Source organism: Triticum aestivum, chromosome 7B (genome assembly GCF_018294505.1).
Source record: "Triticum aestivum cultivar Chinese Spring chromosome 7B, IWGSC CS RefSeq v2.1, whole genome shotgun sequence".
Classification (NCBI taxonomy): Eukaryota; Viridiplantae; Streptophyta; class Magnoliopsida; order Poales; family Poaceae; genus Triticum; species Triticum aestivum.
In genome coordinates this window covers 684,178,710-684,248,890 of record NC_057813.1, presented here as the reverse complement: position 1 = coordinate 684,248,890, position 70,181 = coordinate 684,178,710, and the positions used below count along the sequence as shown (strand labels likewise).

The window sequence follows — 70,181 nt, the reverse complement described above, 5'->3', positions numbered from 1 at the left end:
GCTGCAGTCCAAGTACTCGCCTAAGATGAAAATCCTACCGAGTGGAGAGCGAACCTCCCACTTGGGGGCTTAGCTGCAGACCAGTGCTCGCCTAAGTTTCTGAAAATCCTACCGAGTGGAGAGCAAACCTCCAACTCGGGGGCTTAGCTGCAGTCCAAGTACTCGCCTAAGTTGAATAAAATCCTACCGAGTGGAGAGCGAACCTCCCACTTAGGGGCTTAGCTGCAGCCCAGTGCTCGCCTAAGTTTCTGAAAATCCTACCGAATGGAGAGCAAACCTCTCACTCGGAGGCTTAGCTGCAGCCCAGTGCTCGCCTAAGTTTATGGGAGAACTAGTCGACTGCAATAAGCGCCTCGCGTTAACCTGCAAAAGACACCCCAAACCAAACGCAAACATATTCAACGTCGAAACCCAAGTTCGGATAATACCTAACGGAACCGAAAGTGCTCAGGCGCTAAGCCTGTTAAGGTTTATCGGTTACAAAACCCACTCGGCATACCGAGGCAAATTTAAAGTATCAAGCTCAGAAGTCTTTTACCCCTCCTGTGGAGGGCTGGAAGGCGCAACAAACTCATCAAGGTCGATCCCATCTGCAATCCGAGTGGCTGCAGCGATGAAGGTCTCCATGAAAGATCGGAAATAATGCTTCTTGGTGTTAGCCACCCTGAGGGCCACCAGCTTGTCCTCTCGTGCATCCTTGCAGTGAACGCGGAACAGAGATAGAGCAACATCCGCGCCACACCTGGCAGAAGACTTCTTCCACTCCTGCACTCGACTTGGAACCTCGTTCAGTCAAGTCATCAGGGATTCGAGGTCGTTCTGGAGTGTCTCTCTTGGCCAGAGTGTCGTGTCGATGCGAGATGTTGCGACCTTCAGCCTTGCAAGATAGTCGACGACAGCTGCAACGCGAGATTCAAGGCAGAGCACATTCATGGCAACATCGTCATTCATGGGAGAGTTGATGGGATCCAAGTTTATCTCCAGTCGACCAGTCTCCTCTTCAAAGTTCTGACAAAATTCTGCAAGCACAACCACCGAGTCAAAACTACAGTCGGAGGTAGCGGTTAAAAATCGTCTGTTTGATACCAAAGATTCCCTTCAAGCATGAGGAATAGCTTCTTGGCGAGTCCGCCCAGATAAGCCTCCAGATCATTCTTCTTGCCCGCCAACTCACTGGCCTTGTCATTCAGAGCAATCTTGTCATTCTTCAGTCGAGTGACTTCTTGGTTGGCCACGTCAAGAGCAGCTTTCAGATTAGCGTTTTCTTCTTCAAGCTTGGCGACCGAAGCCAACTTCTCTTCAGCAAGCCTAGTCTTGTCCACGGCCATTTTTTGCGCCTCGGCAAGGTCAAGGTCCTTCTTCTTTAGAGCATTCTTCAGTTTTTCTGCGAGAATCACAATAAGGTCAGAATCGGAGGCAAATAAGAAGCAAGGACAGTCGTCAAGATTCTCATCGAACATACCTTTTGCTTCCTCCTTCACCTTCGTGAAGTTTTCTTGGACAAGCTTTTGGTCAAGTTCAAGCTGGATGAACTTGCTCTCCAATTCGGCGTAGCGAGAAACAAGGTCACAAGACTTCTGCGAAAGTTCAGTCGACAAAAACATCAACAGCAATTCACTCCCGAGTGACTAAGGAAAAATCATAGCGTTTCTAAGACTGCGGCCGAATACAAACATTCGACCGTAGTCTCGGGGACTACACCCAGTGGGTGCACTCAGCGTGCCCCCACTAGTTTCATCAAGAGTCGACCAGTCGACCAACAAAAGAAAGGGAAATGTTCTTCAGACTATAGTCGACTGCCAGCAGTCGACCACAGTCTCGGGGACTACACCCAGTGGGTGCACTCAGCGTGCCCCCACCGGTCTATGAATATATTCGACCTTGTCGAGTAAAGAAAAACTCAAGGCATAAAGACTATGGTCGACTGCCAGCAGTCCACCATAGCCTTGGGGACTACACCCAGTGGGTGCACTCAGCGTGCCCCCACTAACCCGGAATTTCAATCGACACACACCCAGTGGGTGTAGGACCACCGGTCTATGAATCTATTCGACCTTGTCGAGTAAAGAAAAACTCAAGGCATAAAGACTATGGTCGACTGCCAGCAGACCACCATAGCCTTGGGGACTACACCCAGTGGGTGCACTCAGCGTGCCCCCACTAACCTGGAATTTCAATCGACACACACCCAGTGGGTGTAGGACAGACTCTAGGAATTTCAGAAAGAAGAACAGGCAGTGACCGACTGACCTGAACATTACTCTGGAGAGCCGAACTGGCGTCATAGGCTGCCTGGCTGGCTTCTCGAATTGCCTTCACTTGCTCCATCATGACCCCCGCTTGGCGTATTGCTTCTTTGGTAGCACTGGCTTGGTCCACCGGGACGTGGTAGGTTTAGAAAAGCGAAGGTGGGGCAGCACTCGACGATGAAGGTCGAGCACTCGTCAACGGCACCGCGAAGGTTACGGTAGGTCGAGTGACATTACCTCCCTCCATGAGCAATGTCTCGGGTGTTGGCACGTCCTGAGTCGCCTCGCCAGCAGACGCATTCCTGTTCCTTCTCTGCCTCATTGGTTCCTCGTCGTCGTCGTCGGGAAGGTCGATAACGACGTTAGATGAAGCTGCAGAAAAAGAATTAAAACCAGGGACAAGAAACCAATCGACTGAAGACGAGACTGCAAGAGTCGTACCAGGCTTTGAAGTAACAGCATCCTCCATCTCCTGATCCTCAGCCCTGCCCGAGGTATCAGAAGTAGCAGCACTGCAGTTCCAGAAGATGGTTGGTCAGATCACGAGTCAACCAAGAATACATTCATAAGGAACAGACAAACTCAAACTTCGCCATTACCCTGAGATGGTGGGGATCACCATCTTCATCTTCGGCAAGACCTTTACCGGCTTCGGCGGCACCACTCGAGATTGCTTCGGAGCCTTCTTAGTCAGCGCCGGAGAAGTGGTTCGAGGGCGCTTGGACGACTGCACGACGACCGCAACCCCCTTACCGCGCTCAGCCGCGGGATCGTGGGCAAGCTTGGAGCGTCTTTCTGAGCGAGGAGGTGCAACTTCCTCCTCCTCCTCCTCTTCTTCCTCCTCACCGGAGTCATTACCCTCATCGTCATCATCAGCATCCGATTCCCACTCCTCCGGGCTTTCGCCCCCACTTCCTTCTTCCTCCTCAATCGGCGTCTGCGCTCCATTGGGCATCGATTACAACTCAGGGGTGGCCTGTCGGACAACCAAACAACAGAACAAAGGTCAATCGACCAATTCGCAGCAAAGCGGAATGGATAAAGCAAGATTGCAATTGGAGACGAGCGGTCATACCGTGTCTGGCGTATAAGTATGGTCGAGTGGTGGGATCCTCCTAGCTCCTTGAGGGTTGTCCTTATTCCCTGTGATTGCGGTCACCCACCGCCCCAGCGTGGCGTCGTCGACTACTTCTGGATGAACCGGAGTGGTGTCTTCGGTACCGCAGTATAGCCACATCGGGTGGCCTGGTACTAAAGCGGTTGGATGCGCCGTCTAAGGAAGACCTCTAGAAGGTCCATACCCGTCACTCCGTCCCGAACGAGTTGGACCACGCGCTCCATCAACATTTTCACCTGAGCTTTCTCTTCAGGAAGCACCTTCAGAGAGGAGGGTTTGTCCGCTCGGTCCATGGAGAACGGAGGGAGACCAGTCGACTGCCCCGGTGTCGACTGGTCTTGACAGTAGAACCAAGTCGACTGCCACCCTCTGACCGACTCAGGAAGGGTCATGGCCGGGAAAGTACTCTTATTCCTCATCTGAATCCCAAGGCCCCCACACATCTGAATAACCTTAGTCCTCTCATCACCTGGACTCGCCTTTTTCACCGTCTGTGAGCGACAGGTGAATATGTGCTTGAAGAGACCCCAGTGTGGTCGACAACCCAGGAAGTTCTCGCACATGGCCACGAAAGCAGCAAGATGGGCGATGGAATTGGGGGTGAAATGGTGGAGTTGCGCCCCAAAAAACTTCAGAAACCCTCGGAAGAAAACACTCGGCGGCAGAGAAAATCCATGATCTACATGAGTGGCTAGAAGAACGCACTCACCCTCTTGCGGCTGCGGTTGCCACTCGGTCCCCGGAAGCCTTGCCGACCCGTGGGGGATCAGACCCTCGTTGGCCAGGTCGTTGAGATCCTTCTCGGTGATAGTCGAGCGGATCCAATCCCCTTGGATCCAGCCCTTGGGCAGACGAGACCTTGACGAAGATCCGCCCCGACTGGGCGCTCACCCCTTCGCTTTCTCCGCCGCCATCGCCTTCTTCGCGTGCTCCAAGGCCGTCATCCTCTCCTTCACCATTGTCGCCGATGAAGCACGCGAGGAGGGGATAAGCGGAGGCGAGAATAGGAGCAGGCACAGCGGGCAGATGCAAAGAGGGCAGAGAAGGAAATGAGATGGCACTGTTCAAAAAACCCTCGCCCGGCGCTTTATATAAAGACACTTCCGAGTGGATGACAAGTGGGCCCGGGCGATCCTGTCACATCCCAAAACAGTCGCGCACGCTTGATACGTGGCGAAAAAGGCGGCGCAGAAATCGAGGCGCCCGCGCCTTATCCCATCCGAGTACCGCGGTCCACCCCGCTTCGCACGCTTCCCAAAATTCGGATCCCGCAAAATCCGCTAATGGCAGATCAATCTGTCAGGCTGAAGATTTCCTGCGATCCGTCGCTCGGAAGTTCACTAAGTTCGAAAGTTCACTCGACGGAAGAAAAGAATGGATCAAGGCGACTGAAAGAAAAGTTAATGCCGACGTCTAAAAAGAAAGATCGCTGATCCAAGATACATCATAGTCAGAGCGCGGGAACAGGTCGGAGAAAATTATCAACCCCTTCATCACTCGAACCTCGATCCATTCAGGGGCTAATGATGAAGTGATGTACCTAGGGTAGGGTCATGAACCCATCTAGGGTACCCTACCCAAGGACACCATCCTCAGAAGAAGCTACCTTCCAGTCGACCAAGAGAGACTTCACTCGACGAACTCAAGGGCACTCGACGATGAAGGTAGCCACTCGACCATGAAGCTAGTCACTCAACGAGAAGGAGACCTAAAGTCACTCAGTCCGCAACGGTCTGTCATTAGGTAGCTTTTAATAGTCTTCATGACACTTTATGAGGGTGTTACCAGTAACCCCCTGTCTTAACGTACTTTAAACCCCGCATAACTGAGGGCCGGAGGGGTCTGGCAAACTCTATATAAGCCACCCCCCTCCTCAGTGTAAAGGGTTCGCAGCCCTGTAACTCTTATACACAGAAACCAGTCGACCGCCTCCGGGCTCCGAGACGTAGGGCTATTACTTCCTCCGAGAAGGGCCTGAACTCGTTAAACACTCGTGTGTACAACTACTCCATAGCTAGGATCTTGCCTCTCCATACCTACCCCCCATTCTACTGTCAGGCTTAGAACCACGACACACTCGACTCCTGAACATAGCTTAGTTAAATTTCTCATAACAATATACTAAGAAAACCATACTCGGCCAGGGCTGGATAAAGAAGGCGGAGAGAATTAGGTGTTCGGCCCCTCTACCTGAAGACTCGGCTGATCCGGTGTTAACAAGGATGCTGGTTCCGGCACCATATCAAGTGCCGGCGAAGGAAGACAAGGAGGAGAGCAAGAAAGCACAGGGTGGCCCCCATTCTAAAGGTACGCCAAGCACCTCGTCCGGGGAGATTGGAACTGCCTCTTTCGAAGATTAAAGGGAAGGAGAAACTTACAACCCTTCTCCGCATGAGAAGAAGAGGACCGCCTCCGAAGACTTGAAGATAAAGGCTTCTAAGCGGGGGAAGATATCCCCGTCAGGGGGTTCTGGTTCGGGAGGCGACGTTGTCACACAGCTCCTCCGTAAGGACAAGCCCTTAGTTGAATCGTAAGTGAACAAGGTTGTCTTAAACATATCCCATTATTTCCTGGTTGCAAGGGTAATATTTAAAATATATGTTTGCAGTCCGCATGCAGCCTTCCTCAATAGTCCTCCTCCTCGGGGGATCTTCTTCCGGAGATGAAGGAGAGCGAGACACCTCCACAGATCTCCCCGCCCAATAGGGCAGACGACCCCGAGGTGTCGTCCCAGAGAATCTCTCCTGATCAACAAGTGGTGAGAGGGATAATGAAGACTAGTTCGGAAGGTGACACTTCGGCCGTCCAGGGTCCGGGCTGTGCGGCCCCTACGGGGACCAACAATAAAGGCCCCGGACTATCTGATTTACAGCTAGAGACGACTCTAAGGTCGAGTAAACATATTCCTTTGAAGGGAGTCCGTACCCCAACAACTGCGTGCAGGGATACGAAGGCGCCGGATACATTGATGGACATATTGCAACACGCGCCCGTCTCAGAGGAACATCGCACCTTGATGGGTACGGTGGTTGAGAGTGTTCTGTCGGCGGAAAGCGGATTGAATGAAGCCTTTACGGGCCTGCTAAGAGGCTTTGAGGTACGTAATGTAATATTTTCAATTGTGCTATAAACGCAAAATGCGCCTGTGTATAGATAGTAGCCCCTGAGACTCTTGTTGGTGTCCAAAGGGAGGAGATCAGAGGATCAAGAAAGATATGCCCAGGAAATAATCTGACTAATTGGAACACAAGCTGTTACATCCCTGGCGACTGCCCAAGCTACAGAGGTTGCAGATCTGAAGCAGAAACTTGATGTGGTAGATGATGACATCACACTTATTAACAGGCAGCTCGACGAGGCACAAGGTATGTCTTTGGGGCAGTCAGTATATGCAAGTACTATAATATGAGCATGACGCTGAGAATTGTATACTGAGATATGCATAACTGCAGATGATGCCGCCGGAGTTGAGACCCTTCGGGCTGAGCTTGCCCGGGCCAAGGAGCAAGCCAGGATGAGTAATGTGGCTGCCGAAAAGGCAGCTGCTAAATTAAAGGCCGAACAGGCTGCTCGGCGCCAGTGCGAGGAGAGAATATCTACTATGGCGCTTGAGCTAGAGGATGCCACTAGCCGATGCAAATTTCTCGAGAAAGATAATAAAACTAGAGCGGCTGATCTTGACAAGACCTTACAAGAGGAGAGGGAAGCACGGTCCGAGTCTAGAGCGGCTCGGGAGGAGATTCGATAAGCTGGGGAGATCGCGGCTGGTAAGACCTTCTTATTAAAAACTAAATTCGGCGATCCGAAGTATGCCCTTCTTAATCAAATGTGGAGTTCTCCAGATGCATTTTTGGACTTGCCGAAGAGTGTCTCTGATGGCGCGCAGTTTTTCCAAGCGCAAGAAGGACATGCAAGGGAAAAGATTTTCCGGTCGCAATTCAGCATGCCAAAGTGTCCGCTGTTGCTGAACGAAAAGGTGGCCCAGTGGGCCGAGTTCCACAAGATATCCGGATCTGCCATGAAGGACGTCGTGGTCCGGCTGCAGCCGACTAAGCCAATTTTGAATAGTTATTTTGGTTTGGTGCAGCGACTTGTTGATGCGGCACCGCGTATCGACGCCGTTAAGCGGTCAACGTGCATAGAAGGTGCACGGATGGCCTTTGCCCGCGTCAAGACGTACTGGGAATATGAAGGCCACCGATATTGTAGCGAAAAGTCCACCCAAGGGCAAGGACGATCATATGTCGGAGCATTATTTTGAGGATGTCCTAGAGGGTGCCCGCTTGATAGAGGGTCAGTGCTCGAAAGATATTATGTTCGAGTGAAATGTATCGAAATTGTAAAAACAATGATCAAGTGCTTTTCCGAACACCCCCGCGTTATATGCGAGGGGGCCGAAGCCGACGACTGGTAAACTTTTAGATTATACAAAAAACGGCTGCACAGGAGGCACCAAAAAATTTTTAGGCAAAAGTATAAAAAACATAGCCCTAATATCACGAAGATTCCGGTGAGTCATCGAGTGGTTGACCATCTCTCGCCACATCATGACAGTCAGGTTTTGGCTTTCTCTACTGAGGTGCTCATCCGGACAAACCAGGACACAATCGCAGTAGTTCTCCCTTTATTACCCTAGCCGATTGAGCGGACCATAAGGTAGTAAGCACAGGAGCTGGGCAACCCAACTATTAACCAAAGACATGATTCGGAGCTGATGCATATAAGGCCAAACTCATGACGCCCAAGTGTGCTATAAAGCTGTTCGGACTTGTCGGCAACTCATATGTTGCCATATCGAGCCCCTGGCAATATATGCCGAGGTGCGTGCATGAAATAACCACAAAAGCAAAATTTAGTTCTTTGAGAATAGCGAATACTGAATACAGGTTATATTGACTAGCATCTGAATGATACATCAAGCGTGATATTTATAGATTATAACGTTACTACCAAGGCTATTTGACATGCCGGGGGTCCAAAGCTGAGAAAAAGGGCACTTTACAGGTTTGACATAAAGAGCACGGTCTACAAAAAACATTTAGACCTCCTGTCGCACGTCTGCACTGCCTTGCCTTGGTTAAAGGACTTCTCAGCAAATATAGTCACCTATGGTAAAAGATAAAAATGGTTAGAAAAAGAAAAAGACTATGTGAGTGAGGATAGTGTTATAGGTTTGTCCACATTGTGCCTCCGCCGGTGACCAGGGTATTTTAAGTGTATTATTATGTGCGCGGGATAGACTTCGCAGCTATATGGGGCGGACAGCGGAGGCCGAACTGCAAATCCAGCTCTGAGATTTATTAGTCATGTTTAATGGAGACCGGCGGCTTGATGGCCGATGAAATGTCCAGCTTGATAAGGCCACTTTGTACTTTGGCCGCATTAGCGGTAGTATGCTCCTCTGTATGGAGGGAGCATTCCGTATTTCCGTTTATCATGATGGTGCCGTGTGTACCGGGCATCTTAAGTTGGAGATAGGTGTAATGTCAGACCGCATTAGAGCGAGCAAAGGCGGTATGCCCGAGTAGTGCATGGCAGCCACTACGGAGCGGGACAATATCGAAGGTCAAGCTTTTGCGTCGAAAATTGTTCGGTGAGCCGAAAATGACTTCCAATGTAATCGAGCCCGTGTAGTGAGCTTGTACGCCGGATATTGTTCCCTTGAAGGTAATTGTGATGGGCCTGATTCTTGAACGATCGATGACCATTTTGCGGACAGTGTCTTGGTAGAGTAGATTGAGCCTAGTGCCGCTGTCCATAAGGACTTTCGTGAGATGGAACCCATTGATAATTGGATCGGGGATGAGAGCTGCCAGACCTTCGTGAAGGATACTGGCTGTTTGGTCCTTGCGATCGAAAGTGATCGGGCGGGCCGCCCATTGGCTTAATTTTGGGGCGGCTGGCTCTGTGAGGCCGGCATCCCATAGCGCACGCTTGCAGTCCGCTGTAGGGATGTGCGTCACGCATACCATGTTCACTGTCTTTACTTTGAGGGGGGGGGGTTGCTTCTAACCCCGGTGTTCGGTTGGCGAGTCTCTTCGTCATCGTTGTCACTGGGCGGCCCCTTCACCTTGTGTTCGGCATTAAGCTTGCTGACTTGTTTAAAAACCCAACAACTCCTATTTGTATGACTTGTTGGTTTAATAGGGGTGCCATGAATTTGGCAGTGCTGATACAGTATCTTGTCTAAATTGGATGGTCCGTCTCTGTTTGCCTTGAATGCCTTTTTCCATTGAGCAGGTTTGGAACCACTGAATCTGGCATTGGCCGACGTGTCTTGCGTTCCTTCATTGTTATTGTGATGCTTGTGTTTATTGTGTCGTGGCTTGCCATTGCCATCTCGAACTTCAGAAGTACCCGGATCATCGGTGATGTTGCTTCTAAGAGCGAGCCAACTATCTTCTCCCGCGCAAAAACGGGTCATCATAGTGGTAAGGGCAGCCATGGATCTTGGTTTTTCTTGGCCGAGGTGGCGGGCGAGCCACTCATCTCGGACGCTATGTTTAAAGCCTGCGAGGGCTTCAGCATTCGGACAATCGACAATTTGGTTCTTTTTGATTAAGAACCTAGTCCAGAGCTTCCTGGCAGACTCCCCGGGCTGCTGGATGATGTGACTTAGGTCATCGGCGTCCGAAGGCCGAACATATGTACCTTGGAAGTTATCGCGGAAGGCGTCTTCCAAGTCTTCCCAGCTGCCGATGGAGTTCTCAGGGAGGTTGTTCAGCCAGTGTCGTGCTGGCTCCTTTAGTTTTAGTGGGAGGTATTTGATGGCGTGGAGGTCATCACCGCGGGCCATGTGGATATGGAGGAGGAAATCTTCAACCCGTACCGCAGGGTCTGTTGTTCTATCGTATGATTCGATATTCATGGGTTTAAACCCTTCCGGGAATTCGTGTTCCATTACTTCATCAGTGAAGCAAAGGGGGTGTGTGGCGCCTCTATGTCGGGCCACATCGCGTCGTAGTTCAGATGGAGTTCATCTGCGGTGCTCGGCCCGGGCATGGTTGTGTTTGTCACATACAGCTTGATGGTCGTCGTTGCGCGTCTGGCCACGTCCCTGTGATCTATAGATCGATCTGGTCTGACCTGCTCTATTGTCTAGGTCCTGCTGCACGTCATATGTATGACGCCGAGCTGTTATGTATCTGCCCTTACCGCGAGGTGGTACGGGCTGGTGTTCGTCTTGAGTTGCTGCTTTGTCCTGACCATGTGGTGGTCGGTCAGCCGCATTATGCGCTGGTAGGATAGGCTCCGGCGTCTCATCATCGAATTGGGGTAACAATTTGTGCTTCGGGTAACTTTTGGTTGGGCGCTCGACGCCGTATTCTTCGACTGCTAGGACATTAGTCCATCTATCGTTGAGCAGATCTTGATCAACTTTAAGCTGCTACTACTTCTTTTTCAGGCTCTTTACAGTGGCTATTAGCTGGTGCTTAGAGCGCTCTTGCTTGAGAGGTTCTTCAGGCACGATAAAATCCTCGTTGCTGAGGCTCACCTCGTCCTCGAAGAGCGGAAGGTAGTTACTGTCCTCCGAGTCTTTGTTCATGGCATGTTCATCAGGGCTAACTCGCCCATCCTCCCGTTCATCCTGTTCGGAAGTTGTCTCAACAGGGTCTTCGTTGTCTTCGGCATCGTCCGGCGTATTATTTTCTCCTATCCTGGTATTGCTGTTTTTTCCACGGCGTGGTTTAGAGCGGCGCCACTGACGTCGGTGCTTTGGTTGTATCTCAGGAGGCTTATCCTCGACTGGATCCTTTTCATTGTCGCCATTGTTCTCTTTGGGTGTATCCATCATGTATACATCATACGAGGAGGTGCTTGTCCAGCACCCTATAAGCGGTGGTTTTTGTGCCTACTCCTCTCCGGCATCGTCGTCCATACCGTCGATGTCCTCGGAGCCGCAATCGAGCATGTTGGTTAAGTCTTCGACAGTGGCTATGAAGTGGGTGGTGGGTGGGAAGCGGAATTCTCCGTGATCAGCTTCCAATCCAAACCGGATATAGTTCGGCTGAGAGTCCCCTGATAAGGAGAGGGCTTTTAATGAGTTTAGCACATCGCCTAAAGGTGAGTGCCGGGAGATGTCCGCGGAGCTGAATTCAACGATCGGTGCCTGATCAGGTTCGATGGGCGTGGATGCACACAGTTCAAAACCTATGGCCGGAGACGAATCCGAGGTTCCGATGACACAGGCCTCGCTCGAGGTTGGATTTGTGTGCGGCTCTAATGCTGCTGAGTCTGTGGCTTCCGCGGAGGGGTTGAGCTTCCCGTCCTCGAACGGCGCAGTCTGCTCCGGATCCAGGGCCAGAGCAGTTACAAGCGCTATCTCCTGGGCACGGTCCGATGACAGATTTAGGTCACGTTCATCATGGTGGCAGGGAGCGGCTGCCATGGGCTCGAATCCATCAAAGATCAAGTCTCTGCAGATATCGGCAATGTAATTCAAGCTTCCAAACTTGACCTGATGGCCAGGGGCGTAGCTGTCGATCTGCTCTAGATGGCCAAGTGAGTTGGCCCGCAGTGCGAAGCCGCCGAATACGAAGATATGTCTGGGGAGGAAAACCTCCCCCTAGACTGCATTGTTGTAGATGATTGACAGACCCATCAAACCTTTTGGTGATGACGCAGCAGAACTCTCAATGAAAGCACCAATGTCGGTGTCAAAACCGGCGTATCTCGGGTAGGGGGTCCCGAACTGTGCATCTAAGGTTGATGGTAACACGAGGAAGGGGACACGATGTTTACCCAGGTTTGGGCCTTCTATATGGAGGTAATACCCTACTTCCTGCTTGATTGATCTTGATGAATATGGGTATAACAAGAGATGATCTACCACAAGATCGTGATGGCTAAAACCCTAGAAGTCTAGCCTTTATGATTATGATTGCCTCTACGGACTAAGCCTTCCGGTTTATATAGACACCGGAGGGGACTAGGGTTGTACAAAGTCGGTTACAGAGAAAGGAATCTTCATTTCCGGGCGCCAAGCTTGCCTTCCATGCCAAGGAGAGTCCCATCCGGACATGAGAGAGAGTCTTCTGTCTTGTATCTTCACGGCACAACAGTCCGGCCCATACTACATAGTCCGGTCGTCCGAGGATGCCTTAATCCAGGACTCCCTCAACTTGGAAGCAACATTAGGCGAAGTGCAAGAATTGGAGACAGGTTAATATATATCCTTTCTCCATAATGGAGAGTTAGGGCCTATCTTGTTTTATGTTATTTTACCTAAGAGAAGGTAATAGGTTCTAGCTAATACTCATGATCTTGTGTGATCATGTGCTAAGAACAACTAAGTAGGATTGGTTAGATGACTATAATGATGATGTGGTATTGAGTAGAAGTTGGATGATCGATGATGATGAGTAGGACTTGTTATAATGATACCAATGATGAGTTATTTATTATCATGATCGATGATGCATGATGATAAGTTGTTATATGAGCATGATGAGTTTATATATATATATATATATATATATATATATATATATATATATATATATATCAGTAGGTGAAATGAACATGGAATAGATTCAAGTGGAGGCAGCATGTGGTGTACATCGAATGTACTACTAATCCAAACTAGATCAAGTTTGGATTAGTAGTACTCTCGACATGCACCACATGTTGCCTCCACTTGAATCTACTCCATGTTCATTTCACCCACTGTTATATATAATAACTATTCATGGTCATATAATCATACGATGAAAGTACTATATATAAATCCACAACGAAAATAAGCTGCAACTTAAATAATACAGGAAACGGTAGCATCAGCGCTTTTCTATAGAAACACTACTACTACTTACAACAATCAGCAGCACTTTTCCAGCATGAGCGCTACTGCGAACTAGCTATAGCAGTAGCACTGGCATTCCAGCGCTACTGCTAAGAGTTAGCTGTAGAGCCTTAGTACTAGCGTTGGCTCAACCGCTACTAGTAACTCTAAAACCAGCGCTGCAACTAGGGTTTTCCCAAGTACTGCGTGTTGGGCCTCCAAGCGCAGAGTTTTGTTGGACAGTAGCAATTTTCCCTCAAGTGGATGACCTAAGGTTTATCAATCTGTGGGAGGCGTAGGATGAAGATAGTCTCTCTCAAGCAACCAATACAAGAAATCTCTTGTGTCCCAACACACCCAATACAATGGGAAATTGTATAGGTGCACTAGTTCAGCAAAGAGATGGTGATAAAAGTGTAGTATGGATAGTAGATATGAGTTTTTGTAATGCGAACAATAAAAAACAGCATGGCAGTAAACAGTAAACGGAGCACAAACGGTAGTGCAATGATGGAAAATGAGGCCTAGGGTGCATACTTTCACTAGTGCAATCTCTCAACAATGCTAGCATAGTTGGATCATATGATTATCCCTCAAAGTGCAATAAAGAATCACTCCCGAGTTCCTATTAGCGAAGAACAAAAGATAGAAATTGTTCGTAGGATATGAAACCACCTCAAAGCTATTCTTTCCGATCAATCTACCCTAGAGTTCGTACTAAAATAACAACAAGCTATTCTTTCTGATCGATCTAATCATGAGTTCGTGCTAAAATAACACCATATGATGCATATCAACCAACTCTAATGTCACCTAGATACCCCAATGTCACCGCGAGTACCCATGAGTTAATTATTTGATATGTATCAAACAATTTCAGATTCGTAATACTCAATCCACACAAAGAACTACAAGGAGACCCCAAAGTTTCTATCGGAGAAAAGATAATAAAAATGTGCATCAACCCCTATGCATAGATTACCCCAAAGTCACCGCGGGAATCCACAAATTGAGTGCCATAACATATATCAAGTGAATCAAAATAATACCCCATTGTCACCACGGGTATTCATATGCAAGACATATATCATGTGTTCTCAGATCTGAACATTCAATCTGACAAGACAAGACTTCCAAGGGTAAAGACTCAATTCATCACAACAAGAGTAGAGAGGGGAGAAACATCATATGATCCATCTATTTTAACAAAGCCCATGATACATCAAGATTGTGACATCTCAAGATGACGCGAGAGAGAGATTAAACACATAGCTACTAGTACAAACCCTCAGCCCCTATGGTGGACTACTACCTCTTCATCATGGTGGCCGCTGGGGTGATGAAGATGGCCACCGGAGATGATTCCCCCCCCCCCCCGGAAGGGTGCCGGAATGGAGTCTAGATTGGTTTTCGGTGGCTACAGAGGCCTGCGACGGTGGAACTTCTGATCTAGGGTTATTTCTGATGGTTTCTCTATTTATAGGAATTTTTGGCGTCGGTCTCACGTCCAGATGGGCCTCGAGGTGAGCACGATACACCGGGCGCCCCTGGGGGCCCAGGTGCGCCCTAGTGGGTTGTGCCCTCCTCGTGGCTCTTCTGGCCCACCCATGAAGCTTCGGGGGTCTCTTTTGTTCCAAAAAAATCATCAAAAATTTCAGCTCATTTGGAGAACTTTCATTTCTGCACACAAAAAAACAACACCACGGTAGTTCTGCTGAAAACAGCGTCAGTCCGGGTTAGTTACATGCAAATCATACCGAAACCATATCAATTTTTGTAAACATGGCATGAATACTTCATAAAGTATAGATACCTTGGAGATGTATCATCTTCCCTCTAGGATTAGAGGTGCAGAGGATACATGCATGCCCTAATGACTGCATCCTCTACCGCGGTGAGTAAGAGGATTTGAATGCATGTCTGGTATGCGGTGCATCGCGCTATAATATCAGTCGCTATGACCCTGATGATGTCGAGGGCGAGTGCCCCAGGAAGAAGATTCCTGCCAAGGTGATGTGGTATGCTCCTATAATACACGATTGAAACGTTTGTTCCAAAACAAAGAGCATGTCAAGTTGATGCGATGGCACAGAGAAGACCATAAGAAATATGAGAAGTTGAGAGTACCCGCTGACGGGTCATAGTGGACAAAAATCGAGAGAAAGTATAGGGAGGACTTTGCAGTTTTGCGTCCTAGTTCACCTATGCAAAGAGATTGCCGTTCTGGGTCCTGTATTTCTACACAATATGTTCCCCTTTGAGAGGTTCATGGGAGTCTTAAATACATATGTTCATAACTGTGCTAGGACAGAAGGAAGCATCTCCAAGGTCCATGAAAATGAGGAGGTCATTGAGTTTTGTGTTGACTTTATTCTTGGCCATGAAAATAATATGTATGGATGGGCATTCTCTCACTGAAACACTCTACATAGTTCTACAAAATTCCGCCTTGGTGGCTCTATATATGGAGGAACACAAGAATATTCTAAGCTCCAAATACCCGAAGCAGTCTGAAGATTGGATTACACGTGAACAAACGAGGACTTTCGCCAGTTGGTTGTAGACACGCGCCATGCATGACGCCGCTATTGAAGATGACATGTACTAGATGTTCCAGTTACCATCTTCTAATATAATAACTTTCAAAGGGTACGAGATAAATGGGAATACATTTTACATGATCACCCAAGATAAAAAGAGCACCAACCAAAACAGTGGTGTTCGCTTTGATGCAGCAACCAGTAGGGGAAAGGACACATATTATGGTTACATAGAGGAGATATGAGAACTTGACTATGGAAGTGGTTTGAAGGTCCCTTTCTTTCGGTGCAAATGGGTCAATATGACAAGAGGCGGCATAAAAGAAGACTCATAGTACGGAATGACAACAATGGATCTCAACAATCTTGCGTACGCAGACGAACCATTCGTCCTAGCCAATGATGTGGTGCAGGTTTTCTATGTGAAGGACATGTCTACCAAGCCGAGAAAAAGAAAAGATAAGGAAGCGAATACATCATACGATGAGCCAAAGCGCTACATAGTTCTTTCAGGGAAAGAAATATCGTGGGAGTGGATGGCAAGACAGACATGTCAGAAGATTATGAAAAATTCATTAAATTACTCCCTTGACAGTGAATGTTGACCCGAGCATCCAGTTAAATGATGAAGATTGTCCATGGTTACGGTGCAAAGGGACACGGGCGAAGAAAAAGTTTCACACCCAAAGATTCCACTCTGGGATGTGACCGGCTTTACTGTCATAACTTTCTTCTCTAGTGAGTTTCTGGACTTATATATCTTGAAACTCCAACTTTCAACAAACCGTAGGGAATCTTTGTCATAGTTAGGGTGCTTATGTGTTTTGGCATTTGAAACGTGTACTTGTGTTCCATTCGAAGCCACGTCATCAATTTTCAACCCTTCCTGACTTCATTTGCTATTTTTCTTGCATTTACTGATTTTTTTTGAGCTAAATGACCATGGAATTGAAAAGCACTACAAATGAACTCTAAAAAGGTTGAAAGTTGGAATGGTATCATCATTTCACCCACATAGCATGTGGTAAAAAGTTGAGAGGGTTACGGCAAAAACTGACTGCACTTCTTGTACAAAATGGACAATCTCTTTCGAAGTATCAGGGTTTCAGACGAAAACTCATCTGTTAGAAAGGCATTTATTTTTTTCAATAACCTAAGTATTATAACAAAACACACTAGTATTAAACATAAGGAGAAAGAATGACTGAAAATCTATTTTTAATGTAAAGTTATTCACAAACTAGTGATTCACACAAATTTCAAATTTAAACTATTCAAATTTGAAAACTACTGGCACTAACAGAAAGTTTTTAATTTTTTGTACCTAAAAAAAATATTCACAAAGAAACTCTAAATACAGCAAAAAACAACATAGAAATAAATAAAAGAAAATAAATAAAGCAGAAAAGGAAAAAAAAGAAGAAAAACTAAATAAAAAAGCCCACTGTAGCGACCAGACCTCAGACAGTCTGATCTCTGTGCATCAGTGTCATCCCTGGATCAGTAATGCTGACACGCACAGTACTTGAAGGATTTATAACAGAGTAGCAATCACACACTTATTACATTGAATGTCTCCAAAGAGAGCTTATTACAATAGATATGGCTTAAGGCCATCTAATAACGATAACAGCGGAAGGCTTGGAAGATAAGCGAGTCCATCAACTCCAATGGCATCACTGAGTATAGGACCATGACCTAAAGGCACCTTACTCGTCGTCTGAAAAGTCTGCAACTTGAAACATTGCAGCCCGAAATGGGTCAGCACATGGAATATGCTAGCAATGTAACACATAGAGAGTAATGAAAGAGTAAGCTATACTACATGCATATTTGGCTGGTGGAAAACTCTATGGTTACAGTTTTGCGTAAAGCCAAGTTTTCCCTACTGCAAAGGAATAAATTTTATTTAACTATCATGGTGGTTGTTAAACATTGAGAATGGTTGACAGCATCCTCAATCCCAATTAAAGTAATCATCATTAAAAACCCAACAACATTAATTTAGAGTAACATGATGAGATTCACATGATATCCAAGTACTAGATACTCAAAATGTCCATAACCTAGGACACGGCTAATCATGATTAGTTTATACACTCTGCAGAGGTTTGCGCACTTTTCCCCACAAGACTCGATCGCCTCCGTTGGATTTCTCGCACTACATGGTGTTTGAGAAACGGATGACCGAGACATAGTCTTTCAGAAGCACTAGCACCTTACGATGGATAGACCGGTACACCTACTTTCCCCTACATCTGCTAGTCTACCCTGTAAGAGTTCGCATGACTTAATCAACTACGCGAGAGCCCATAATGGCTTGTGGCTGCACACGTAAGTTTCTAGTATGAATAATCTCATGATCCCTTTGAGCCTGGGTGGCGGTCCAAAAAGAAACAGGCAAGTCCTGGAAACCCAGGTGCCTCAATCCACCCAGATGTGTATTTAAGTTGTCACCTTAGATAAACCATTAAATTAACAAAACTCACATTTGTCATGGATATCACTCACCCAATCCACGTCTACTAGCATAGCATGGCATAATAAGTAAACGTAGAAGTAACTCCCAAGGTTTGATAATAAAATAGGTAATAGGTACTACCTCAACTACTTCCCATCCCACAGTTTAATTAGATCCTAATCATGCAATGTTTGAGGATTGATCTAATGCAATAAAACTGGGCAGTAAAGAGGTATGATCAAAGTGTTACTTGCCTTGCTGATGATCCACGAAACCTAGAGATTCGAAGTAACAGGCGGCGCACACCAGGTATTCTATCGCAGCCAAACAAACAAGCATACAATAAGTACAAATCTAATTCATAGGTAAAACTCAAATAAGAGATCTAACCAGAAAGTCCAACTTAAGAACTCCGGTTTGCAAAAAGAATCAAATTGAACGAAGATACGAAAGTCAAACGGCGAAGAAAAACAACTTCGTTCTACTAATCTGGATCTAAGTCAATTTTTATAGTAGCAAAAACATGTTCAAGTTGATTAAACGGATAGAGAGTTTCAAGACGAAACTCCAGGCGCTTGAATCGCCTGATTCCGATAAAGGAGCGAGAAGTTATACTAAAACTAAAATCGGATCAGAAATCACGATCAAAAAATAACCGCGGAAAATCCGAGAAAAAGAAAAACGATGAACGGGGTAACGAACGAACGTTCGTTTTCCAGATCTAAAGGATGAACACGTTCCTTAAAACGAACGAACGAGCGAACGCTCGCTAATTAAACTAAACCGAATAAAACCGATCTAAATAACAAAACCGAAACTAAAAAAACGAAAAATAAACCGACGGAAAACCGATCGGTTTTCTAAAAAAAACTGCACGGAAAACGAGGCGGCGGCGAACCTCGGGCGGCGGGTCGCGGCGGCGGTGGCGGCGGCGGCGGCGGCGGCGGCGGCTGGCGGCGGCGGCGGGCTAGGGTTAGGGTTAGGCGCGGGTGGGCTGGCGGTGGGGCTGTTGAGCTGGGGCGGCTCGGGGCGTGGCTATTTAAAGGCTGCCCCCGGGGCGGTGTCCCGCTCGGGTACGGCCCGAAGTCGGTTTGTTTTTTTAAAAAAAATTACGCTCAGAAAAGAAATAAAAAGAAATACTAAAAAGACTCCAAAAATCCCGAAATAAATTTTCCCGGACTTCTAAAATCAAGCCCGACAGGGTGAACATTTATTTGGGGCCTAAATGCAATTTTGGAAAATGCATATTTTTCCTAAATTCAAATAAAATAGTGAAAAACTCCGAAATAAAATCTTATTTGATTTTATTATTAAATTCTCAATATTTCATTATTTTGACACTACTAGGGAAAAGGCTAGCAGCAGCGCGGGTTTTAGATGTATCAGTAGCACGGGTATAGGCGCTACTAATAAGGCGCTACAGCTATTGCTTAGCAGCAGCGCGTGCCAGCCCGCGCTACTGCTAGGACAAATAGCTGCAGCGTTTGTTTGCTACCACGCTGTTGCTAAGGTAACTACTTGCAGCGTGTTTTCTGTCCATCGCTACTAGTACTTTTTTTAGTGTATTTATGCGCCGTCATACAAATATTGGTACAATACTAGTTATGAGGTTTACATCATTATGTCCATAACAGTGTGTCAAATGAAGGTGGATTAGGTTCAAGTGGAGGCAATATGTGGTGCATGTCAAAAGTATACTACTAATCCAAACTTGATCTAGTTTGGACTAGTAGTACTTCCGATGTGCACCACATGTTGCCTCCACTTGAATCTAATCCGCCAGCACAAGCTATTTAATCATCCTCATAGCCATTACCACCAACAGTATTTATTTAATCACCACTAACACTAGCTAATAATAATCATCATAGTCATTGCCACCAACGGTAGCTATTTTATCATCATAGTAATATAGTGTAGCACATCATCATCCTCAAACTCATTTCTAGCTAGCTAATCACTCCTGCTGCTCTCTCTTAGGTAAAATAACATAAAACATGTATAGCTCTCCTCCTTGATCAAGCTGGAGCATGCAGATGAACCTGTCTCCTAATCGTGGGTAGCACATTTGTTTGCTGCCCCCTAGTACATCTCTGCGCTTCCCCATCACATATTTGGTCCAGTCTTGCACTATTAAGCATCCGTCGCTAATCTTGAATGCACTAAAGTAATCTATAGGATATCTTGGCCGTAAGCTGATAATACTCATGGTACCTTTAGTCTCGATCCCATAAGGCACAACATTCATCGGGAGTCCCTGTTGAAGAACATCGTATGTTAACATACTTAGCAATGAAGTTTAGTTTCAAAAATAATGTATGGAAAAGATGCACTGATGTCAAATAGTAAAAATCTTACAATCCTTCCTGAATAGATGTGACCGTAGTTCATTACGAACACTATTGGTCGCACATTTTTAGTACTAACATTTCTAAATGCAGGAAGAAAATTTGTCTTGACAGTATCAAGATCCTCAAGCCATAAAACATACTGACTGAGCTCCTCGCAGTTGAATTCAGCCCCAGGACGGTATACGGTCCTGTCTACCAAGCGCTGGACATGTTTGCTTGCACCGAAATAAGCTGACAATAAAAATTAGTTGTCAACTATTTTTGAATAAACAATATCAAAGACATAAATATGGTTGACAAACTTACATAATGGTATAACTGGAGGCGTCTGCACATCGACCCAGATGTCGGTATTACCTTCAATATCATCTTCCGGACGAATATCAAAGGTGATAACCATATCAGGCTCAAATGCATAAGTCTTGCATAGTGCTTGCCATGTTTTGCATCCATAATAGGTGTAGTCGTCTGAATTGTATAATTTTGCATGGAAAATATAACCATGCTCGGTCTTCAAGTAAACTTTCTTTACCTCCATAGTACGACTGCAACCTATCTTATCCAATACAAAAACTCTTGCATGGCAGGGGATACACTAGTAGAATAGTAAAAAAAAATAAGTTGAAGCAAATGAAGCAGATGTCATGCTTAATTACGAAAAAAGACTTGTCATTCTGACTTACTGTATCCACTTCGAAGTTCTCGTCCAGCTTGATGCTGAAGCGCCTATCATCATCTAGGAAGATTCCGTCGCACAGGCCGCGCTCGTCTTCACAGTCTTTGCAAAAACTGAAATCCTTTTCGTCGTCAGACATTTCCTATGTTCATAGTTGAAACATTAATTGAAAATCGATCGAAGACAACTACCACGATACTCAACACATAAATCCGGGGCACTCGATATTTCCTACATATTCTGGCACAAGTCATGCCAAAATTCACGGAAAAATCCGGCATGACCTTTGCTAAAATAGGACATATCGAGCGCCTAAAATTTGCCGGAACGGAAATTAATCAACACTCCGGCAAAACATAGGCCACTCGGAGGTGTAACCTGCAAACATGACGGGCCACTTGGATATTGAGCAATACAAGATATACATTTCAAAATATCTTATAGGACTCAAATTAGCATGCATTCAATAAGCAAAAGTAAATCATCTCATACGTCCGTACATCGTCGAATATTATCACTAATACATCACGAATAGTGTCATACATATAACGTCACTAATAGAACTAAAACCCTAGCACACGACGGGTATCGGCGCGGGCGGTGGACACCCACAGAGAAGGAACCATCACGGGATCATAGCTCCAGTGAGATCCCCGGAGAACCTGCCAGGTATTGGAGAACGGCCTGTGCTCCAACGCAAACAAGTAGCGACGGACGTGCGCGTCCTCCTCACTGACACGGTGACGCACCACCTCCGCGGAGTCCTCGAGCCTCTCGATCGTCACTGGCCCACGCGACAGCCACCAAAGAAGGTTCGGGTCAATGACAGGCTGGCTCCTCACCAACCTGCGACCCCCGGTAGGTAGCGCCTCCCAGTACCACCCCGGCGGAGCCCAGTCCCGGACATGGCCGATCTGGTCAAGCAGGTGTCGTCCTCCGCCGACTCAACGACGAGGATACGGGATAGGCATCGTCCACGCCGAGGCGGGAAAAATGCTTTAACTAAAAAATAGAAACAAGTTCTTACTAACTAGTTCTATTAATTCAACTAGTTCTTACTAAAAAAACTTACTATAAATAAAAATATTCTAGTACCTAATTAGTACCTAGTTCTTAATATGCAACTAAAATAAACTTACTATAAATAAAAATAAACTTAATATGCAACTAAAATATAAAGAAACCCTAGGCAGAGGTAGGGGAGAGGGAGGAGCGGGCGTGCTTACCTCGGGTGCCTGCGACGAGGGAGGGGCAGGGCGGCGTCGAGGTCGGGTTCGGGGCTCGGGCGCGTGGTGGATGGTGGCCGGCGTCGAGGTCGGGGTCGGGGCAGCGTTGAGGTCGGGGGCGGGGGCAGCGTTGAATCTGGGGTCGGGGCGGCGTCCGGGGCGGCGTTGAGGTCGGCGGCGGGGGCGGCGTTGAGGTCGGGGGTCGGGGCGGCATAGAGCGTGCGGAGAGCGCGCGGCGGCCGACGGGCGAAGGCGGCGGCGAGAGTGCAGAGTTGGATTTGGGGGAAAGTGGCGTGGGGAAGGACGAACCCGGCCCGTGGTTAAGTCAGAAGTAGCAGTAGCGCGTTCCGAGAAATCGCTGCTGCTACCTTAGCTACAGCGCGTTCTCTGATACACGCTACTGCTACTCCTTTCTCTTTTTTCCCTTTTTCATTTAGTTTTCTTCACATTTTATTTGCTTCCTTTCACCTTTTTCTATTTCCTTCATTTTCAATTACCTTTTCATTTTCTTTCCATTTAATTTTATAACCTTTAGCAGCAACGAGTTTATATTAAAACGCGCTGCTACAAACAGCGTAGCGGTAGCGCGGTTCGTCATAGATCGCTACTACTATGTGTAGCTTATCAGCTAAGCCGCAGGAATTTTAGTAGTAACGTGTGTAAAGCAAGATGCGCTACTGCTAGATCTTTATCTGCAGCGCGGTTACCTCAGGCGCGCTACTGCTACTTAGCACCAGCGTTCTTTTTTGACCCACGCTACTGCTAAAGTTCTGTGTATAGGGTTTTCCCTAGTAGTGTGGGAAAGTCATTTTATTCCCTCTCTCATATTTTTGTAATAGAAATAATTGATGATAAAATAAATAAAATCAAATGATCCTAGTCCCAAAATTTGAGTAACTCAAATATAAAAATAACGAAATCCCCAACTCTCTCCGTGGGTCCTTGAGTTGCGTAGAATTTCTAGGATCAAAACCAAAAACAAATAAAATATGATATGCATTGATGATCTAATGTATAACATTCCAAATTGAAAATTTGGGATGTTACACCCACCTACTGGGCCATAGCGGCCTGCATACAACCAGAAACCCAACCTGTAGTTGGGTCAGGATGGAGGCCTGCAAGGCCCAGTGGGCTCACAAGGCATCACACAGATTTAGGCCCAAGAAGCCTTCTTTGGAGAGGAGCTCGAAGGAGCAGCCGCGACTGGGTTTATAAACCAGTGCGACTGCCCTTCGACTAGCGAGGTGGGACTAAACTTCTACGCGCCCGACGCCGTGCCAAGACAGGCCTTTAGTCCCGGTTGGTGGCTCCAACCGCGACTAAAGGGGGGCCTTTAGTCCCGGTTGGAGCCACCAACCGGGACTAAAGGGGTGAGCTTCCCGCCGCTTAGCCTGGCCAAAACAGGCCTTTAGTCCCGGTTGGTGGCTCCAACCGGGACTAAAGGTCCCAACTATATAACAAAACACTTCAAAAATTTCATCTCCCTCTTCTTCATTCGTCCTTTGCTTCGATCGACATCGTCGCCGCTCCTGTCGCCGCCCCCGTCATGCACCCCCGTCGACGTCCCCGTCGCCATCCCCGTCGCCGCCCCGCTCTGTCACCGCGTCGCCGCCCCCGTCACGTCGTCCCCGCGTCGCCACCTCCCATCACTACTAGGGAAAATCCTAGTAGTAGCGCGGGTTTAAAGCCCACTAGTAGCGCGTGCTGCCGCGCTACTAATAAGGCGCTACAGCTATCACTTAGCAGTAGCGCGTGTGACACGCGCTACTGCTAAGACACATAGCGGCAGCGCTTCTTCTCCCCCGCGTTGTTAATCTATCTAGTTGCAGCGTGTTTACTATCCATCGCTACTAATATTCTTTTTATTTATTTTTTATGTTTTGTGTATTTATCCGCCATTATACAAATTTTGGTACAATACCAATTATGAGGTTTATATCATTATGTCCATAACAGTGTGTCAAATGAAGGTGGGTTAGGTTCAAGTGGAGGCAATATGTGGTGCATGTCAAAAGTATACTACTAATCCAAACTTGATCTAGTTTGGACTAGTAGTACTTTCGATGTGCACCACATGTTGCCTACACTTGAATCTTATCCGCCAGCACAAGCTATTTAATCATCATCATAGTCATTAGCACCAACACTATCTAATAATAATCATCATAGTCATTACCACCAACGCTAGCTATTTAATCATCATAGTCATAATGTAGCACATCATCATCTTCAAACTCATTTCTAGCTAGCTAATCACTCTTTCTGCTCTCTCTCTCTCTCTCTCTCAGGTAAAATAACATAAAACATGTGTAGCTCTTCTCCTTAATCAAGTTGGATCATGAAGATGAACATGTCTCCTAATCGTGGGCTGCGCTTCTGATTGCCGCCCCCTAGTACTTGTCTGCGCTCCTCCATCAAAGGTTTGGTCCGGTCTTTCACTATTAAGAATCCATCGCTAATCCTGAATGCACTAAATTGATTTGTAGGATATCTTGGCCGTAAGCTAACAATACTCATGTTACCTTTAGTCTCGATCCCATGAGGCACAACATTCATCGAGAGTCCCTGTTGAAGAACATTGTATGGTAACATACTTAGCAATGAAGTTTAGCTTAAAAAATAATGTATGGAAAAGATGCACTGAGGATAAATAGTAAAAATCTTACCATCTTTCCTAAATAGATGTGACCGTTGTTCATTACGAACACTATTGATCGCACATTTTCAGTACTAACATTTCTAAGTGCAGGAAGAAAATTTGTCTTGACAGTATCAAGATCCGCAAGCCATTAAACATAATGACTTAGCTCCTCGCAGTTTAGTTCAGCCCCGGGGCAATAGTAGGTCCTGTCTACCAAGCGCTGGACATGTTTGCTTGAACGGAAATAAGCTGACAATAGAAATTAGTTGTCAACTATTTTGAATAAACAATATCAAAGACATAAATATGGTTGAGAAACTCACATAATGGTATAACTGGACGCGTCTGCACATCGACCCTGATGTCGGTATTACCTTCAATATCATATTTCGGACGAATATCGAAGGTGATAACCATATCAGGCTCAAATGCATAAGTCTTGCATAGTGTTCGCCATGTTTTGCATCCAAAATAGGTGTAGTCATCTCTGTTGTAAAATTTTGCGTGAAAAATATAACCATGCTCGGTCTTCAAGTAAACTTTCTTTACGTCCGTAGTATGACTGAAACCTATCTTATCCAATACAAAAACTCTTGCATGGCAGGGAATACGCTAGTAGAATAGTAAAAAAATAAATTATAAGTTGAAGCAAATGAAGAAGATGTCATGCTTAATTACGAAAAAAGACTTGTCGTTGTGACTTACTATATCCACTTTGAAGTTCCCGTCCAGCTTGATGCTGAAGCGCCTATCATCATCTAGGAAGATTCCGTCACACAGGCCGCGCTCATCTTCGCAGTATTTGCAAATACCAAAATCCTTTTCATCGTCAAACATTTCCTATGTTCATAGTTGAAACATTAATTGAAAATCGATCGAAGACAACTACCAGGATACTCAACACACAAATCTGGGGCACTCGATATTTCCTACATATTCTGGCACAAGTCATGCCAAAATTCATGGAAAATCTGGCATGACCTTTGCTAAAATAGGACATATCGAGCGCCTAAAATTTGCCGGAACAGAAATGAATCAACACTCCGGCAAAACATAGGCCACTCGGAGGTGTAACCTACAAACATGACCGGCCACTTGGGCAAGCACATATCCTATTTGAGCAACACAAGATATACATTTCAAAATATCATATAGGACTCAAATTAGCATGCATTCAATAAGCAAAAGTAAATAATCTCATGCGTCTGTACATCATCAAATATTATCACTAATACATCCTGAATAGTATCATACATATAACATCACTAATACAACTAAAACCCTAGCACACGACGGGTATCGGCGCGGGCGGTGGACACCCACAGAGAAGGAACCATCACAGGATCATAGCTCCAGTGAGATCCCTGGAGAACCTGCCAGGTATTGGAGAATCTGTGCTCCAACGCAAACAAGTAGCGACGGATGTGCGCGTCCTCTGCATTGACACGATGACGCACCACCTCTGCGTGGTCCTCGAGCCTCTGGACTGTCACTGGCCCACGCGACCGCCACCAAAGAAGGTTCGGGTCAACGACAGGCTGGCTCCTCACCAACCTGCGCCCCTCGATAGGTAGCGCCTCCTAGTACCACCCCGGCGGAGCCCAGTCCCGGACATGGCCCATCTGGTGATGCAGGTGTCCTCCGCCGACTCGACGACGAGGATGCGGGATAGGTATCGTCCACGTCGATGCGGGAAAAAATGCTTTAACTAAAAAAATAACAATAATATCTTACTAACTAGTTCTATTAATTCAACTAGTTCTTACTAAAAATGAACTTACTATAAATAAAAATAAACTAGTACCTAATTAGTACCTAGTTCTTACTAACTAGTACCTAAATTAGTACCTAGGAACTATAAATAATTTTTTTACTCGTTTTATGATTCATCTTAGAAATTTGATTCGTTTCCACCCTTACATGAACCCTAACTAATTTGAGACGCATCCGCATCCGAGTCGTTTCCATCGTTACGTGAACCCTAACTAATTTGATGCAACTAAAATATGAAGAAACCCTAGACATAGGTAGGGGAGAGGCAGGAGCAGGCGTGCTCACCTCGGGTGCCTGCGACAAGGGAGGGGCAGGCAGCGTCGAGGTCGGGCTCGGGGCTCGGGCGCGCGGCGGAGGGTGGTGTCGAGGTCGGGGTTGGGGCTCGGGCGCGAGGCGGAGGACGGTGTCGAGGTCGGGGTCGGAGGCGGCGTCCGGGGCGGTGTTGAGGTCGGGGACGGGGGCGGCGTTGAATCCGGGGTCGGGGCGGCGTAGAGGGCGTGCGCAGAGCGCACGGCAGGCGACGGGCGGCGGCGGTGGCGAGAGCGGAGGAGTTGGATTTGGGGGAAGTGGTCGTGGGGAAGGACGAACCCCGTGGTTAAGTCAGAAGTAGCAGTAGCGAGTTCCAGAAAGCGCGCTACTGCTACGTTAGCTACAGCGCGTTCTGGGATACACGCTACTGCTACTCCTTTCTCTTTTTTTCCCTTTTTCATTTGTTTTTCTTCACATTTTATTTTTCTCCTTTCACCTTATTCTATTTCTTTCATTTTCAGTTACCTTTCTATTTGCTTTCCATTTAATTTTATATCCTTTAGCAGCAGCGAGTTTAGAAGAAAACGCGCTGCTACAAAGAAAGTAGCGGTAGCGCGGTTCGATATAGATCGCTACTACTATGTGTAGCCTATAGGCTAAGCTGTGGGAATTTTAGTAGTAATGTGTTTAGAATAAGGCGCGCTACTGCTAGGACTTTATCTGTAGCGCGGTTTGCGCAGGAGCGCTACTGCTACTTAGCATCAGCGTGCTTTTTTGACCCACGCTACTGCTAAAGTTCTGTTTATAAGGTTTTCCCTAGTAGTGCATCGGCGCCCCCGTCGCCTCGCCTCGGAGTCGTCGCCGCCCGCTGTGAGCTCTCCCCGCTCTCCCTCGCCCCCGGTCGCCATGGCCGCCCCTCCCCGAGCCCGGCCACACACACACACACACACACACACACACTATGCAGGATCGATGAACACACACACACACACACAGACACACACACACACACACATTTTCACTAGTATATATGTTTAGATATTAATTTACATGTTTTGGATTATTATTTTACTTTTAATTAATTTAGATTAGATGTCTAGCCATAGCTTTAATTAGTTTACATATTTTAGCTTTAAATATTTTAGATTATTATTTTAATTTCAATTAGTTTAGATTAGATGTCTAGCCATAGTGTTAATTAGTTTTTAGTTTTAGATGCTTAATTAGTGTTTATTTTTCAGTTTTTTAATTTTATATAATGTTATATATCATAGTATAGAAAAAAATTGCATATAAAAAAGTTGCATAGGAAAAAGTTGCTCAAAATTATATTTGTTAGACGAAGGACTAGGAAAAGTTGCATAGGAAAAGTTGCTCAAAATTCCCTAATAAAATGACATTGCATATATAGGAAGTTTATTTCATAAGAATTTGTTACCGACGTCAATGATGCCCGGCCCGCATCCTCGCCGTCGACCCGTTTGCGGCGACGTCCTGCTACAGAGGCGCCATGTCCGGGACTGGGCTCCGCCGGGCTGGCAATGGGAGGTGCTACCTTCAGGGGCACGCATCTGGTGAGGAACCAGGGTCCCGTCGTCGACCCGGAGTTTCTTTGGTGGCGGGCGCGTGGGCCACATTCGGTGCGGAGACTGGCGTCCCCCGAGGAGATGGTATGTCACCTTGTCAGGGAGGAGGACGAGCACGTCCGTCGCTACATGGTTGTGTTGGACGTCAGGTTCTCCAATACCTGGCAGGTTTTTCAGGGATCTCACTGGAGCTATGATCCTGTGGTGGTTCCTTCTCTTTGGATATCCACCGCGACTCAACTAGATTATTCGATAACACCTCTACGCTTGTCCGGCACTGCAAGGAATTCACATTTAAAGAATTTGCAGCACTGTGGCATGGTTCAACTTCACGATCAATCAAAGCAGGCTCGCAATTGGTGGGGACACAGCCATTTCCATTTTGAATGAGACGATCCTCGAAAGCCAAACCATCCCTTGAGACCGCCAGAGGTGCTCCACTCTGTAGAAGAGACTCGACGCCAGCATGCATGTGGTCATAGCAGGTAGCACTTGCGTCCCCCATTCTCACCAACTCCATGGCTTTAAAGTATAGTGTCGCCTGCCTGCATGTGGAAGACAAATTTTGTGACTTGTCTTTCTGGTACCGAACCAGGTGATCTGGGAATCCCTCGTGTCTCTTGTCCACTGTTTTACGATATGGTGCTTAGGGATCTTATCCAGATGTAGAATCCCCATGACCTACATGATCACGGACAAAATGTTACCGACGGATGTTTTTCCCCACCAATTCAATAATTTTGTACATCACAAACGTTGACCTAGCTCACCCTCAATGCATGGCTGCAAAGCATCCCTGTGTGTTCAAACTGACCACACTCACACGATAATATTGATTTGTCTTCGTTAATGGTCACCTCGTATTCTACCCTTCTCCACTTCTCCCTCTTCGCTGCATTATTGTGAGTTGTGATGTACTTCTTCATTCTCTCCACTTCAGTGACATTGTATGTTGTTCCTTCCAACAGCAAGCTGCCAAATTCCTCAAACATATTCCTGGTATATATTTTGCTGGCATGCCGCTCTATCGCAAGGTTAGTCCGCCGCACGGCGCCGCCCTGGCACGAAGGAAATTTTTTCATAAGGATCAGTCAGTTCACGAGTACAAATTATGAAAGCAACATCCAAAAAACATGTCATAAATGGCAGCTAGGTATTTACAATCATGGTCCTTTTTTCCTCGTAGGTCTCATCGCGTTCCCGGTCAAATTGTAGTCTCATATATTGGCGGACGAAAACATGCATTGGGCTTGCAGGGGGCATGTAAGATTTCAGCATGTGGTTTGCACTCTCACTTCGCTGGGAACTTGTCATCTTCGCACAGAACACACCCTTGAAATATGGTTTTGCCCATTTTCCCCTGGTCTCGTATATTTGGGTCATATAGGCATGCCCTCTCAAGTTGTATTTATCCAGGAGTGCCTCCCAAGCTGATTCAAATTCCTCCTCAGTTAACATATGGTTAACAACTTTGTGAAACTCAGCCTAGAAATCACTTTTTTTGTGTAAAGTGGCCCTAGGGTTTCCTTTGCTCTCTTAAGAACATGCCACTTGCACCAACAGTGCACAATGTCTAGATAGATTTTCTTGATTGCAACCTCCATGGCCCTACATTGGTCTGCAGATAGAAAACCCGATTATCATAAAGCAGCACAAGTGAAGACTTCCTTCTATTTTTTATCATTTTTTATTATAGTGATCTACAGGAAGGCAACAAAGTTAATAAACAATCCAGGATGCACAATCTTCCTTTTTGAAAAATTCTACCTCTAAGTATTGTTTTCGTAGGAGGCCCACCCATCATCCGAACGAATTCTGAGAACACCCATTCGAAGGTCTCTTCCTGCTCGTCACGCATCAGCACGCCTGTCAGGATGATACTCTGGTAGTGATTGTTAACTCCAACAAATAAACCAAACGGCATGTCGTACAAGTTTGTCTTGTATGTGGTGTCGAATGTGACCACATCGACAAAGAACCTGTACTGCATCCAACTGCTTCCATTAGCCCAAATTAGATTCTTCACCTTGCTATCTTTTTCGGCGAGCACTACAAACGAGAAACCAGGGTCGCTTGATCGGATGTCCGCAAGCACCTGCAGTGTCTTCCGCACATCGTCCTCAGCTTGTTCAAGACTAATCTTCCCACATATGTTCCTTAGTGGCCTTTTCGTGAACGGCACCTTTTCAACTGAACCAAAAAAAACTTCCAATTATGCTGTATACCTTGCTGAGGTTCATCTTGTTCTCCCTTAGCTGTCTTATCAAATCTTCGGTGTACACATCTATGTGTTTATGAGACGGCCAGTGCACTTTCTCACCCATAGTTAGCGACATGGAATGGTTGTGGCTCGTACGGTGTTCTGTGATGTACCAACTGTTGTCTGATGCACGTAGTAGCCTGATCAGAGCTGGGCACTCACACCTGCAAGACCTACTGTTTACGGCATCTGGTTTCCCCTGCAAAAAACACATCAAACCGATTTAGAAAATAGCCCTCCAATTTGAACTGCACAACCAATCAGTTTATATGTGCTTTCCAATTCATATGCAAGCAAACGGCCACTCACCAAGCAAACCGCATACTATCTCGTGCATGCCTTTTGTCCTCTCGGTGTTCAGCCTGCTTTTCCCATATCGTATCCCAAAGCCGATTTCCCATGAATATAAGTTGTAGAAATCATTCGCCTCTCCTAGCGAATCAAAACTAAGACCTAGCTCAGGTCGCACCACACTTTTGTCAGGCTGCTCGGCATATTTCCTCATCGAAAGCTCAAGAGTGCTCATCCTTGACGGACATGGCACACGGTCCAATGGCGCACTTCCAAGACGGAGCCTGTGAGATTTCAAATGCGCCCGGTTCGTTAGTTTACAGACCAAAAAAGGTACGTCCCAACCCACGCAAACAGGATCTGTTTCTCCTAACTTTTTCAGTGGCTAGGATTCTTGCAACAACTTCTTTTCCTAAGCGAACATGTTTTATCTATCAAATTGGAAAACATAAAATAAGCATCTCTCAGGAGCAACACGTAATGCACTGGGTAGCTGTTAGTTCAGAACAACCATATGCAAGCTGACACTCGTGCAACAATTCTTTTCTTTCAGATTTTTTCATTTTCTCTGTTAGACTTGTATATCAGATTATAATTTCCTAATATCAAAAAATCAAACAGGATCAAGCTAAAATATCAACCAGGTCTCTAACAGCTGATATTCTAACAGCGCAAATACCACAATGCACTGATTGAACTAGCTTGAGCCAAACCTTTTAGTCCAGCCTGGGGCTTCTGGATTAACCCTCCCAGTTGATTGAGCAGACCTCGTCGGAGATTCATCACGCCGACGCTGGGAACCTCCTTCAGCGTCATTAAGCACACCTGCGCACACCGTATCAGCCATTCTAGAATGGTCTTCTTCCCAACTTAACCCCGGATTTGCACCCCCCGCCCCCCTTCTCCCGAAGGTAGGCGGGTGGGACTGGACCCGGGTTTTCAAGACTGTCAGCAAACTCCTCCCGCACGGGAACCTGAGTACACAACGGCGAACGGCCGGTATAAAATTAGTTATGTACCAGCGAGAAGTTTCAACCAGATCTGCAAAAGACACGAACCTGTCGACCGCGTCCAGTAGGAACTCCATTGCCTCAGCGTCCATCCTTCGCTATGTCCATGCTCCCGCCGCCACATGTTACAGCGCGCCCCGGCGAACTCTATCCCCTTTTGGGTTTCGACAGCGGCGACAGGTCACTAGAAGGGACCAGGGTAAGGGAAGGGGATTTTTTTTCGGTCTCTTCCATCCTTTTGACGATACGTGTGCGCCCTGCCTGCCGAAAAGCGGCTCAGACAACGAACCTCGTCTTGGACCCCTTATCGGATCCAGGCCCAGCTAAGAAAAACTAACGTCCTCGTCCACGGCCTACTAAGGGACCATCGTTCCTGTTCCACGCCCCAGACCGTTCACCCGCGCGGGCTGTCCGCACGAGACGGGCCGGACCCACTCCCGGCCTACTGTTCCCTACCGCATTCGGTGGTTTTCCCCATTTATCCACGACCGCACAGGACACGCCAGCTGTAAACGTTCACATCCCAAGACAGGAACGGACGATCTAGATTATGGGAGCAGCTGAGCCCGAGCTCCAAATCAACGTGCTCTATTTTTGGTGACTTCTTATATTTTATTAGAGGTTGTTACATTGTACCATATGCGTATCGAAAAGTGCAACAGTGGGAAAAGCAAAAATAAACTAAGATATGCATTATTGGCTAGTCTTGTTTCAGATATATGGTCAGCGGCCAAAAGGTATTATGTGCGACTTCATTATTAGCATATAGTGGGAACCGTTAGGGATCAGACTATTGATCGTAGCTTCCTATCAGACCAGTAGCAACCCGTTGGATGTAAGTGTGTATAGTCGGTAGATGAGCAGGCCCCTGCGCACGCGCAGTTTCTAAAATTAAAACCTGCCCGAGCTGATTACGTCGGATTTGCTAATAATTACTTCCGTTATTTAGGAAATTAAATCAATGTTCTCCATATAATTTGCGGCCTTACAAAAAATTTTATTCAGTTTTGCTTCCGAAGGAACTGCTTCCATGTGGATTTCTTTTCCATCTTAGACGCAGTAATTTATGTTTCCATCAATTGGTGAACACAACAAGATTTGTGTCTAATTATATATTGTTTCGAAAGCATCACGATACTGCTTCCACGAAAAACAAAAAATATTCTTGCTTCCATTGTTGGAAGCATTTTTCTTTACTAATGGAAGCACCGTTTTTAGGAAACAATCCCTGATAATTGCTTGCAATAATCTCGTCTATTCTTACTATTAGCGCTGCGTGTAATTAGGGGGCATGCAGTTTGCTTCCATACGAGAAAAAATGTTTCCAACTGTGGTGAATCCAATCCAATTTTAATTAGCTTCCTACCTAGAATATTTTTTCCTTTGTCCAACGAGATTGCTTCCAAGATATGAATAAAAATTGTTTACAACGTAGAAAAGAAATGTATTTGCTTCCATCAACGGCGCTTCCAAAGAAAATAGTGTTTCCTTCCCAAGTTACAAATATTTCCTCAGATCCACAAAATTGCATCCGAAAAGAGAAAGAAAATATGACATCGTTGAATTTTTTTTGAACGAAAAAATACTTCCAACAAAAAGAGTATTTTCTTCTTGTGATGTCCAAATTTGTTTCTGTATACAAGAATGGTCACAGAGCTAGCTTTATCTCGGCACAATGTCACCATGGTCCACCTTGATGGAGATTGTACATGCGCAAGGGACACACCAGCCGGACCATGGAAGCAGCTAGATTTACGGGAGCAATTAACAAAAAACAATCAATTAAGAAGGAAACTAATCAGACAGTCATGATGATTCTAATCCTATGGCTTCATCCCCATTATAAATGGGGATGAAGGGAACCCATCTTGAACCCATCTTGAATACTAAACTCCCCATGTTAGCTATCAGCCGGAACAGTCCACCGAGTCCGCCCTCGGTGCCCCCATATGGAGAGACCTACTTCCACCGCCCCACAGGCCGTGCCTCCGATGGGCGTCTCATCATCGACTTCTACGGTGAGTATACGTACATGCATGCATGTGTGTTCGAACAGTTCGAATTTCGTGTGCTTGCTAAATTTGGTGCCTGATGTTGTGTCAGCGCAAGTGTTGGGTCTGCCGCTGCTGCCGCCAAGCATTCCCCAGGAGAAGACGGGGAAGTTCCGGACCGGTGCCAACTTTGCCGTGTTTGGCTCTATTGCGCTCAACCCCAAGTACTTCATGTCAAGGTATAACTTCAGTCTGCAGCGCGGGTGCCTCGACGAGCAGCTGGCTTCTTTCAAGAGAGTGCTCGCACGGATTGCTCCGGGAGATGGTACGTAACGCATGCAAAAACATACGTTACAGTCAGCTTATCATATTCTAATTAGGCCACATGTCTGCATGCAAATTGTGTTCTTGGTCAACTTATTCTTTTTATTTTTTGTCTGTGATCAGCTGCCACCAAGAGGCTCCTGAGCGAATCCCTGGTTGTCTTTGGCGAAATCGGCGGCAACGACTACAACTTCTGGTTCTTCGATCGTAAGCGCAGCCGGTACACAGCCCAGGAGTACATACCGGACGTGGTTGCCCGCATAGGCGCCGGCGTCCAAGAGGTGATCAAGCTCGGTGCCAAGACTGTCCTTGTCCCAGGGAACTTCCCCATTGGGTGCGTGCCGGTTTACCTCAGAGATTACAAGAGCAACACGTCCGGGGACTATGACCAGTTTGGCTGCCTCAAGTGGTTCAACACATTCTCCCAGAAGCACAACCAGCTACTGAAACAAGAGATCAGCATGCTCAAGTCGCAGAACCCCGGCGTGAAGATCATCTACGGAGACTACTATGGCGCCTTCATGGAGTTTGTCAAGAATCCTCTCAGGAATGGCATTGACAAGCCTCTGGTGGCATGTTGTGGTGGCAATGGCCCCTATGGCACAGGCCATGAGTGCAACCAGAAGGCGAAGGTTTGCCGCAACCCATCTAGGTTCACCAACTGGGACCAAATCCACATGACGGAGAAGGCATACAATGTCATCGCTAATGGGGTGCTCAACGGCCCGTACGCCGACACCCCGTTGCTCCACACTTGCTAGGAGAATCCAGTCCCTTCATTTTCAGATTTGAATAATTATTACGCGGCTAATGAATACTCCATTTGTATCAAAAATATAAGACTATTTTTGGTGACTTCTTATATTTTATTAGAGGTTGTTACTTTGTACCATATGCGTATCGAAAAGTGCAACAGTGGGAAAAATAAAAATAAACTAAGACATGCATTATTCGCTAGTCTTGTTTTAGATATAATATGGTCAGCTGCCAAAAGGTATTATTTGCGACTTCATTATTAGCATATAGTGGGAACCGCTAGGGATCAGACTATTGATCGTAGCTTCCTATCAGACCTTTAGCAAGCCGTTGGATGGAAGTGTGTATAGCCGCTAGATGAGCTGGCCCCTGCACACACTTAGTTTCTAAAATTAAAACCTGCCGGAGCTGATTACGTAGGATTTGCTAATAATTACTTCCATTCTTTAGGTAACTAAATCAATGTTCTCCATATATTTAGGCAACAAATTTCGGATGGTAAGGAGAGTAATAACTGTAGAAAATAGGCATTGTACGCGATATAATTTGCGGCCTTACAAAAAATGTTGTTTCCAGTTTTATTCAGTTTTGCTTCCGCAGGAACTGCTTCCATGTAAAAAAAAAATTCATCTCACACGCAGTAATTTATGTTTCCATCAATTGGTGAACAATCAATAAGTCACGCACTTGGTTCCAAATCGAAGCAGTTTTCCTCTCCTCCTGGCGGCTGGAACCCTAGCCGCCGCCAGCGGAGGCCGATCTTCCAACGCCGTTCTCCGGCGGCTCCCCTCCGCCGGCGACCTCGGTCGTCGGTGGTGAGCGGGGGTCGCCGGATCCACGCGTGTGGATCGCTTTTACTCTCTCATAGTTTAAGTTTTTAGGTTGTTCATCGTCTTTGCAATGGAAGCACCATTTTTAGGAAACAATCTCTGATAATTGCTTCCTATAATCTCTTCTATTCTTAGTATTAGTGCTGCGTGTAATTAGGGGGCACGCAGTTTGCTTCCATACGAAAAAAAATGTTTCCAACTGTGGTGAATCCAATCCAGTTTGAGTTTGCTTCCTACCTAGAATATTTCTTTCCCTTGTCCAACGAGATTGCCTCCAAGATATGAATAAAAATTGTTTACAACGTAGAAAAGAAATATATTTGCTTTCATCAACAATGCTTCCAAAGAAAATAGTATTTGCTTCCCACGTTACAAATATTTCCTCAGATCTACAATATTGCATCCGAAAAGAGAGAAAAATATGACATTGTTGATTTTTTTTTCTATGAATGAAACAATGGTTCCAATAAAAAAAGTGTTTGCTTCTTGTGATATCCGAATTTGCTTCTGTTTACAAGAATGGTCACGAGGCTAGCTTTGTCTCGGCACAGTGTCACCATGGTCCACCTTGATGGAGATTGTACATGCGCGAGGGACACACCAGCCGGACCATGGAAGCACACACCAGCACGACCCATGATTAAAATAGGGGCCGTCATCGGCATGGGAACGGCAACGGCTAGGGCCGATCCATACATATTCGGGGCCCCTGGTGAAAGACGACAAAATGAGGCCTTTCTGGACAAATAAAAATTCAAAATATATTGTATTTTGAAAGAAATTCAGTACATAGCATATGATGGTTTTTGAACTAAAAACACATGCCACAAATTATTTATTTGTAATGGTGCAGAGAACTACATCATAATAGTATGGAAAAAATATAGTTCTACAAAAGATCGCTCTTCTAAGTACCACAAAGAGACCATCATCTCGCTCTTCTATGTATGAAAACCTTGTCAATGTCTCTAACAAACTCGAGAATCTCCATAGCACGCAATGGTCACTAGTAGAAAAGGGGGCAATGGTCCAGGCCGGATCAGTCCATTAGTCCCGGTTCAATCCAGAACCGGGACCAATGGGGGCATTGGACCCGGCTCGTGAGCCCCGGGGGCCGGCCGGGCCACGTGGGCCATTGGTCCCGGTTCGTCTGTACCTTTTGGTCCCGGTTGGTGGGACGAACCGGGACCAATGTGCCTTGGTCCTGGCCCACCACCATTGGTCCCGGTTGATGGCCTGAACCGGGACCAATGGCTTCCCTTTAGTCCCGGTTCAAGCCACGAACCGGGACCAATTAATTGCCTATATATACCCCTCGCCCGCGAGCAGAGCACTCTCACTGCTCTGTTTTTCAGGGCCGGCGAGGAGAGAGCTTTGTGGTGCTCTAGCTCACCTCTTATGCACACGAGGTGTTCGATGGAATGCCCGACCACACTACTTAAGCTTTCTCCTCTCCAAGCTCGACCTTCAAGCTCCATTTTCCTCAATATTTGTCTAGGTTTAGCTGTCCGTCACGTCCCGTCCCCGTCTTCACCGCCGTCGATCGCCCGCGCCGATCTCGTCGCCGGCACCACCGTGGTGAGCCTCTTGTTCTTATCTTCTTTCTGAAAGGAAAAAAAATTCTTACTTGTATGTTTATATAGATACTTGTATGTTTATATAGATACTTGTATAATTTTCTTACGTTTATTATTGCATCTTATATAGTGCGATGGTTTTGGTATCCGCCCCCGTCGGCCCTCGTCCTGTCTATGATTCGGATGTGGTATATATTATCTTTTCATAACTATTGGTTCATCTATTGTTTATGACAATTATGCCGACCAACGTGACATAGATTTTATTTATCTAGGAGGTTGTTGAACCGGAAATTCCAACCGACCCTATTGTCGAGAGGTTAAATTTAGTTGAAGAAGAAAACAATTTCTTGAAGGAAAAAATTAGAAAAATTGAGGAGGAGAAGATGATATTGGAGTTGCATGTTGCGGATGTCATCGATGATCACAAGATCAAGATGGATGCAATGCGCTTGAAGATTAGAAAGATTAGAAAATATGCCATTCATACCGAGGCTTGGTATCATTATGCCGTTGGATCAGTTGTTACATTGGTTGCGATTATGATCGCATTTGTTTTTGCATTGAAATGTTTTACATAGTTTCAATGTATGGTTTAACTAATTTAGATGCTCTGCAGAGCTTTATGTTGTTAGATGAGAACTATGTATGTACTTTGGTTTTAATGTGATGATGAACTTCTATTAATTTGGTCACTTAATTATCTATTCATGATGTTCTGTAATGATTTTTGACACACTTAATTATATATAATGCACGCAGATGAACCGACAATGGATGTACGGTTCAAGACACACCTCCGAGTACATTAAGGGCATGCATGAATTTCTCGAAGTGGCTGAGGCAAACAAGCAGAATGGTTTTATGTGTTGTCCATGCCCTATATGTGGGAATACGAAGTCTTACTCTGACCGGAAAATCCTTCACACCCACCTGCTTTACAAGGGTTTCATACCACACTATAATGTTTGGACAAGGCACGGAGAAATAGGGGTTATGATGGAAGACGACGAAGAAGAAAAGTACGATGACAACTATGTGCCCCCTGAATACGGTGATGCTACTGAAGATCAAGAGGAACCAGACGATGTGCACGATGATGCTGCAACAGGAGAAGCTGCTGAAGATCAAGAGGAACCAGACGATGTGCCCGATGATGATGATCTCCGACGGGTCATTGTCAATGCAAGGACGCAATGCGAAAGTCAAAAGGAGAAGCTGAAGTTCGATCGCATGTTAGAGGACCACAAAAAAAGGTTGTACCCCAATTGCAAAGATGGCAACACAAAGCTCGGTACCGTACTGTAATTGCTGCAGTGGAAGGCAGAGAATGCTATGCCTGACAAAGGATTTGAGAAGCTACTGAAAATATTGAAGAAGAAGCTTCCAAAGGATAACGAATTGCCCGACAATACATACGCAACAAAGAAGGTCGTATGCCCTCTAGGATTAGAGGTGCAGAAGATACATGCATTCCCTAATGACTGCATCCTCTACTGCGGTGCGTACAAGGATCTGAACGCATGCCCGGTATGCGGTGCATTACGGTATAAGATCAGACGAGATGACCCTGGTGATGTTGATGGCGAGCCCCCCAGGAAGAGGGTTCCTGCGAAGGTGATGTGGTATGCTCCTATAATACCACGGTTGAAACGTCTGTTCAGAAACGGAGAGCATTCCAAGTTGATGCGATGGCACAGCGAGGACCGTAAGAAAGAAGGGAAGTTGAGAGCACCCGCTGACGGGTCACAGTGGAGAAAAATCGAGAGAAAGTACTGGGATGAGTTTGCAAGTGACCCAAGGATTGTATGGTTTGCTTTAAGTGCGGATGGCATTAATCCTTTCGGGGAGCGGAGTAGCAATCACAGCACCTGGCCCGTGACTCTATGTATGTATAACCTTCCTCCTTGGATGTGCATGAAGCGGAAGTTCATTATGATGCCAGTTCTCATCCAAGGCCCTAAGCAACCCGGCAACGACATTGATGTGCACCTAAGGCCATTAGTTGAAGAACTTTTACAGCTGTGGAATGGAAACGGTGTACGTACGTGGGATGAGCACAAACAGGAGGAATTTCACCTAAAGGCGTTGTTGTTCGTGACCATCAACTATTGGCCTGCTCTCAGTAACCTTTCAGGACAGACAAACAAGGGATACCACGCATGCACGCACTATTTACTTGACACCGATAGTATATACCTGGGAAGCTGCAGGAAGAATGTGTACCTGGGCCATCGTCGATTTCTTCCGACCAACCATCAATGTCGAAAGAAAGGCAAGCATTTCAAAGGCGAGGCAGATCACCGGAGGAAGTCCGCCATGCGTACCGGTGATCACATACTTGCTATGGTCAATGATTTACACGTAATCTTTGCAAAGGGTCCCGGCGGACTAGCTGTTCCGAGTGACGCTGGGGGACACACACCCATGTGGAAGAAGAAATCTATATTTTGGGACCTACCCTACTGGAAAGACCTAGAGATCCGCTCTTCGATCGACGTGATGCACGTGACGAGGAACCTTTGCGTGAACCTGCTAGGCTTCTTGGGCGTGTATGGGAAGACAAAAGATATAGCTGAGGCACGGGAGGACCTGCAACGTTCGCACGAAAAAGACGGCATGCCTCCAAAGCAGTATGAAGGTCCTGCCAGCTATGCTCTTACCAAAGAAGAGAAGGAAATCTTCTTTGAATGCCTGCTTAGTATGAAGGTCCCGACTGGCTTCTCGTAGAATATAAAAGGAATAATAAATATGTAAAAAGTTTCAGAACCTAAAGTCTCATGACTGCCACGTGATTATGACGCAACTGCTTCCGGTTGCATTGAGGGGGCTTCTACCCGGAAACGTCCGATTAGCCATTGTGAAGCTATGTGCATTCCTCAATGCAATCTCTAAGAAGGTGATCGATCCAGAAATCATATCAAGGCTAAGGAGTGATGTGGTGCAATGTCTTGTCAGTTTCGAGCTGGTGTTCCCACCATCCTTCTTCAATATCATGACGCACGTCCTAGTTCATCTAGTTGACGAGATTGTCACTCTGGGCCCCGTATTTCTACACAATATGTACCCCTTTGAGAGGTTCATGGGAGTCCTAAAGAAATATGTCCGTAACCGCTCTAGGCTAGAAGGAAGCATCTCCATGGGCCATCAAACAGAGGATGTCAACGGGTTTTGTGTTGACTTCATTCCTGGCCTTAAGAAGATATGTCTCCCTCAATCGCGGTATGAGGGGAGACTGACTGGAAAAGGCACGCTTGGAAGGGACTCAATAATATGCAGGGACGGATATTCTTGGTCTCAAGCACGCTACACAGTTCTACAGAACTCTATCTTGGTGACCCCGTATGTCGATGAACACAAGAACAGTCTGCGCTCCAAACACCCGGAGTAGTGCGACGACTGGATTACATGTGAACACATCAGGACTTTTAGCAGTTGGTTGGAAGCACGTCTCAGAGGTGACAACAATGTTTGTGATGAGCTGTACTTGTTGTCCAGGGGACCATCTTCGACTATTACGATTTGGAAAGGATACGAGATAAATGGGAATACATTTTACACGATTGACCAAGATCAAAAGAGCACCAACCAAAACAGCGGTGTCCGCTTTGATGCAACAACCGAGAGGGGAAAGGACACATATTATGGTTACATAGTGGACATATGGGAACTTGACTACGGACATGATTTTAAGGTCCCTTTGTTTAAGTGCAAATGGGTCAATCTGTTAGGAGGCGGGGTACAGGTAGACCCACAGTACGGAATGACAACAGTGGATCTGAAAAATCTTGGGTACACTGACGAACCATTCGTCCTAGCCAATGATGTGGCACAGGTTATCTATGTGAAGGACATGTCTACCAGACCGAGAAAAAGAAAAGATAAGGAAGCGAATACATCATACGATGAGCCAAAGTGCCACATAGTTCTTTCAGGAAAAAGGGACATCGTGGGAGTGGAGGGCAGGACAGACATATCTGAAGATTATGAAAAGTTTCATGAAATTCCTCCCTTCAAAGTCAAGGCTGACCCAGCATCCTGATAAGCGATGAAGATTATCCATGGTTACGGCGCAATAAGCAAATGACACAAGCGAAGAAAAAGTGAAGACTTTCTCCCACAACTATTATGATGATACCATGCCAACTTTGTAACACACGAGTATGATACTATTGTCCGTTTTGTACATGCACATGCTATGTGGGTGAATTTATGATACCATGCCAACTTTCAGCTTTTTCATAGTTTATTTGAAATGCTTTAATGTCTTCTGGTTCGGCCCTCATAATAATTAAAAATAGCAACAATATGTATTTTATTGTAAGTAGAAACAAAACAAAAATAAAGCAAGAAAGAAAACAAAAAAAGTGTTTTCAAATTTGAAAACTAATGGCACTAATAGAAAGTTTATAATTTTTCTAAAACTAAAAGCAAAAAGAATTAAAAAATACAGCAAAAAACAAAAGAAAATAGATAATGCAGAAAATAAACAAAAAACAATTAAAAATAGCAACAATAAGTATTTTGTTGTAAGTACAAACAAAATCAAATAAATAAAGTAAGAAAGAAAACAAAAAAACAAAAAAGTGTTTTCAAATTTGAAAACTAATGACACTAAAAGAAAGTTTATAATTTTTCCAAAACTAAAAGCAAAAAGAATTAAAAATACAGAAAAAAACAAAAGAAAATAAATAATGCAGAAAACAAAACAAAAAAACAATTAAAAATAGCAACAATAAGTATTTTGTTGTAAGTATAAACAAAATAAAATAAATAAAGTAAGAAAGAAAACAAAAAAACAAAAAAGTGTTTTCAAATTTGAAAACTAATGGCACTAACAGAAAGTTTATAATTTTTCCAAAACTAAAAGCAAAAAGAATTAAAAAATAAAGCAAAAAACAAAAGAAAATAAATAATGCAGAAAACAAAACAAAAATTTTGGAAAATAATTAAAAATAGCAACAATAAGTATTTTGTTGTAAGTAGAAACAAAATAAAATAAATAAAGTAAGAAAGAAAACAAAAAAAATTTGCCTCCTACTGGGCCCCCACGGCCTGAATACGACTAGAAACCCTACCATGGGCCAGGATTCAGGCCCGCAGTAGGCCCAGCAGGCCCATCAGGCAAAGCAGTAGCAAATAGGCCCGCAAGCCTACGGTGGAGAGGAGCTCGAGAGGGGTGCGGCAGTGGGGCTTATAAACCACTGCGTGCCCCTCTCAAGTAGCAAGGTGGGACTAAACTTTGGCCCCGACGCTGGCAGCACAGGGTCCTTTGGTACCGGTTCGTGGCACCAACCGGTACCAATGCCCACCCTTTTAGTCCCGGTTGGTACCACCAACCGGGACCAAAGGGAGCATTAGTCCCGGTTGGAGTCACGAACCGGGACCAATGCCCTTGCTATATATACAACACTTAGGAAAATTTGACGAACACATCGCCAGTTGCCAACGACGCCGCCAGGCTGCCCAGATCGACGCCGTCCGCTGCCCCAACGCCGCCCGCCGCCCAGACGCCGTCCGCACGCCGACGCCCTCGCCGCCGCCGCCGTCGCCCTCGCCGGCCGCCCCTGTTGTGAGCCGCCGCCGTCGAGGCTCTGTCTTCAGTGCTTTTTTTTCATACATACATGTGTATTTTTTTGTTCATTGCATTTTTTTCATATATATAATTAATGTATATATGTATGTGGTAGCTATATGATGAATGGATGTGGCTATATGTATGTATGAATATAATGTTCATAGCATTTTTTGTTTATATATGTTTTTTCATATATGTATTAATTTTTATTTAGGTTGTTATTAGATATCGATTTTAGGTTAGTGCATTTTAATTAGGTTGGTGTAGAGGAAAAAGTAAAATAAGGAAAAGGAAGAAAAGAGGAAGAAGGAAGAAGGAAGAAGAAGAAGAAAAAGAATGAGAGGAAAAAGGAAAATAAGAAGAGGAAGAAAAGAGAAGAAGAGGAGAGAAAAAGAAGAGGAGAAATAAATAAGAAGAAGAAAAAAGAAGAAAAAGAAGAGGAGAAGAAGAAAAAATAGAAAAAAAATTCTATTTTTTCTTCTTGTCCTCTATTCCTTTCTTCTTCTTCTTCCTTCTCTTCCTTCTTCCTCTTTTCTTCCTTTTCCTTAATTATTTTCCTTCTTCTTCTCCTCTTTTTATCTCTTCTTCGTTTTCTTATGTTTTATCGGGTCTGTCACCGTCAGGCTGCTCGCCTTCGCCCTCGCCGCCCCCTCGAGATAACTTCGACATGAGGGGTGGTCGATATATATACCCCCTCTCGACCGTGATAACCTATACAACGGCAGCACCCCCTCGGCCCTCTCGTTCGACCAAAACTCTCGAGGCCACCCAAATTTACCAAGTTAAAAGAGCGTTGTCGTCGAGGCCACCCCAAACCCTTGAAGCGTTGTATCGAGGCAATCCCAAGCCCTAGAGAAGCAGCGTAGAGGACACTAACATGATTCCTTATTGTGATTAGCTAGCTAGTTCTACGTTTGCCACTAATATATATCCATCTGTACCATGTTTGAATAATAATTGACATGTTGTAAATATTTGCAGAAACTATGGAGCACTACCGAGACGAAGCAACAGAAGCGATGTTGGGGGAGATGATCGCAGAAGGAACTGATGTTGTTGCGTCATTTTTCATCGACGTCGTTGGTGAGGAAGGTCTGGGTGAAGAAGAGGGCTATGTTCATGATGGCTCCGGCCCATTACTGCCGGTACAAGAAGAGGGCTATGTTCATGATGGCTCCGGTGATGACCTAATGGAGGTACAAGAAGGAGACCGTGCTAACTGCTCCGGTGACCAAACGGAGTCCCGCCAGGTATATATATATTAGTTAAGCCCGTGCTGACTAGTTAATTGATGAATTCATTGTTTTGGTATATGTACACATATTAATTACTCTCGTCTTTCTTCCTTTTAATTTCTAGCCCTCCGGATTGAGCACAACTTCGGTAAGGAGACGAGGCCCGAAGAAAAAGTTGAGCTCGGATGAAAGGTTTGAGATCATAGAAATCGCGCCCGATGGCGAACCAATTGAACCCATCCGGACAAAGAACACATTTTTTGCTCAGTGCGGTGTTCTTGTTAGGGACAAGATCCCGATCAGCATCCAGCAATGGTATAAGCCTAAGGACGACCCTGAGGTGTCTTATGTCAATGATATGCAGAAATAAGATCTTTGGACTCAGCTAAAGGCAAATTTCACCCTACCGCCAGAGGAGGATCCGGAGAAGCCAGTTAAAGAGAAATTAATCAAGTCTTGTGCTCTTAAGAAGATGGCAACCCTATTCAGGAGGCGGATGAAAGAGTTGAACCATTTTGTTGAAAAAAAAGACACCAGAATTCATCGGCAAATATGAGAAGATCAAAGATCACTGGCCCGCATTTGTGGCCCACAAGACATCGGAAAAGAGTAAGAAGATGTCAGCGACGAACAAGCAAAATGCTGCAAAGAAGAAGCTTCACCATCGCACGGGGTCAGGTGGCTACCTCAAAGCCCGACCTAAGTGGTCCAAGGCTGAGAATGATCTGCTTGAAAAAGAGATCGAACCAGAGACAATGAGATGGCCAGACCGTTGCCGGACTTGGTTCTTCGGGGCTGGAGGAACCTTGGACCCTGTATCAGGAATGTGCCGTTGGATGGACGAGCAACTGGAAATACCAGTCAAGAACCTTCGACACTATATCAATGCAGCGCAGAAAGGGATGTTCGTACTAGACAGGGAGAAGGACGAGCTCACAATGGCCCTCGGGAATCCTGAGCACCCTGGACGGACACGAGGCACGCCAGGCTCCATTCCGTGGAAGGTTGGTTTTTCGGACGCAGGGGGTTACAAAACCCACGAGAGGAGGAAGAAACTGGAGCAGGGCCAACTGCAAGTGCTGCACGAAAGGGTAATGGGGCTAGAGGAACGAGAAGCAGCAGATTGCAGCAAACGACCTGCCGAAGCTTCCCCCGAAGCTACCCTGCCATCTCAGCGGAGAAGCAACGTGGCTTCCACTGAGTTGCTTCAGCCGGAGCATGTCTTGACGGCTCCTGCCAGCTATCCCGTGGATGCTATCACGGAGTCTCAACATTGCCACATTATGACGCGATGGATGAATTTGAAGGTCAAGGCGGCTGTTGGCTCTGTTTATCCTACTGGATCCGGAGCAACTTATCACTGCCGGTCGATTCCAGAAGGATATGCTAAGGTGATGGTGGATGAAATAACGGAGGGATTTAAGGACCTCCTGCTTGACCACCCTACCGGTGAAGGGGAGACTAGGCTGGGTTCTGCTCTGAAGACTCCATGCCTATGGCGGAACGAGCTCATCAACCTTCCGAACTGGACACCTCCGCCTCCTCCTCCTCCTTCGGCGAGTCAGGGCACTCCGCCTCCTCCACCGCCTCCTCCTCCGGCGAGTGACGATCAGGGCACGCGTGGCGGCACTCCGCCTCCTTCTCCGGCGCGTGGCGGCACTCCGCCTCCTTCTCCGCCTGCACCGGCGCGCCCGAGCAGCCAGCAGCCTCCTCCTTCTCCACCTCGCCAGCAAGGGCGGAAGAGACCCGCCGCCGTCCCGGCTGCTCCGACGCGTCGTACTCCTTCTCCTCAGCCTCGTAAGCAAGCACGAAAGAAGACAGACGCCGCAGCCGCTCCGTCTGCTTCGGCGTCTAGCAGCACAACCAGAGGCGGGAGGCAATACAGATACGGTCCACCTCTCAAGCCTCTAGAGAAGTTACCGTACGAGAGGTCCGAGGAGGAAAACGATACGATTGTGCGGACCGACGTGAAGGAGTTCTTCGAAGGGGTGAAAGCAAAGAGACATCCACCTCCGGAGGAGAAGGTAGATCCGATGAAAGCAAAGTGCACTATCGATGCCCTGAGGAAACCACCAAAGTCTCCGCCAAGAACCAACTATCAGCGCATTACTGAACAGACATATCTCGAAGCCCAGCGGTCGGGAAGTACTGTCAGTGACAAAAGGTTAAAAGAACAAGCAGAGGGGAAAAAATTGCCCAGCTCGGCGAACAAGCACAACAATCGTGTCCCCCGCTCAATGTGTCTAATGCTCCGGGGACAGTGGCCGGTTATGGCAATCTTGGAGATTACCTGCCTGACGATCAACTTCCTGATTTCTTGGAGGTGGACGAACACAGATACGAGTACGGGAAGCCTCTCGTCAAAGATGAAAAATTTCTGACAACAATGATGCGAAGATTCCATAATTGGTACATGAAAACCTGCAGAGAGTCTGGGGGGACGAATGCTTTGTATCTGAATATTAAGGAGGAGCATGACCTCGTTGCAAGTGATCTGTTGACTGTTCCATTTGATGAGTTCTTCGTGTTCTTCAATCAAAAGGCCCTCGATAAACTAATGGTCTTTTGCTACTGTTTGTAAGTACTATTTCTGTCATTAAGTCTCTATATATAGCTCGGCTTTTTCATTGCATGTATTTATAATTAATTATCCTCAATATATTATGCAGATTGAAGATCGTCGAGTGCAAAAAACAAGAAATTTGTGATATTGGGTTCATTAACACAAATATCATAGATGAATTTCTGGTTAAAAAAGACGTCAAAGAGGTCGAGGACAACTTGCTACGATCATTGCTCAAAAATCAAAACAAAGATACAATACTCTTTCCTTACAACGGCAAGTGAGTGTTACTGTCGTGTGCAAATTTGGTTTCCCTTATTACTCGAGCGAGGTACCACTATATTGATGAGTTATGCATACGTGCGCAGGTACCACTATATTCTTCTGGAGATTAAGCTTGAGCGGGGACTAGTAACCGTCTTAGACTCGAGACGAAAAGATCCCCAAACCTATGTGGACATGACTAAAATGCTCAACAAGTAAGTTCAATCGATCATTACCGCACCATATAGGCAACTTTTTGTTCATTTCCTGATATCTCAAGTAATAATAATTATTTTCTTTCTCTTGTAGGGTTTGGAAACAGTTCACCGCAGAAGCTCCGGGACTGCCGAAGGAGCTGCGATATATATACCCGAAAGTAAGTACTAATGGCTAGCTAGTTGCGCGCATCTCCTGTTGATTCTATAGCTATACTTTCATCAATGCCATTTATAATGCTTCATTATCAGTTTGATTGACCTCTATTTCTCGTAAAGTGCTTGTGGCAGGAACAAGGGAATGATTTCTGTGGATACTACGTGTGCGAGTTCATCCACAACGCGGCTTTGAAAAACAAGCGGGGCTACTCTAAAAGACAATATGAAGTGCGTAAGCAATAATATTCACAATTTCATTTTATTACACCATCATTTCTGTTGAGTTTCATTCATATATATATATATGTATTAATTACCCCCTTCTTCAAATTAGAAGTGGCAGATGCGGAATGAACTCCTAGAACCAGATCGCATGAAAGCAATTCAAGAGGAATTGGCGGGATTCTTTCTTGACCACGTCATCAATAAAGCCAGAGAATACCATGTGGAAGTTGATTTAAATTGCTAGGGGATTGTAATTAAGAGATCTGATACATATTGTACATGTATGTAGCCAGTAGCGTCGGATACATGATACGAGAACTTGTTGTTGACCAATCTCTTGGAGAAGGAGAGGTCGATCGATCACTTCTCTCGGTATGCATGACGAACTTCTGTACTCAATGGTTCTCTCGATCACTTATGTATATAGTACGTAGCGTCGACCAAGCACGGACATAAGAAAGGACACTTCTCTCTATTAATTAGCTAGCTAACACAATTTTTAAACACCTAAATTAACCCCCCAAAACCCCCACACCCCCCTCCTCCTTTAAAAAAACAAAAACCCCAGCCACTGGAATGCTGATGCGTGGATGCCTTTTGGTCCCGATTGGTACCACCAACCGGGACCAAAGGCTCCATGACTGGGCTCGGCGCACAGGGCCACGTGGAGGCACATTGGTCCCGGTTCGTGTTTGAACCGGGACTAATGAGTGGAGGTATTAGTAACGACCCATTAGTCCCGGTTCATGAACCGGGACTAAAGGCCCTTACGAACCGGGACTATTAGGTGTTTTTCTACTAGTGGGTACATCAGATTCTGGTAAAGTCATTTGCCGTAGTCCTAATTTCGAGAAGAGATCATCTAATTCAGCATAAGTGTCAGAAAACGTTTCTACAAATTTAGCACAACATTTGCCTAATTTAATATCATTAAGCAACTTCAAGTCTTTTGAGCCAAGTAAGAAGCCAAATATACTTCTGAACACTTTAAGTTCTTTGAAGAACTACCGGTTCTAAAAAATTGTCAATTGAACCTTTTTGGGATCCTACCAGTTCATCTCTCTATTTTTTTACTTCATTTTCTCACTGATAAATATTTTTTAGTAGACATGTCACTAAACAATTGCAGAAGAACAGTCAATACAAAGAACAAAAGCACTTGAATATGGGAATATGGCTTGATGTCGAATTGTCGATTTAGCTTCCCAGATCTGCAAGGCTGCAACACTCACCCCCCCCCCCCCCCCTCTAATCCCAGGATCCAATGAAGCTTTGAAGAACGGGCGAACAAAAGAGTAGGAACTAGGAAGAGAAGAATTGGAGAAATTAGAGGCGGCGCGCCGGGCTATTTAACAGCGAACCAAAAGAGTACTTGATTAGGGGGAGCAGAAAGAAGTACCATCTCCTATGCAGTGATGCCTCAAACATCTACTTGGGGAGCGTTGAGGATGTAAACAGAGAAGATTGGGGAAGGGGATAGCACCGTTGGTCTCCATTAATGGACGGACGGTAGTGGAGCCTCGAATCTGGGAATGCATGGGAGCGGCGGCGCTGTTCTCCGGGCCTCCGGGGTGGAGAATTTGGGGAGGAGCCAAGGAGGCGAGGAGACTGGAGACGTGCAGCAGAGGAGTGAAGCGATCGATTCCTTCATTTTTGTCCTTTCATAATACGTATACCATACTACTACCTAGGCCGGGCCCCAACCTCCCGGGGGCCCAGGGCGGTCACCCCGTTGCCCCTGCCTATGAGCCGGCCCTGGCGACGACCACAAGCAGTGTAGACAACATAAAAGAGGAACATGCATTAGGGGCTCCCTGTGGAGTGCTCTTCACCGTTGGTGAAGGAACCGTGGAAGATGGTCATCGGCGGGACAACATGGCAAGGAAGATGGAGCTTGGTGTTGCGGGCCATGGAGACCTTGCGCGCTTGATGTCCTCCGGTGTTGCATTCATTGCTCCGGCAACTACCTCCCACAGAATGCCCCTCCTTGCCACCACTGGATGAGGGGATAGATGATCCCTTCATTGCGGAGGCGTTCGGCGGCACGAGATCGGATCTGCTTGCCTCCTCGTCACCACAGGACGAGGGGAGAAGACGACTCGTCGTCATCGAGGCATCCAGCGGCATGAGATCGGATTGGCTTGTGGGCAATTGTTGGCGCTCTGCATTTGGCGAGACCAACGCCGATGAGGAGATCAGAAGCGGCAGCTTCAACAGGTGCATAGGGTTTGATGGTCATGGATTGAGGACATGTTGTAAGGAGAGTAATACTCCCTCTGTTCACTTATATAAGACGTTTAAGCCTGTTCAAACAGTGCTCTAAACAGTTCAAAACCAGCCGTCTTAAACACCTTACAAAAATGAACGGAGGGAGTAGTATATATATAGAGGAAACAGGTGACATCGGATGAGAGTGCTAGCATCAACGGCCCAGCAGTCTGATGGTTTCCTCCTACCAGTCTACCGATGGAAAGCGTTTCTCATATATCTTTTCTTTTGCGGGAATTGCTAAATATATCGAGTTTTGAATGTTTTTTTTTGCGGGGGAGTTCTAAAAGATAGATTGTGTTATTGAGGAAGAATATACATTCTGACGATTTGTATCCAAAGACTAATTTAAATTGCATCCAAAATAAAAATTGGATTATGAGTATGGAGTCGCGAAGCATAATTTTGCATTGGATTAAGTATTCCAATTTTGAAAATATGAGTAACGAATCTATGGATGAATACTATGGCATTAATCGCCTCATCTGATATTGACAGTTCGTCTCACGCGCATGTACACACACGAACACATCGAAGATGATTTTACGTTTCACATTGATATCACACGTGCACACACACATGCATTGGCACACGCGACACTCACATGCACAAACAAGCACGAGCACAAACATAAACCCACACGCCCACATATACACACAAAGAAAGGAAAACCGACTCAGAAGAAAGCAATGTTGGGGATATCGCTTATCGGGAACTTACCGGTTGGCCCATGATAAGGAGTAAATCGGCCAGTTTATCAGCATATCGGCTGGTTTATTGCTATATCGACTGATTTATCCTATCAGTCAGACACCGATAAGCGCTAAATCGGCTGATTTATCGGAATATCGGAAGATATCTTGAAGAATGGAGGTAAGAACAAAAGCAAACGTGCATGAAAAAGAAAAAATGTAAATTGATTGTACTAGAAAAAAAATCAGGTGTCTATGTTATAGCAAAAGCGCCTGTATATATGTGCATGCATCTTATATCTTATATCTTATTTTATATTTACTAACGGAAAGCATCATCCGAGCTCCCACGTTAATCCTAGGAATTAATAACTAAGGGCCGTTAGATATAGTTGAAGGAGAAAATTGGCCGCTAGATGGATGTAGTTTTATTTACCAAGCCAACTCAATGTCTCCCACGTTTCCAGTCTATCTCCATGTGTACTTAAAAAAAATATCTCTGTGTGCTTCTTCCTCCTGGAGTCCCCAACCAAAACTCATATCTATGTGTTTTACCTAGAGTCCTACCCAGCGCATCTCCTATTGTGCATTGCCTCCCTCGAGTTAGGTCTCAATCTACACGTTCCCTGTCCTCCCATCCCCCGATCTTCCACGTCACTGCTCCGCCGGCAGCTTCATATCCAGCCTCAAAATCGATAACATGCAGTTTTAGTCATGGCACTAGCGCCGTCGTCATCAGCGGACCTGTCCCCGGATGCTTTCCACGCACTCCTCCACGGGGAGCGTCACCACCAGCCTCCGGTTTGAGAAGCTGCAAATTTGGTCCTAGCAGCAGCGCCATGGTCCATGTACGTCTCATCTAATATACACAGCAGTACTAACTCCTATGGTCCCTTCAATCTAGATTAGGCTTCCTCCATTTCAACTATGCTGCTTACAGCGATCTGCTTTTTTTGCTGGCGAACGGATTCAGCCGCCACCATTCTCTCCTCGAGCGCACAACCTTGGGTTCGCCCTCAGCAGGCCTCTCTTTCCCTTGCCATACAACATCAGGAACAACCATGGCCAAACTAACTATGTACCTCAAACTGAATGGAAATATTGATTTTTCCTTGTATTAATGATTTAATAATGTCCTCACGCCGTTCAGATAGACCAATCTGGGTCGTGGTTTCTTTTCCTTTCGTGGCTTTCATATGACAGGAACTTGCAGCAAAGGAGGAGCAGATGGTGATGTGGAGACGAATTTAATGCGGTTTAGTTGTAGTTTCTGAATCCAGAGAAAATGATACTTTAATACAGTGAGAATTGGATGCAGGGCATATCGTACTGGTGTTAGAGCAAAGGGATTCTTTACGCTTTATAAACATCACACATATTTTTTTCTTTTTTCTCTTCGTGTAAATGCTTGCGGTTTTCATATGCTTTTCTTAACTGCTTGAATGTGTTTAGAATCTTGCATCTTTACTGTTGTTACTGCTTGAATGTGATATCAAAATTACAAACAGAATTGTTAAGATCATCGATTAACTCTTTTGGTTATTTTTTCTAAACAGGAGAAAAAACTACTATTTGGAAGCAGTTTTCTGAGGAGCATTAATTGTAAGAACTTCCCTATAGAAGGACAGCATCCACCCCTTCCATTTTGAAGCCATCAAAATTTGTCGTTTCAAGGCAGACTTGGTCAATATGAGGAGAACCTAAGCAGGGATGACACCAGGGTCAGAGCCGATTGATTCGTCTCTGACTGCAGAACTGCTTATCTATTTTTACATGGAGTTTGCAAGGTTGCTAGAATTGGTTTTCCTGTCACCCAACTCCTATAGAAAATACTCACATATTAATTACATAGACGTGTGTTTCAAGTTATGAAGATAAAGTAACACTTCAGCTTGAGAAATCCGTTTGGTTTTTTCAATATCCGTCCTAAGATTTTAGATGTCATGCTTTTGGACTTTTAGTGATATTCTTATAGTATATACTGTAAATTGTATCCGAATTTATTAAACTATCACTAACAACATGTCTGGAGAAAATATGTATGAGTAGTGGGACATGGAAAAGCTAGCAATACTTTTGTCGTATATTGATTTATTTGCATGATTGTAGAGGTACATATACAATGGTCTAATGAACAAAGGTACACATGACACATGTATATTTAGATGACACATTATTGCACATTTTTCTACTTGGAAGTGTTGTAAGCCAGTAGCCAAGCTGCCGCTTGCGTCCGTCTACAACTACAGGAGTAATTTATTTATTATGTCTACCGCATATTGTCCTCGAACCAAAACGATGGTGTTGATACGGTGCATGCTTTCATGTTTTCATGGAGTCTCCTTGAAGCTCGAGTTGTGCCATCAAGGAATAGTTTAACTCTCTTATTCAGTTTTAGAAGTTAAATTTTGAGTGTAATAAAGCTTATTTTGTTGGTCATCATGCATAAAACGTTATCATTATAAAACAAGGGATCATGGGAGAAATTTAGTGTATTTGTTGGTGCTCCAATGAAGCATAAAGTAAATAAATTCCTGGTGTTTGTAACGATGCGTATACATCACAAAAGTACGGATGGATATTATAAATCATATACTATTCTGTAACAATGTAAAGAGTTAGTAAAAATAAGGACTAATACATCAGAACATATGTCTATTGTGCTTTTTGTTTCTGTTTGTTACAATGTTATGTGCATGTGAAATATGCATGTACATTTTTATGCATGTAGTTATTTTGCACAATAAATTTACTTTATTCCAAATGCATTGTATTTTCATTATATTCATATAGCCTTATAGAGTTTCACTAAATAAATAAAAAGTCTAATAGTGGTGTAGATACATCAAACACACTAGTAGAAAACAGGTCATACGTTCGGCTCAGATAAGTCCATTAGTCCCGGTTCAATCATGAACCGGGACCCATGAGCCCATTGGTTCCAGTTCGTTAGGCCAGGGGGCATGCCGAGCCTCGTGGGGGCGTTGGTCCCGGTTCGTCCGGCCCCTTTGGTCCCGGTTGATGGGACGAACCGGGACCCATGGGCCTCACTCCTGGCCCACAACCATTGGTCCCAGTTGGTGCCTTGAACCGGGACCAAAGGTTAGACTTTAGTGCCGGTTCAAGCCATGATCTGGGACCAATGAACCGGCCAGGGGAGAGGGCTTTTGTGTGTAAAACATTAAAAGCAAAAACAATTTTCATAAAATAAATTAAAAAAGAAAAAAGAAAAAAGAAAATAAATAAGTAGAAACAAAATAAACTTTAATAAAGTAAAATAAACAAACTTTAATAAAATAAATAAAAATAGAATAGTAAGTAGAAACAAAATAAAATTAAAAAAGCAAAAAAGAAAGAATTTTCATAAAATAAATAAAGGAAGAAAAAAATAGAAGAAAAGAAATAAGTAGAAACAAAATAAACTTCAATAAATAAGTAAAAACAAAATAAACTTTTATAATCCTCTAGAATTATTGAAACTAAAATTATATAAAATTTATGCAACTAAAATTATCAAAGTATTTTCGGTTCAAAATATTAAAAGAAAAAAGAATTTTCATAAAGAATTTTTTTTAGAAACTTTAATAGCAAAAAGAATTATCATAAAGAATTTTTTGTTACAAACTAAGATAACAAAATATGTTTTTGAATATAATGATAAAACACAATAATATTAAATAGCAGGAAAAAGAATCACTCAATAATCTATTTTTATAGTAAAGTTATTCAAAAACTAGTGGTTCACACAAATTTAAAAAATTCAAATTTAAACTATTGAAATTGGAAAACAAATGGCACTAAACAGAAAGTTTATAATTATTATTACCTAAAAGAAAAAGAATTACATGAAAAACTAGTAAGTATTTTGCTGTAAGTATAAACAAAATAAAATAAGTAAAGCAAAAAAAAAAGAAAACAAAAAAATTAAAAAAAGTGCCACCTACTGGGCCACCACGGCCTGAATACGACTAGAAACCCAACCATGGGCCTGAATATGACTAGAAACCCAACCATGGGCCAGTAGGCCCACAGGCACAGCCTGACAGAGATTAGGCCCGTAAGCCTGCATTGGAGAGGAGCTCGAGAAGGCAGCGACAGTGGGGTTTATAAACCACTCCGAGCCCCTCTCAACTAGCGAGGTGGGACTAAACTTTTGGCCGCGACGCTGGAGGCAACAGGCCTTTGGTCCCGGTTGGTGCCACAAACCAGGACTAATGGGTAGTATTGGTCCCGGTTCGACGCACCAACCGGGACCAATGCTCCCCCTTTAGTCCCGGTTGGTGCCACCAACCGGGACCAAAGGCCTCTACTTCCCGCCCTTTGGGCCGCTGAAAAGAGACCTTTGGTATCGGTTGGCGGCACTAATCAGGACCAAAGGGGGGCATTCGTCCCGGTTCGTGCCACGAACCGGGACCAATACTCTGCGTATATAAGCAGGACTTGTAAATTTTTCAGTTTCGTCGACCATTTTCCCCCTGAGGATGCCGAACTCATCAACGCCGCCAGGCTGCCCATGCTCGCCGTCGCCGCCCCGCGGTCGCCGTCGCCTTCGCCGCCCGCTCCTCGTCACTGTCGCCCCGCGCCCTTGCCCTGCCCCGACGCGTCGCCCCGGCACGTGCGCCCCTGCTCCGACATGCCGCCCCGGCCCGTGCCTCTGCCCTGACGCCACCCCACGCCCCCGGCCTGCCCCGACCATGCCCTGCCCCGACCACACGCCGCCGCCATGTTTGGTTCGGCCGCCGGCTTTCCTGTTTTTTTCATATATATGATGTTTTTTTCAGATTACATGTCCTGTTTTGTTTTCCAGAATTTTTTTATATGTATGATGATTTGTTTTTTGCATTATTATAAAAATGTATATATGTATGTATGTTCTCTGTGTATATATGTTCATATATGCAAAAGTTAGATTTTTAGAAAAGTTTCATCTATGTATGTTCTCTGATTTAGTGCATTTTAGGTTAGTTTTATTTTTAGAACAGTTTTATATATTTAGGAAGAAGGAAGAAGGAAAAGAAGGAAGAAAAAGAAAAAAGTTATATATGCAAAAGTTACATTTTAGAGGAGAAATAAATAAGAAGAGGAAAAAACAGAAAAAAGAGGAGGGGGGGGGGGTATGTCGTTGTCGATATACCCCCTCCCCGATAACTTCGACATGAGGGGGGTGGATACACCCCTCCCCGATAACTTCGACATGAGGGGGGTGGATACACCCCTCCCCGATAACTTCGACATGAGGGGTGGTGGGGGTCGATATACCCCCTCCCCGATAACTTCTACATGAGGGGGGGGGGTCATATGATGTTTTTTTGTGCATATGATGTTTTTTTCATATGATGTTTTTTTCCATATATGTATTAAATTTTTTATTTAGGTTGTTAATTAGTAGATATCGATTTTAGGTTAGTGCATAGGTTAGTGCAGAGGAAAAAGTAAAATAAGGAAAAGGAAGAAAAGAGGAAGAAGAAGAAAAAGAAGGAGTGGAAACAGGAAAATAAGAAGAGGAAGAAGGAGAAGAAGAAAGGAGAAGAAGAAGAGGAGAAATACATAAGAAGAGGAAAAAAAGAAAAAAAGGAATAAAAGAGAAGAAGAAAAAATTAGAGTAATTTCTATTTTTCTTCTTCTTCACCTCTATTCCTTTCTTCTTCTCCTCTTTTTTTTCTTCTTTTTTCTTCGATCTTCTCCTCTATTCCTTTCTTCTTCTCTTCTTTTTTTTTCTTCTTCTTCCTCTTCTTATTTTTTTATTGGGTATATCGTTCTAGGGTTCTAGGGTTCGAGGGTAGAGGGTTCTAGGGTTCTAGGGTTCTAGGGTCGAGGGTTCGAGGGGTTGAGGGTCGAGGGTTCGAGGGTAAAGGGTCGTCGAGGGGTCGAGGGTTCCAGGGTCGAGGGTTTGAGGGTTCTAGGTTTTCGAGGGTTCGAGGGTCGAGGGTCGTCGAGGGGCCGAGGGTTCAAGGGTCGAGGGTCGTCGAGGGGTCGAGGATCACCGAGGGGTCGAGAAGTTGCCTAGTGTCAAAGTATTGAATAAATCCATGGCTTCATCATTAGCTGGAAGTAACCGGGGCCTAATGGTACGAAGTTCTACAAAGTTATTCTGGAACGGAGTCCCGGATAGGATAATCCGCCTTTTGGTACAAATTTCAGCAAAGGCCTTCCAAATAGCGACATTCGGAAGGCTCTTGGTATACTTTGTATCAAAAAGCGAATAATCCTATCTGGGATTCCATACCAGAATAACTTTGGAGAACTTCATACCATCATGTGCCTGTTACTTTCGTCTAATGATGAAGACATGGTTTTATTGAATCCTTTGACACTAGACCCTAGAAGCGCTGCCGAGGCCACCCCAAACCCTAGAGAAGCATCGAGGCCACTAATTAATATAATTCCTTGTTGTGATTAGCTAGCTAGGTCTACGTTTGCCACTAATATATCCATCTGTCATGTTTGTATAATAATTGCCATGTTGTAATATTTGCAGAAACTATGGAGCTCGGCCGAGACGAGGAAGCAAAACAGGTGTTGGGGGACATAATCGCAAACGGAGGTGCTATCATGTCATATCTCAACGAAACCGATGGTCTGGGAGGAGAGGGTGAAGCAGACTACGGTTATCAAACAACGAAGGAGGAAGGACATGATTATGATGGCTCCGGTGACCGAATGCCGGTGCAAGATGGAGACCGTGATGACGGCTCCGGTGACCGAACAGAGTCCGGCCAGGTATATATACTAATTAAGCCTATGCTGACTAGGTAATTGATGCATTCATTGTTTTGGTATCTACACATATTAAGTCTCATCTTTCTTCTTTTTTCGAGCCCTCCAGATCGAGCACAACTTCGGTAAAGAGACGAGCACTAGTGCAGAGCCGACCTTTAGTGCCGGTTCGTAACGGCCTTTAGTGTCGGTTTGCCAACCGGCACTAAAGAGTGGGGACTAAAGCCCCCCTTTAATACTGTTTCGTCACGCACCGGTGCTAAAGTGACACCACGTGGCATGAGCCAGACCCGTGTGCGCGTAGGACATTAGTACCGGTTGGTAACACCAACCGGTACTAAATGTTTGGGGGGGGGGGGGTTGGCTTTATTTTCCATTCAATTTTTTTTGTTTCCTGGTATTTCACGATACTACAAATTGTACACGTTACGCATATATATAAATAGATTTTCTCGTACGTAGAACCGCATATATATATCTATATATATATATATATATATATATATATATATATATATATATATATAGACGGTCTATTCTGCTAATATTAGCAGAATAACTATTCTGCACACCACTTCCGCACTGCACGCTGAACGCAAGTGCACTGCATCCTCTTGACGACGAGCACTGCAATATAGACTAGTGAACTTCGCGTCGGAAAAAACTGCACGCAGTGTTTTTTCGGTACAGTTTTCGCTCTACTTTTTTGATTGTTTACCGGAACGAGGCGTATAATATACCGTTGAAAAGCTATGGATTAGGCGCAACTTCGCTACGTTGAACACTTTTCGAGATTCCTCGCGGTTTAAGAGCAGTTTCAAAAACGGCGCGACGGATGACGAGTGGCAGCGAGTGTTTTTTCGTGATTTCTTCTAAAGCGCTCGTCAGAACGAAGCAAATGATACGCCGTTGGATAGATATCATCGAGGCGCATCTTTTTTATAACTATCATTTTCTTTAATTCGTTACGGTTTAAGAGCAGTTTCAAATTTACTAAATCGTGGAATTCTGTTTTTTTTGAATTTTTTGCAATTTTCGGTACTGTTTTGCTCTAGTTTTTGAACCGTTTGTCGAAACGAGGCGTGTAATACGTCGTTGGAAAGCTATGGACAAGGTGCAACTTTCATATGTAGGAATGGTTTCGAGATTCCTTACAATTTTAAGTTAATTTTGAAAATCGTGCGGCGGACGACAAGTGGCAGCGACCGTTTTTCTTGAAATTTTTACAAACCGGTTGTTGAAATGATTCAAATGATATGCCGTTGGAAAGATATCGACGAGACGCAACTTTTTCATATAGAACACACTCTCTAATTCCTTACGGTTTAAGAGCAGTTTTAAAATTAGCAAAAAGCGGACACTCTGTTTTTTCGTGACACCAAAATCGTCGCCGGACAGAAAAACGCACTGCTTCAAACTGAAAACCGCACTGCATCAAACAGTCAAGTGAACTTCATGGTTTCTTTTGTCGGACATACATTTTTTCGAACGAGTTTTTGCGAGTTTTCGTTGTCTTCTTTTCAACTTTCCTTATGAAAGAGTGGACTGCAGAGACGAGGGCAAATGAACCGCGACATATGTCGAAGTGAACCTCATTGATATCTTGTTTTGTTTATAAAAATCACACTTTCATGTTGGGCGGAAGTGAACAACACCACTCTTAAAAGTAAACCACATCCGAGGACCAAACGCACTGCAAGTGCTGTTAATGAGTCACAAGGCAAAGTTAACTAATTTTTTTCTACACTTTCTTTACCTATTTGTGTTTTCGGTCCATATATGAAGCAAACCACACGCGAAAAAGAAGTGAACCTCTCCGTGGATTTTTTTCGCTTACTAGACTACAAAATGAGCCACTTCAGGATTTACAACGAACAGCATTAGGGTAACTATTTTACAAACAAGCTTCTGCAGTTTACATAACAAGTCTCAAACAAAATTTTCAAAAATGAATTGGGCCTCTGAATTGTTCGCGAACACCACCTCCTCTTGGTGGGTAGTCGTCCTCGCCACGCGGCCCTACTGGCGCTGTTGAATCACATGTAGTGCAATAGCAAAACTGCAGCACGGTGACGACGACCAAGGCAGGCCACCGGAGTCGACCATGGGGCGATGTGAACTAGAGTGATACCATTGAACATACTACAAATCGCCGGCGAACCGACTTGCTAACACAGTATGTGCTGGGGACTCATTTCTCTCTCTTTTTTTGTCCCCACATCTCCTGCAAAAACTGGTAAACTGGACAACAAGAACAACGGATAGAATACTTCATTGCACCGATGATACCCATTTAAGAAAAGAGTAAAGTGATATGAATGAGAGAAGTGAAATGCTGCAAAATACACCAAACCGCACGCTGATGTTTTGCTCCCTGAACCATGTATCGTTGCGTACTGCATGTGCCCGTGGGCAGAGCTGCATGCCCTAGCGCCGGTGAACTGCACACCGAAGATGCGTTGCACGCAATCCAACTGTGTCGCACAAAAACTATAGTAGCGAGCTGCAAGCACCCATGAATTGAACCACTTGAGTAAATGACGTGGACTGCGAAGGGGAGTGGCGACCTCACCTCCATGGATTTGACCAACTTTTTGAGAGGGGATAAGTGGGTCGCTGGGAGGTGGTGTTCACTGGCGCGGCAGCGCGTCCTCCAGGGATGGAAGGGGCGCTGAGGCGCGAAGAAGGCGGCGGGGGTGGTTCCTGCACATCGGAACACAAGGGGGAGGTGGGTGAGGAGGGAGAAGCTCGTGGCGACCTTGTCCTAGCCGGAGGCAGTGGACGCGATGCCCCATCCAGGCGGTAGGTAGAAGCAGTGGTCGACGGGGGAAATTGGTGGTCGATGGGATTCATGGTGTGGCGGCAGATCCAGGATGAGGGCACTGGGAGGTCCCAATGGTCGCGGCGGCCATGCCCCGACAGGATTCGGTGGTTGGGCGCCCTGATCCGATGTGTCCCAACCTCCACCGCCCCTCCTCACCACGACGAGCATAACAACCTCACCCCGGACGGGGCGGGAGGAGAATGGGCGGGCGGGACGATGGAGGAGGAAACCTCCAGGCGCACTTCAGCATCGGGGCAACCGAACCACGACGAGAAGCGGGGCGAACTGCACCCGCGTGGGCTGACGTCGAGGTAGGTGGTGGTTAGGTAGGGGCCGGAGGGCCCAGATCTGATGCCGGAGCAGCGTAGGAAGGTGAGGACCGCTGAACCAGAGGGGCGTAAGGGAGTACCTCTGCCGCTGGCCATCGACGGAAGTGGAGGGGGAGGTGCTGCCTCTACGACAGTGGCATCCATGGATGGAGAGGAGGCGGGACAGGGGAGCTAGTCTAGCCACGGCCCCGCGCGGGATGACGATGTTGGAGGCGGATCCGACTGGATCCGGCACCATGAGAGGTCGCGATGGTGTCCAGTTGGGTGAGGAAGGGTGGCGGTGCAGGGAGTCCATGACCCTAGTTGGGGGTTCGTGCGGGAGCGCGGTTGCCGGGGGCGGTGTGCCTCCGACGTGCGGTAGAAGGTGGTTGCAGGGGGGCGCGTGGTGGTGGGTGGGTGGGGGTCACGGGGGAGAGATAAAGCACAACTAGGGGAGTGTTTGACGTGGGTGGGTGGGGGTGCTCCTTTTTCTGCTTGCGTTGCGGTGTGCAGAATAAGCGATTCGGTGTGCAGAATAAGGTCTTAAGGGGTGTTATTAGAATAGACCCACCCTATATATATATATATATATATATATGTCATCGAATGTCTCACAACCAACACCATTAATTATTCACACATATACATGTATATACATATACAATTTCTCCTACATATGTTGCCTTGGTGACTCCGGAGCACGATGACAAGTGGTTCATGGGGGCGGTAGCGGGTAATAGTATTCTCCTTTGGGAACTATGATCTGGTCCAGCAAAAATCCGGCTATTTCCTCTTGAAGTGCTAATATGCGGTCCGATGGTAGGAGCTTATCCCGCACCTCTCTGAACTGTTAAGAAGGAGATCAATATGCATGTGTGTTAGTTGTGTGACTAGATATGATAATGGTGTGAATAGTGTTCTGACAAACGTACCCAGTCCTGTCTATCAGATCTGCTCTTTTCGGACGCCATCATGCGAATGTTCTCGCAAACATAGAATGCACACAGATTATTCCCCGGCGCCTGCTTCAGGGCCTTTACGAGAATGGAATTGAATCAGATAATGATTAATCAAGCATGATAATTAATTAATAATATAGAAACAAGAATTAAAGAGATGGTAGTTAGCTAGTACTACTTAATTACTTACCTTTGGTCGATGCCAAAACAACTTTTTTGCCCAGTTGCCTGGAGTCACCTTGATGAACTTTGCCCATGCCCTGCCCGCCGGCAAAGAAAATTAATAAAGGGGTTATTAAATAGTTCATATCAGGAAATGACGAACTAATAATAGGCCGAGATATAGTTAATAATGATTGAAATTACCTGTTGACTATCCCCTTCACGATGGTGAAGTCTTTATCTTCTTTAGTTAGTGAGTCCAGTAATTCAACTTTTCCTTCCTCAACTTTAATGTCTAACAAGACCCAGTGCCAACTGCATGCGCACACTTTTGCATTCTTAATTAAGCGGGCATGTGCATAAAATTAATCAACTAACGTAAACCGTATACACTTAATTATTAACATCTAGCTAGCTAGTAAGCAAAAACAGAATTTGTAGTACAAGACAGGGTGACTCAAGGGAAGTTGTAAGGAAGTAATATATCTTCATTGGTATTGAGGCGCTTCAAGAACTCTAGCATGCTTTCCTCTACACCTGCTTGATAAAATGGAAGCTTCCATATGTCCCCATTAATGGTATTTGGGTCAATGAACCCAATGCCATAGCGTCCAGATTTTTTCATTTCATACATCTTCATCCTGCATATTATACCACAGAAAAGAATATAGTGGGGATAATTACATGTAATGATTGATCAAAATTATCACTACATAACTAGCTTGAGACTTAAATTACAGAAAGAAATCACTTACAGACAATAGCAACTGACGATAGACTTGTCGAGTGCGTCTTGATTGTATAACTGAAATAGTTCTGGATACTCAATGGCGAGAGATTTCTCATGGTAATAATGCTCATGCTTGACATTCACCATGAGGGACTCTCGATTGGAAATCTTGGTAATGTTCATGTACCATTGATGCAATTCATACATTCTCGTTGGGAGGTCCTTGACCTTGTCTGGATGGACCAAAGGTTGGCCCCGAACATATTTCCATTTTATTTCCGATTCTCTAAGCGGAGACATGGGCTCGATTTCGAGGAGTTGTCCAATAGAGATCTTGAGCATTTCAGCCTGCATTATATGCTCCTCCGTTATTACCACATCGCCCTGCTGGAGAACGCTAACGGTTTGCCCACAATAATATTTGGCACGCGTACTCCTCTCATGTGTTGTTGGCACAACAAGCGGGGGGATCGCTTGCACCGCCTGTTCTCCCAGATGGGGAACATTTTTCCCGCATTTTTTGCCAGCTGCTTGTTGGCTCGAGCTCGAGCTCACTTCCTTTTGTAGCCGTGCTCGATGTAGCTTCCTGATTTGACGCTCATAGTCTGAATCAACAGGCTTGGGAGCTGGTGCTCTTGCCATACGAATGAAGTGGTCGATCGTTTTCTTAGGCACTTTCTCCTGTGGCGGCGGTGCCGGTTTAGGTCCAAAATGGGCGTCCACTTGGGCCTGCACTATGGCTGTGTTTTGCTCCTCGGTCATGTCGTAAGGCCTCTGAGGAAGAGGAGCGAGGCTTGGACCATATTTATATCGCTTGTCTTCGCCTATACTTCATGTACTACCTCGACTTGTACCGCTACGCACCATAGCTGCGGCGTGTCTCTTCTGCGATTGCTGAGACGGCAGAGACGGCTAACGTGGCTGACGCTGTGCCAGACTTGAAGCAGGAGGAGTGGCCTGACGCTGTGCCGGACATGAAGGACGAGGAGTCTGCTCAAGCGTTCGGGGACTTGGAGGAGGTGGCGGACTTCGAGGAGGAGTCGGCTCACGCATTTGTGGACTTGGAGGAGCGGGAGTCTGCTGACTCGATGGTGGACTTCGAGGAGGAGTCGGCAGACGACGCGGTGTCTGTGGACTTGGAAAGATGATGCAATCCTTTCTCCATAGGATGATACGATGTACGGCCTCTCCCATTGTGCGCTCGCTGTCACCTCCAGCAATGTCAAGTACTAGCATCGAATATGGCTCCACCACTTCATCAATCATGACACGAGCATAGCCCTCTGGAATCGAGATCCAATGGAAGGTTGCTTAGGGGTAATTGTGAAAGCAACGCCGTCTGCCACCTTCATGGATATGTTCTTCATTTTGGAGTGTAGTTCACAGTTAGTTATCTCTATGATGTCATCCACAGGGTGCTATGTATCCAGCAGTGTGTCGCCCGGGGCAGAACCAACGATGCTTCTCGGCATGGATGGTACAGTGCTATCCAATGATGGACGATCATCCGCTTGCTGCTGCCGCTGCTGAGACACCCTTTCCTGGCTAAGTGAGTCGATCTGCTGCTGATGCTGCTGGAATTTGAGTGCCAAGTCCGCGTGCCTTGCTTCTAGACCTTGAAGGCGTTCTGCGTCCTGCTTCCTCTACTCCTCCTACAGCTTCCTCTTCTTCTCCTCCTCCATCTTCTTTCTTGCATGGGACCTGTAGTCGTCATTCCAGTCCAAAAAGCCCTCATACTAGGGAATAACGCCCATGCCTCGTGTTCTTCCCGGGTGTTTAGGATTTCCCAGGGCACGCGTAAGCTCGTCGTTCTCTCTGTTGGGCGTGAACACCCCCGCTCGAGCTTCTTCTATTGCGTCAAGTATCTTTGTTCGGCTCCTTTTATACTTGCCTTCTTCGAAACCAGGCCTGTCTTCGGGTCCAACGCCCCCCATGCGCATAGAACCAAGTTCTGCACCTGGGGGGCTAGCTCATAGTAATCAGAGTGACCCCTGCACCTTCCATCTCTTGCTCAGGCTTATACCACTTAGGCATTCCCACCGCGTAGCCACCTGGACCCATCCTATGGAACTGCATCTTTTTTGCGGCATTGGCCTTGTTTTTTATCGACCGTTCCTTAGATATTTCTGAATCCTTGAATTTCACGAAATCGTCCCAGTGTTCTCTTTGCTTCTCCAGTGTTCCCGTGAATTCTGGAGTCTTCCTTTTTGCAACGAGGTAGTTGGCCCATACAGTTTTCTTGTGGGTGTTGAATGCAATTGCCATCTTCTTAAGAGCAGCGCCCTTCACTTTGTCCACATCTGCTTTAGTGAAATAATTTGGTAGGGTGAAATGTTCCATTAGAGAATCCCAAAGGTCTTGTTTGGCTCTGTCGTCGATCCAAGTAACACCTGGACGTTTAGTATTTGGCTCTTTCCATTCTTGAATGGAGATCGGGAGTTTGTCCTTCACAAGAACTCCACACTGACGAGTCCACTTGTTTGCAATGTTCTTAGGCGTCAAGGGTTCGCCACTAGGTTTGACGGATTCGATGTTGTACTTTACACTGTCCTTCAACAATCTGATCGGGCCTCGCTTTGTCCTGCTGTCTGTAGAAGCAGATTTGCTCGATCCGGAGGGCTGAAAGAAGAAGATCGATTCGTTCATATATCTTAAAATAAAAAAAACATGTGATGATCACCAGATGCCTGCTTATATAAATATACCTCGCCCGTAGTCTTTGTTATTTGAAGATCAGCATTCTCTGTGTCATCATAAACATTGTTTGTGTCATCATAATCAGAATCATAGTTCATGACTTCATCGGCTCGGTCGTCGAGATCGAATATCTTTTCATCACCCTCTCCGGCATTGTTCAGATATTGGGAGCTGTTATCTGCTTCATTCAGATCATCTAGCCTGCCAGGGCTGCGTATGATGTCGAACAATTCTTCTTCTCTGTCTCTGCCGGTATTGTCCGCCATAGCTTTTACTTAACTAATAGAGAAGAAATATAGAACAATTTAGTATTCAAATCACTATGCATGGATGCAATCAATAAGGAAAAACTGAATCATATAGTACATAATATATATGCATCATCTCGATTAATATATAATCTCAAATATACATCATCGTCTCGAATAATATATATAATCTCGAATACGTCGTCTCGAATATTATATATCGAATACATCACTGGCTAGGTACCTAATAAAGAAGAATCTAGGGCGCCACTCGCGGTTCCTGGGGCGCGGGCGATGGACACCCAAAGAGAAGGAACCATCACATGATCATATCTCCGGTCATCTGCCCAAAGAACCTGCCAAGTAGTGGAGAACCTGACGTTGTCCATAGCAGCCATGTAGCGATGGACGTGCTCGTCTTCCTCCCTGACACAGCGACGCACCACCTCCGTCGTGGCCGGCTGCCTCTGCACCGAATGTGGCCCACACGAACGCCATCAAAGAAGATTAGGGTCGATGATGGGACCCGAGGCCGTGTTCCTCACCAAGCGGCGCGCCCCTCCAGGTAGCACCTCCCAGTGCCAGCCCGGCGGAGCCCAGTCCCAGACATGGGCCCTCTGAAGCATGACGTCGTCACGAAGGGGTCGACGGCGAGGATGCGGGCCGGGCATATCGTCAAGAACAAATACTATATGCCCGTAAAAAGTAACATTAATCTAACATTCTATATGCAAATTCTAACAATTTGACATAAATCTAATTCATCTAACTAAAACTAATTCTAAAATTTCTAACATTTCTGATTACATAACTAACATGTCTAATATTTATATAACTAAAAAACAGAAAAATTGCTAATATTTTTATAAATATTTCTATAACTAAAAAACAGAAAAAAATTATAACATTTCTAATATTTCTATAACTAAAAAACAGGAAAAATTTATAACATTTGTATATAACTAACATTTCTAAAAATATTTCTATAACTACAAAACAGAATAATTTCTAACATTTCTATAACTAAAAAACAGAAAAAAAAAATCTATAACTAAGATTCTATAATGTGTGTGTGTGTAGTGTGTACATGTGTGTTTGTGTGAACATGGCAGCCGGGGCGAGCTCACCGGCGAGGCGACGACGGGGCGGTTACGACGGGGCGACGGGACGGGGCGGCGACGACGGGACGGGCCGGCGACGACGGGACGGGGCGCGGCGACGGGGCGGCCGGGGCGCGGCGACGGGGACGATGGGGACGGGGACGGCCGGGGCGGCGACGTCGACGGGGGCTGCGACAAGGGGCGGGGATGGTCGGGGTCGGCGACGAGGGGCGAGGGCGGCGATGTCGACGGGGATGGCGTCGATCGGGGTAGGGCAGCGCGACGGAGGGAAGAAACAAAGAGGGAAAGTGAATTTTTTTCAACAGTTGTATATATAGGATGGACCTTTAGTACCGGTTGGTGCCACCAACCGGTACTAAAGGTCTGTTTTGGCCAGGCCAAGCGGCGGGAAGCGCCCCCCTTTAGTACCGGGTGGTGGCTCCAACCGGTACTAAAGACCACCTCTTTAGTACCGGTTGGTGCCACGACCCGGTACTAAAGGGGTGCGCTGGCGTAGTGCGGTGCGGCAAGTTTAGTCCCACCTCGCTAGTCGAAGGGCTACCGCACTGGTTTATAAGCCCATTGGGCCTACCTGTTCGAGCTCCTCTCCTAAGCAGGCCTACTGGGCCTACCTATTCAGTGCTGCCCTGTGGGCCTACTGGGCCTTTGCGGGCCTGCATCCTGGCCCAACAGAAGGTTGTGTTTCTAGTCGTATGCAGGCCAATTTGGCCCAGTAGGCGGGCTTTTTTATTTTCGGATTTTTTTTGCTTTATTTATTTTTGAGTTGTTTTTTTCTGTATTTAGAGTTTCTTTCTGAATATTTTTGCTTTAGGTACAAAAAATTACGAACTTTCTGTTAGTGCCGGTAGTTTTCAAATTTGAATAGTTTAAATTTTGAATTATTTGAAATTTGTGTGAATCACTAGTTTGTGAATAACTTAACTTTGAAAAAAGATTTTTCAGTGATTCTTTTTCTTATGTTTAATATTATTGTGTTTTATCATTATATTCAATTTGGTAATGCTTAGGTTATTTAAAAAATGAAATGCCTTTGTAAAAGATGAGTTTTCGTCTGAAACCCTGATACTTCGAAAGAGATAGTAAATGCATGAAAGAATTTGTTTGCACATTAAATTTCTTCGCGTTTCAAATGCCAAAACACATAACTACCCTAACTATTACAGAGATTCCCTCCTGGGTGTGAAAACACAGAAGAAAGTGATGATAGTGAAGCCGATCACATCCCGGATCTTTGGGTGTGAAACTTTTTCTTCGCATGTGTCCCTTTGCACCGTAGCCATGGAAAATCTTCATCATTTAACTGGATGCTCGGGTCAATATTCACTACGAATGGAGCAATTTCATCAAACTTTTCATAATCTTCTGACATGTCTGTCTTGTCATCCACTCCTACGATGTTTCTTTTCCCTGAAAGAACTATGTGGCGCTTTGGCTCGTGGTATGATCCATCCGCTTCCTTATCTTTTCTTTTTCTCGGCCCGGTAGACATGTCTTTCACATAAAAAACCTGCGCCACATCATTGGCTAGGACCAATGGTTCTTATGCATACGCAAGATTGTTGAGATCCACTGTTGCCATTCCGTACTGCGGGTTTTCTGTTACCCCACCTCGTGTCATATTGACCCATTTGCACCGAAACAAAGGGACCTTCAAACCACCTGCATAGTTAAGTTCCCATATGTCCTCTATGTAACCATAATATGTTTCCTTTGCCGTGTTGGTTGTTGCATCAAGGCGGACACCACTATTTTGGTTGGTGCTCTTCTTATCTTGGGCGATTGTGTAAAATGTATTCCCATTTATCTAGTACCCTTTGAAAGTCATTATATTCGAAGATGGTAACTAGGACAGCGAGTATAGGTCATCTTCAATATCTCCATTGTGCATGGCATGTTTTTGCAACCAACCGGCGAAAGTCCTCGTTTGTTCACGTGTAATCCAGTCGTCAGACTTCTCCGGGTGTTTGGAGTGTAGAAAATTCTTGTGTTCCTCCATATACGGAGCCACCAAGGCGGAATTCTGTAGAACTGCGTAGTGTGCTTCAGTGAGAGAATGCCCGTCCATACATATTATTTGATCCCCTCCTAGCGTGCCTTTTCCATCCAGTCTGCCCTTATGCCGCGATTCAGGAACACCAATCGGCTTAAGGTCAGGAATAAAGTCAATACAAAACTCAATGACCTCCTCATTTTCATGGCCCTTCGCGATGCTTCCTTCTGGCCTAGCACGGTTATGAACATATTTCTTCAAGACTCCCATGAACCTCTCAAAGGGGAACATATTGTGTAGAAATACAGGACCCAAAACGTTAATCTCTTCGCAAAGGTGAACTAGGACGTGCGTCATGATGTTGAAGAAGGATGGTGGGAACACCAACTCAAAACTGACAAGACATTGCACCAAATCATTCTGTAACCTTGGTATGATTTCTGGATCGATTACCTTCTGAGAGATGGCATTGAGGAATGCACATAGCTTCACAATGGCTAATCGAACGTTTTCCGGTAGAAGCCCCCTCAATGCAACCGGAAGCAGTTGCGTCATAATCATGTGGCAGTCATGAGACTTTAGGTTCTGGAACTTTTTCTCTGCCATATTTATTATTCCCTTTATATTCGACGAGAAGCCAGACGGTACCTTCATGCTGAGCAGGCATTCAAAGAAGATTTCCTTCTCTTCTTTGGTAAGAGCGTAGCTGGCCTGACCCTGATGTATGCCGTCTTTTCCGTGCATACGTTGCTGGTCCTCCCGTGCCTCTGGTGTATCTTTTGTCTTCCCATACACGCCCAAGAAGCCAAGCAGGGTCACGCAAAGATTCTTCGTCACGTGCATCACGTCGATTGCGGAGCGGACCTCTAGGTCTTTCCAATAGGGCAGGTCCCAAAATATAGATTTCTTCTTCCACATGGGCGCGCGTCCGTCAGCGTCCTTCGGAACAGGTTGTCTGCCAGGACCCTTTCCAAAGATTACCTTCAAATACTTGACCATATCATGTACATCAGCACCAGTACGGTGGCGAGGCTTCGTCCGGTGATCCGCCTCACCTTTGAAATGCTTGCCTTTCTTTCTTACGGGATGCCTGCTCGGAAGAAATCGACGATGTCCCAGGTACACATTCTTCCTACAACTCTCCAAATATATACTGTCAGTATCATCCAAACAGTGCGTGCATCCGCGATATCCCTTGTTTGTCAGTCCTGAAAGGTTACTGAGAGCAGGCCAATCATTGATGGTCACGAACAGCAACGACTTTTAGGTCAAATTCTTCCTATCCGTGCTCATCCCACGCACGTACACATGTTCCATTCCACAGCTGTAATAGTTCTTCAACTAATGGCCTTAGGTACACATGAATTTCGTTGCCAGGTTGCTTGGGTCCTTGGATGAGCACTGGCATCATAATGAACTTCCGCTTCATGCTCAACCATGGAGGAAGGTTATACAAACATAGAGTCACAGGCCATGTGCTATGGTTGCTGCTCTGGTCCCCAAAAGGAGTAATGCCATCTGCGCTTAGACCAAA

General features: G+C 45.5%; 1 protein-coding gene across 1 annotated transcript; it reads left to right on the top strand.

The window, feature by feature from the left end:
* The first annotated feature begins 34,111 nt into the window (after positions 1-34,111).
* LOC123158453 (GDSL esterase/lipase At1g28600-like) lies at positions 34,112-35,290 on the top strand. Its single transcript, XM_044576439.1, has 3 exons — positions 34,112-34,232; positions 34,318-34,530; positions 34,653-35,290. The coding sequence occupies exons 1-3, from the start codon at positions 34,112-34,114 to the stop codon at positions 35,288-35,290; spliced, it is 972 nt and encodes a 323-aa protein (XP_044432374.1).
* The last annotated feature ends 34,891 nt before the right edge of the window (positions 35,291-70,181 follow it).

Excerpts from the sequence above, each read along its gene's own strand:
- LOC123158453 (XM_044576439.1), top strand. The coding sequence starts at position 34,112 with ATGTTAGCTATCAGCCGGAACAGTCCACCGAGTCCGCCCTCGGTGCCC. Across the intron at positions 34,233-34,317 it reads TCTCATCATCGACTTCTACG|CGCAAGTGTTGGGTCTGCCG; the intron begins GTGAGTATACGT and ends ATGTTGTGTCAG. Across the intron at positions 34,531-34,652 it reads ACGGATTGCTCCGGGAGATG|CTGCCACCAAGAGGCTCCTG; the intron begins GTACGTAACGCA and ends GTCTGTGATCAG.